The sequence below is a fragment of the Quercus suber genome, unplaced genomic scaffold (assembly GCF_002906115.3).
Source record: "Quercus suber isolate HL8 unplaced genomic scaffold, Cork oak 2.0 scaffold_854, whole genome shotgun sequence".
Lineage (NCBI taxonomy): Eukaryota > Viridiplantae > Streptophyta > Magnoliopsida > Fagales > Fagaceae > Quercus > Quercus suber.
Genome location: NW_027070284.1, coordinates 148,729 through 220,817, shown reverse-complemented (window position 1 = coordinate 220,817; position 72,089 = coordinate 148,729). Strand labels below are relative to the sequence as shown.

At 33.5% G+C, this 72,089-nt stretch overlaps 6 protein-coding genes and 1 long non-coding RNA gene across 9 annotated transcripts; 4 read left to right on the top strand and 3 right to left on the bottom strand.

Annotated features, from left to right (window-relative positions):
• The first annotated feature begins 3,182 nt into the window (after nt 1-3,182).
• Nucleotides 3,183-9,077, top strand: LOC112037799 (uncharacterized). The gene is made up of 3 exons (XR_010626761.1): nt 3,183-3,345; nt 3,860-3,975; nt 7,573-9,077. It is a non-coding gene; the product is annotated as an uncharacterized LOC112037799 (long non-coding RNA).
• A 3,428-nt stretch (nt 9,078-12,505) lies between these two features.
• On the top strand, nt 12,506-21,352 carry LOC112037800 (putative disease resistance protein At3g14460). The gene is made up of 8 exons (XM_065767839.1): nt 12,506-16,229; nt 16,577-17,259; nt 17,340-18,829; nt 18,976-19,474; nt 19,667-19,706; nt 19,889-20,021; nt 20,705-20,816; nt 20,958-21,352. Exon 1 carries the CDS (start codon nt 12,506-12,508, stop codon nt 16,064-16,066), a length of 3,561 nt encoding a protein of 1,186 aa, XP_065623911.1. The 3' UTR covers nt 16,067-16,229; nt 16,577-17,259; nt 17,340-18,829; nt 18,976-19,474; nt 19,667-19,706; nt 19,889-20,021; nt 20,705-20,816; nt 20,958-21,352.
• A 2,751-nt stretch (nt 21,353-24,103) lies between these two features.
• Nucleotides 24,104-27,645, top strand: LOC112037812 (uncharacterized). 3 transcript variants are annotated; one of them, XM_065767836.1, is made up of 4 exons: nt 24,104-24,272; nt 24,366-24,448; nt 25,499-25,563; nt 25,895-27,645. In XM_065767836.1, the coding sequence occupies exon 4, from the start codon at nt 25,940-25,942 to the stop codon at nt 27,392-27,394; it is 1,455 nt and encodes a 484-aa protein (XP_065623908.1). In that variant the 5' UTR covers nt 24,104-24,272; nt 24,366-24,448; nt 25,499-25,563; nt 25,895-25,939; the 3' UTR covers nt 27,395-27,645. The 3 variants fall into 3 exon arrangements, with proteins under 3 accessions (XP_065623908.1, XP_023926396.1, XP_065623909.1); XM_024070628.2 differs by lacking the exon at nt 24,366-24,448; XM_065767837.1 differs by lacking the exons at nt 24,366-24,448; nt 25,499-25,563.
• Nucleotides 27,646-31,012: 3,367 nt separating this feature from the next.
• Nucleotides 31,013-33,085, bottom strand: LOC112037822 (peptide-N4-(N-acetyl-beta-glucosaminyl)asparagine amidase A). Its single transcript, XM_024070653.2, is given in 8 exon segments — nt 31,013-31,305; nt 31,308-31,427; nt 31,430-31,654; nt 31,657-31,779; nt 31,782-31,922; nt 31,925-32,126; nt 32,128-32,205; nt 32,208-33,085. Coding segments are annotated over 8 exon segments (1,800 nt in total). The 5' UTR covers nt 32,826-33,085.
• Nucleotides 33,086-44,980: 11,895 nt separating this feature from the next.
• LOC112037813 (polyubiquitin) lies at nt 44,981-47,499 on the top strand. The gene is made up of 2 exons (XM_024070629.2): nt 44,981-45,074; nt 46,100-47,499. The coding sequence occupies exon 2, from the start codon at nt 46,100-46,102 to the stop codon at nt 47,243-47,245; it is 1,146 nt and encodes a 381-aa protein (XP_023926397.1). The 5' UTR covers nt 44,981-45,074; the 3' UTR covers nt 47,246-47,499.
• A 1,814-nt stretch (nt 47,500-49,313) lies between these two features.
• On the bottom strand, nt 49,314-51,769 carry LOC112037816 (peptide-N4-(N-acetyl-beta-glucosaminyl)asparagine amidase A). The gene has a single exon (XM_024070631.2). It carries the CDS (start codon nt 51,257-51,259, stop codon nt 49,481-49,483), a length of 1,779 nt encoding a protein of 592 aa, XP_023926399.1. The 5' UTR covers nt 51,260-51,769; the 3' UTR covers nt 49,314-49,480.
• A 575-nt stretch (nt 51,770-52,344) lies between these two features.
• Nucleotides 52,345-54,366, bottom strand: LOC112037814 (peptide-N4-(N-acetyl-beta-glucosaminyl)asparagine amidase A). The gene has a single exon (XM_024070630.2). The coding sequence runs from the start codon at nt 54,212-54,214 to the stop codon at nt 52,409-52,411; it is 1,806 nt and encodes a 601-aa protein (XP_023926398.1). The 5' UTR covers nt 54,215-54,366; the 3' UTR covers nt 52,345-52,408.
• Between the last annotated feature and the right edge of the window lie 17,723 nt (nt 54,367-72,089).

Genomic DNA, 72,089 nt, shown 5'->3' with positions numbered 1-72,089 from the left:
GAGAATGGCCAAGCTTCTCTTTCCTTTTATTTTCAAAGTTTCTTTTAGTTTCTTTTGTACTTATTAAGAAAATGCCATGCATATTAAAAAAAAAAAAATTGTTTAGTAGACAAGCAGCGCATTATTAGCAGATTTTTCCCTATTTGAATTCCATTCTACCACAATTTATCCTTTCTTTCTCATTATCAAACCTAAAATTTCAGCATTATTTCTTTTTATTCATTACTTAGTCACAAAAATTAAACCATAGAACATAGAGTAGATTCAGTTCTCATTTAAATTGAACATGAAATAAAATCATATCAATTTTGAACTCTTTTTGATATCTAGTTTTTCTAGACTCTATTTGGAAACAGTTTTAATTGATATTCAGTATGTTTAAAATTATATTGAAACTTGTTTTAATATACACATATATAATGCACATAGTGATGTCGCCAAAAATTAGAACAAAGGCTCTTCAATCGTACTCAGACACTCTCTCTCTGTAACTGTGGAATTAGAACAATTATATGCAGGGTAGGGATTAATTGATGGGAAAAGATTGAACGTGGAAGAAGCAATATTAATTGGCTTTTAAAAGTTCTAAAATTCTCTGGACATAATTATAAAGCTAATTTGGCTAGTTGCAATTATTTCTCTAATTCCAAGGGAATGTACCTTTTTGTGCATTGCCACAGAGAAGAGCAGAGCCCATAACTATAGTTAAGCTTGGGTGGGCTTTCTGTAAATTGAACTAGTAAATCGGTATTTGAATAATTATAGTTCAGGAGCCCATAACTTTTATTAATCAATTTTGAATAATTGAATTAGTAAGTGTCTATTTAAGATCTGTTTATTTTGTTGAAACTAAAATTTTTTTGTTAAAAGTATTGAAGATAAAGGTAAAAGTTTGCTGAAATAGTACAGTAGAACTCATGAATAGTTCCAAAAAATGTAGTGAGATCCATAAATAATAACAAAAATAAGCTGAATAATAAAATAAGTTGACAAAAATAATTTAGGCCAAGAACAAGGGAAAGAGCTGAATATAAGTAGTGGATTGGGCCTCCTTGAGAGAATTTAAGTTTGGCCCAACAAAACTTTTGGAAGCTTTCATTAGTTTTGTATTCTTGAGCTTAGTTAGATGATAACTTTTTTTTTTAATCTAAAGAAGAGAGTCAGATCAGTGGCGGAGCCAAGAATTTAGGTGAGGTGCAAGATTGAAAGTAAAAAATTAATCTAAAAAAATTAATCAATATTAATAACAAAATAAATGAACTACTATATGATAATGTAATTGTCATATAGAATCTAACATAAAATGTAAACTTTAATTTATTTTTTACTCCTAGCTTATTTTACTCAATTGCTCTCGACGATTTTTCATTTTAAAACCATTGCATGATTTCTTCACACCCAATAGTCTTGAATATATATTTCTCAATATATGTGACTAAACAATCATTTATTCACTGATCTTTCATTCGATTGCGTAATTAATTTTTAATTATGTTCATTATCAAAAAGCTCTTTCAACAGTAGCTGTTGCAATTAAGAAGATCAATGTCAAAATCACTAATGAAACATTTTTTTTAACATTACCAAGTGAGACCCATGGTTTTATATTATAGTTTTACGTTTTTGTTTTTAAAAGTCCATCAAGCTACTGTGTATGTGTTTAGACTCCTATCCTATTCAATGTATAAATTGTTTTTTTTTTAATCATTACTAAGTGGGACCCATTGGTTTTAATAGGAGAAGCCTACTGAGTAAAGGAACCGTGAATTGATAATTTTTTTTTTTTTTTGGTCTTATGTGTCGCCGGGGGGGGGGGGGGAAGGGGTAGATAAGACATTTTAGGTCATTATAATATTATTAATAATAAAAATTCAAAGTTCAGAGGGGGAACATTTCCCCCTCGTCAGATGATATAACTTGATTAAAGTTATTTTAGATGTTATTGAGTAATATCAATCGTGTGCGGCGTGTCCCAATCCAGCAAAAAGCATTTGGGTTTTTAATGGACTTATGAGCATTGTGTAATGTTTTGTTGGATTTTCGTACTGGAGTATATTTAGTCCGCTGAGAGGTTTAATAAGGTCAGTTTGATTGGAGGAGTAAAAAAGTAGGAAGATGAAAAAGTGAGAAGATAAAAAATATTTAATTTTTCCTCTGTGTGTTTAGTTGGAAGGTGGAAAAGTAAGAGGGTGAAAAACTCTTTTATTTGGTTGAAGAGAAAAAGTGAATGATGGAAAATATAATTTGACTATTATACGCTTATTACATATAGTAAAAAATAGATTTATTTTACTTATTAATAATATAAAACTTACCCATTATATATATATATATATATATATATATATATATATTTATGTTTATATTATTATAATATAAAAATTAAATAATGTTTCAAGTCAGTGGAAAAAAAAAAGAAAAAAAAAAGAGAGAGAAGAGAACTTGGACTGCTGATGTTAGTATGCTAGAAGGTAAGATGAAAAGAGATAAAAGTGATAAAGAGCAGTTAATATTTTTTTAACAAAAATTTTATTTTTTTTATTTTACATTATTATTTTTACAAAACACCATATAATTTACTTATTACGCAACTTTTTTTTATTAAAATAATATTTCCTTCTCTTTTTTTATTATTTCCCAACTACCCCCACCTAACCCCTCCTCCTTTTTTCTGATTCTCTATCTCCTCTTATATCTTATCTCTATCTCCGCAATAACACTCCTGTGTCTATCTCCGCCTCTCTTTCTTCTTCCTCCTTCTTCTTCTTCTTCTTTTTATTTTATTTTATTTTGAGGAGTTGGGGTGGATGGCCAGATGGAATTTGGACTAAAGTTTTTGGATGAACATGGGTTTGTCAAAAATAAAATGATATCTGGGTGTTTTCTTTTTTTTCTTTTCCATTGGCTTTTGATTGAAAATTCTGGCCTAGGCTCGGGAGAAATTTGAAGTGAACGAAAGTGCTGTGACTTGTGATTGTAAGAAAAGGGTGATTGACGGTAAAAATTTCGTTTTTTTTTTAAATTTTTTGAGAATCTTTTTCTTTCCTCCTCTTCTTTTACAATTTGAGTTTTATGCTTTTATTATAGAGATGATTTTGGGTTGGGTTTGATTAAGGGCAGTGATTTTGAGTTGGATTTTCTAATTGCTTTTTCGTTAATTTTGGGTTAATTTTCTGTTGATTTTGGTTAATTTTTTGTGCTAGGTTCGGTGTTTGGTGGTGGTGCTGGGTTTGGTGGTTGGGTGGTTATTTTGGGCTTCCTTCTTCTTATTCTGCTGCGCTGGGTTGTTGTAGGCGTTGGAGAGGGCATTTTTGTGAAAGTGCTGTGAGAGAACTCTCTCCCAAGGTTTTTTTTTTTTTTTTTGGTTGGTGATTTGCCTCTTTTTTTCAATTTGGATTTCCAATTTGGAAGCTTCCACTATTTTGTTCTTGTTATTTCTTTGTTGATAAGTATTTAATCTTATGTTAATGTTTGTTATTTTTTTGTGAAATATCAAATGGGTCCAGCCAGGGGGCAGAAATATATAGTTTTGAACTATCTTCGTATCAATACCCATAACATAAATTGTGCTATGTGATGGTTCAATTGGGTGATCTTTATAATTTTGAGTTAATAAAATTGTAGGGATTGTTTTCTTTCTTGTATGTATGACAAGGTGTAGCTTAAGAGTTAGTTGGGTTTTGTAGGATTTGGGTCAAGAAGAGATGGTGAAAAAAAGTTGAAAATCGAAATACTGTCATGAATTGGATCATCAATATATATATATATATATATTTTTTTTTTTTAAACTATGAGATCTTGGTATTATATTCTTGCTGATATTTAATGAGTTTTTATCTCATTTTCATTTATATTCTAGAAATGGGAGCATAGTTGTAACTGGAAGATTTACTGTTAAAATGTCTCTTGCGAAGCCATTAAAGAAGTTAGCAGCATGTGTTATCCTTGATTTGGATGGGACACTTCTTAATACAGGTTAGTTTGTTCTTTTAACATTGTTAAAATATATATAATTTTTAATTTTTTTGTTATTTTCCATTATGTTATGTGTGATGAGCACTTTGCTGATTTGTTGAAATTTGATTAAAGTATAGTTGTACTTATACAAAAATGAAACTTTAAAAATCGCTATATATATAAATAAGCTAAAGAGCTAAAAGAAGAAGCTCTTGGCGAATTGACACTGATTGATGTTTAGATATTTTCATGAGCAAAGTCCAGTGAAATTTGGTAAACAAAGAATAGGATTTTTCTTGAATTCCTGAATTTCACCATCTGCGTCTTAGCTTATTATTTTCAGTGGAATCCCCAGATTTAGGAATTGACCATTGAATTAATTCCAACCGGATTTTTCATTTTTGGAACCTTTTTATAGATTCTAATTTTTTTTTAAAGATTGATTAACACATGCCGAGCTGGATGAGTGTTACTGTACTGTTATCTTATCAAACATAATAATCATTAACACAATGGGCCGGCAGGGCTTTCCTTTTTTGGTTCTATTAGCACAGCTTTTTTGTCTCTTTGTTTCTTTTCTTGCTTTCTTGCTTCTTCTTCTTGTATGAAAAACATAATGACAAATGGCAAGCTCATAGTCGAAGAGCTCAGCTAATTGGGTCTTTATTTGTATACTTATAATTAATTAAGTCTACATAAAACCAGCTCATTGCAGAGGCCCCTTGATACTTATCCATTTATGTATTAGCAGAGACGGCCCCTCAGGGAGAGCCAGAGGAAAGTGTTACTAGTTGTACAAGAATATTGGACCTGGCAAACTTTTAACAATTAGAAACATATATAGTACTTGGTCCAAGTTTCAAATTCCAAATCACAGTGGAGGGTTTGGTAAGATCAAAGATGGCTTAACAATTAGCATCTTACCTGAGGCTATGCCCTACTTCATTCTTGTGAAGAGAAGGAAATTTAGGAGAGTCAACTAACTTTTGGCCAAACTAAGGGCTTCTTAACCTAGTAAAGCAGTTGTATATACAATCTTTTTCTATGGACTATGGAGAGAACTTAGATTTGAATCCAGTAATTTCATCCTTACTAATATTTGTACCACAATAGTGGTCAAATACTCTAGTTAGCAGCACTCTATATTTTTTGTCATTAAACTCAACAAATTGTGGGTTTTAATACTTAATCTTAAATCTTACCCCCAATAGATCTGTGGCAATAATATGCATGTATAATCCTACTCCTTTTACTGCCAAACGAAAATTCATTTTTCCTTTAACCCCAACTACTCATCATTATGATTATCTATAATAATACATAAAGAGTAATTATAAGCAATGTATATAAATAAGCAACTTAAAAAATGATCTTCGTTTATTAAGTTGCTTTAAAAGCATGGTTTTCTTTTCTAAAATTTGGAAAGCAATGCATATATAACATGTGCCTAAAAAGTAGATTCAAGTCGATAAATAAATGTGTTAAGTTTGTTGTTAGGAGATTGAGAGAAACATAAAGTGAAAGAGTAGAGAAAAATAGAAGTAAGAATTAACATAATTTGTTAATAAATAGTTAAATACTCAATATAAAGATATGTATAATAACTAGCGGCTAAATCAATTAAAAATTTATTTTTAGCTTTAGTTTATGCAGACTTTGAATATAGATAATAAAAATTTGGCCCCACTGTTTTCTTTTGCCTTCTGAGGCTCCACAAAGATTCAATGGGTCCACATGAGCCTCTTCCAACCTTTCCAACAAGGAAACAATTCTATACACACAAAAAGAAATTTATTCACATTTTTCAAAATAATTGAGTTGGCAAATTCTATATACACAAATGACATTATTTTTTTACTTATCAGCAGTTGTGAAAAATTTTGTTAATTTTTTTTTTTTTTTTTTTAATGTTATAGAGCTTCTCTAATAATGGGTAAGTTAAAAATTCTTTGTCTTAGCTATTGGACTGATCATCTTACACATGCAGCATCTTCTCATATTATTTATCTTATATGTAAAGAAACAAATTTTATTAATCTTGAATATATTTTTATTTCATTTATATTTAAATTATACCTAATTTAATCTTGTTTATTCAAATCCTATATACAATGTATTAAGTTATACTTATGCTATTACTATTGGCTAAAACACTTGGTTTGCTTAGTACTCTTAAGTTTAAGTGATTCTCCATTTTCTCTTTCTTCTCTAACTTGTTAATTTTGAAATCATCTCGTTAGAGATAACAAAATATCATCAACACATCTTATCCCAAATTGTTCTTTATTGCCTTGCATGGCTTTTTCCCATTCCAAATAAAGAACTCACTCCTAATCTAACCTTATACCGCTCCATTGTTATTCCTAGTTCCAACTTTGCGTTTGCCAATGAAGATATTATTTGCCTCATATGGGTATCATCATGCTCCCAAAACAAAATGATCATTCCTCAAGTTTTTATCACTTTTTTAGGGGGTGGGGGATTGCAAAAGGCCAAAAGAAGAATCGGACTTTAAGCTTTCCCATCTTCATAAAAATATCATAAGTTTGTAGTAATTGATATTAAAAGTTGTCCAAAAGCAAATTGATTAGATTGCCCAAAATCTCTTTGTTTGGATAGAATAGAACTGATGTGTTAGTGTGTATATGTCACAAATGAACTTTTGGTAGATTTTGGGCATAATGAGTCATTGTTTAAACTAGGGAGAGAGATATGTGTGTACATGTGAAGGAGTGGAGTGGAGCAGCACTGTCTACTACATTGTTGAACTTTTAATATAGCCATAATTCTTCATCTGTCAGCAACCAAATTAGTCAGACCCATAATTTTTTTTTGGCCAGAAAAAATTAAAAGGATTAAATATCCTATTTATTTATTGGAATGAATGTGAGAAAAGCGATAGTTACAAAAATTGACAAATATGCTTTTTACATTTTGTGATTTGGCATCAATTGGGACAGAATCATGTGGTGAATATCAATAAAACTTTTTAGGAAAATTACAAATTAGGGTCACATTTTTTATCATGTACGATTTGGGTTGGCCCAAAGTCCAAGCCTTTATGTCACAGCCTATATTTTTCTCCCTCTTTTTTATTTAAAATTTTTTAATTACCCAATGATACTAATGGGATTGTACTATAGAATGATATAGAGTCCAAATCTGTCAATGCTATTGGTTGAATAAAGCATGAAAAATTTCTCAAAGATTTTTATAGAAAAATCCCTGACATTAAGATTTGTTGCAATATTAAAAAAAAACTAAAATGGCTGCAACAAATAATTAGTTAGTATTGCAGAAATTCAGCCCTATAGAGGCATTACTTTTTCGTATATCTGTTATCTCTCAAGGAATTAATTGTGAATTTATTCAATTTCCATTTTCCATTCTATTGTGAAACCTCCAAGTTTGAAATATTTAGTCCAAAACTTGTATATAGCTCTGAAAATGACTTTGTATCAACATTTCAGGATTTCTGATTATTAATTCTTAATTTACTTGTTTTATTGTTGGAAGATGTGCAATTGTGCATGAACTTAACTGATGGAGTTGCATCTTTCACTCGTGCCTTTTTTAGATTCATGATTCTCTATTTCTTTTTTCTGTTTTTGATAGGCATCAATTTCATTAAACTATAAGGAAGACAGAGCAGGGGGGATGTCTGCCTTAAATGGGTGGTCATTAATGAAAATGTTGCCACAGTTGAAAGTAGGACAGTAAGTGGCGTTGCTTGGTATTACTATAAGGAAGACAGAGCAGGGGGGATGTCTGCCTTAAATGGGTGGTCATTAATGAAAATGTTGCCACAGTTGAAAGTAGGACAGTAAGTGGCGTTGCTTGGTATTACAGAAGTGGCATCAGTACAGGTGAAGTGGAGACTTATAGTCATAATTTAAAAAAAAAAGAAAAAAGGAGGAAAGTCATATCCTTTGGCATGCCTTAGGGTCCTGTTGAATGTGACTGATTCAACTACCTGAAAGGAATGTTTGAAAAGCATCTTTTTACTTGCAGGTGTAGCAGTAGATACCATTAGGGTCACAGATTTAAGCTCTCTCGCCTTAAATCTCCAAGCAAGATGCTAATTATGACAGCTATATGGATGCAGTTCTCCATGACAAAGGCACACAAAATTACCTTGATGATTAGTTGTGCATGTTCCCCCAGAGCTCTCACATGAAAGACATAAACTAGTTGATGGGTTAGATGACCATGTCAACTTCAACCCATGTTTCATTGTTACAGAAGTGGCAGCTGAAATTTTAACAATGAAAAATGGGTTGAAGTTGACATGGCCATCTGACCCATCCACTGGTTTATGTCTATCATGCGAGAGCTCTGGGGAACATGCACAACTAATCATCAAGGTAATTTCGCGTGCCTTTGTCATGGAGAACTGCACCCATATAGCTGTCATAATTAGCATCTTGCTTGGAGATTTGAGGCGAGAGAGCTTAAATCTGTGACCCTAATGGTATCTACTACTACACCTGCAAGTAATAAGATGCTTTTCAAACATTCCTTTTAGCTAGAATAAAGTCCCAAAATTTGTTGGGAATATGTGTGGCAAGTTTTTCCTATTTTCATGAGGAACAGTGAGTTGTACTCTTTAATGTTTTGCAGGTTGTGTTATGTACAATTTGAAGCTTTAAAGCAGTTGCACCAATTCATGTAAAATATTCCGTCTATTTTAGTATAAAAACTTAGTATTTCGTCTATTTTAACATAAAAATTTTACTTTTTTTATTTTATATAACCACTTTTCTAAAACATTAATATCAGTTTATCTATTTTAGAAGAAATTTCAGTAAAATATTCATTCTTCATTTATTTTTTATTATTTTCTCTAATGATCATACATTTTGAATTTAAACTTATTTTTCAAGCAACCACCAAATCTGACCCTAATGGTATCTATTGCTATGCCTGCAAGTAATAAGATGCTTTTCAAACATTCCTTTTAGCTAGAATAAAGTCTCAAAATTTGTTGGGAATATGTGTGGCAGGTTTTCCTATTTTCATGAGGAACAGTGAGTTGTACTCTTTAATGTTTTGCAGGTTGTATTATGGTTGTGTTATGTACAATTTGAAGCTTTAAAGCAACTGCACCAATTTATGTAAAATATTCCGTCTATTTTAACATAAAAACTTAATATTTTGTCTATTTTAGCATAAAATTTTTACTTTTTTTTTTTTAATTTTTTTTTTTATTTTACTCAACCACTTTTCTAAAACACTAATATTAGTTTATCTATTTTAGAAGAAATTTTATTAAAATATTCATTTTTCATTCATTTTTTATAATTTTCTCTAATGATCATACTTTTTGAATTTAAACTTATTTTTCAAGCAACCACAAAAACCGATGGCTTAGGTAGCGGAGTCGCTGGTGCTGGAGGTTCAATGACCAGACCACTAGAATAGTTGCTCCAATAACCACCGTCGGAGTGGTGTCTCTGGTGATTGGACTGTTAGTATTGGTGGTTGAAATGATATTTTTAATTATCGGACCTCTGGCATCAGTCGCCAAAACGGTGTCTCTGGTAACTAGAATGGTGGTTCAAGTGACCGGATTGCAATGCGGTAAATTCAAATGTAATGGTCATATTTTTTAATTTAATTATTTTAATATAAACATTTAAGAAAACTAATAAACTAATAAGATTAGTTAGTAAAAGCTAAAACAATCTGGTTCTTTTTGTAAATAAACATAGACATTAGGGTATTTGTAAAAGAGGAAACTTCCTAGAATTTTGCTAACCCAGGTGATTGGCTAGCTATTCAAACTCTCTCTCATTTCATTTGTAGTTGGCTTGGAATACCACAGTCATATCCACTCCATTACACACCAACCCATTGGACAAACCAACCTAGCCAAAATCCTTCCACAACTAGATGCTTAGAAACCAAAAACCGAAGCAACCTGATCTACTGATAGGCCTAATTGGTGATGATTCTTAGTTCACCACATACTGACGAGCCTACACCATTTTCATTTGTGGTGGTCAACTTGTGTTGGCAATAAAGGTGGCAAAATCAACCCAAACACATTTGTCCACTCAAACCTACTCACTTAAATGAGATCCAAACCCACTAAATTATTAATTTGGTTAAATGAGTATAACCCAATCAACATTAATGTTTATTGGCTTTTAATTGGGTACTCAATTAGACCTAATTATGATCCAAGTATTATTTTTACAAATTACCCAACTTTAAACTACCCCAAAACCACTAAAAATAACCAAAATACTTCCTAAACCTCAAAAAATGACCAAAATACCTTCTAAACCTAAAAATGACTAGAATACTCCTAATACCTAAAAAAGACCAAAATAAGGAGTTTGGCTTAAAGGATGTGAGTATTGTGCAAGATAAGGAGTTGGGCTTTGTGTTTGGGTTTGGGTTTGGGTGATGTTGGGTCTTGAAAAAGATATGGGCTTGGGGTTAAGAGTGTTAGAATGTTTGGGCTTCCAAACCAATGTTTTCTTGAAGTTTTCTTGGGTTGAAGACCAGAATCTTCAGCTATATTGGCCCATAAAACCTTCCAAATCCCATCTGAGCCTTGTTCAATACGCAAATGGCTTAAATAGTTAAATCTTGCCCTAACACTCTCAGATTCCTTCCCAATATCAGTTTCATTTTAACAGAATTTCTTACCAAAATTGTGTATGATATAGGCCCATAAAACAATTATCTTTTAAAAAATCAATTATTTTGTATTAGATATATATTTTTTTTGATACAAGATAGAAATTTTATTTTAGTATAATCTAAGTGTATATGTATGTGAAGCTTCCTTCTGAAAACTTGAACCCCGGCCCTTACCTCCTACACCCCATAAGCACTTATACTTGTGGGTAGATCATTTTGGAAACGTGTCTCAAAAGGTACTCCCTCGTGTAGTTTCAGTCATTGCCCACTTTTGGTGGTGGCTGGTAGTGTTAATAAATGTCGAAGTGCCTTGAAGTCTGAAAATATGTGATTGAAAGAAGAGTGTTTTGTAGAGAAAGTTCGGCAATGGTGGAATGGGTATTGCTTTTCGGGTTCTCCAAGCTTTATTCTGGCTCATAAATTAAAAACTCTTAAAGAAGTCTTGAAAAAGTGGAATAAGGAGGAATTTTGGGATCTGGCCTTTAGGAAGAAATTGATAAAGCAAAAGAAGAAATAAAAATAATATGAAACGACTTTCACTTTGGTGGATCCATTTTAAATCTTTCTTTTACATGCCGTGTTGAAATAGCATCCCTAATTTAAAATACTAAAAAAATGCGGAATAGTTTATTTTTAAAATGTAACATATTTAACTAACATAACAAAAAGAAATATTAAAGAATTTTGACCTAAAGGTGAGAGTAGTAGTGAAATAATTATGAAAGTTAATAATAATACCCTTATGCTACTTAGGTTGATCAATTTTAATTCTTTTAGGTGCCATGGAAATTGCACCCCAACTTTTGAATATCAAAAATGTGGAAAACTTTATGTTTAAAATATAAAAATATTAACTAACAAACAAATAAAATATTGAAGTGAGTTTTAGCTATTTTAACTGGTAAAATATCTTATAGAATTGTTGATTAGGGTCTACATAGAATTGTTGGGAGGGCCTTGCTAATCGGTTCATCGTAAGAATTTTTTATTTTTTGTCAAAAATTGATATAAATTAATAAATAATAATGATATATGTTTAAGAGTGATTAAAATTATTAAAATAAATAGATAAATTTGATATAATGCAACTTTCATACATTACGAATCTACTAACTGTATAAAATTTTCAACATAGATTTATTTAAAAGTCAAGCTTATTATATAGACTATACAGTCCACTTTTAGGAAACATGAAGGCATCCATATGAGAAATGACCTGGTAATGGCATGGTCTTTCCGCACCGGTTGCATCCAAGTTGCTCGGATGTTTTCTTTTATTGACTTTGAAATCTTCAAACAACAAGACTTGAAAAAGGTGGACTCACTCTCTCTTTCACTCTTTACTTCACGTAACAAAGAAAATCTCTTCTCTCCTAACTAACTCAAATTTCAGAAGAGTTCTTCTAATTCCCAGGATCGAATCATGTCATTAATCGGAGAGGCTGCTTTATCCTCCTTGTTTGGCGTGCTGTTTGATAAGTTAACCTCCTCTGATTTGTTGAAGTTCTTTCAGCAAGAACGAGTTCATGCTGACCTCAACAAGTGGAAGAAAATGTTAATGAAAATCCATGCAGTTTTGGATGACGCAGAAGAGAAGCAGGTGACAAGTAAGTTCGTGAAGACTTGGCTGGATGAGCTGGAAGACTTGGCTTATGATGTGGACGACATCTTGGACGAGTTTGCTACTGAAGCTTTGCGACGTGAGTTGAACCCTGAACCCAACAAAAGTAAGGTACAGAAGATCATCAATGCTTGTGTTGGTTCGAATGGAAGTTTTGTTCGGTCGATGCAGTCCAAGATTGCAGAGATTGACTCAAGACTGCAAGGAATTGTGAAAGATAAGAATGATTTAGAATTGAGAGAAACCAATGGGGGAAGGACTAAAACAACAAGATCAATGACAACTCTTGCCCAACTAGTCTACAATGATGATGATGTGAGCCGTTATTTTGACTTGAAAGCATGGGCTTGTGTTTCTGAAGATTTTGACATTGTAAGGGTGACAAAAGCCATTCTACAATCTGTCACTTCTAACCACTACGAAACTAATGATTTAAACATAATTCAAGTCAAATTGAAGGAGAAATTATATGACAAGAAGTTTTTGCTCATTCTGGATGATGTTTGGAATGAAGACTATGATGATTGGACTAAACTACGTTGTCCATTTGAATTTGGGGCTCTAGGAAGTAAGATCATTGTCACCACTCGGAATTACAGTGTTTCATCAACAATGGGAACTACTCCGGCTTACAAGTTGGAAGGGTTATCAAAAGATGCTTGTTGGCATCTATTTAAACAACATGCATTGGGGGCAACAGATTTTACAGTGCATCCAGAACTTGAAGAAATTGGTAGAGAAATTTTAAACAGATGCAAGGGGTCACCTTTGGCAGCAAAAGTACTTGGAGGCGCTTTACGCACTAAACGAAGTCCTAATGAATGGAAAAAGGTATTAAATAGTAAGATTTTGGATATTCCAAAAGAAAAAAAGGGTATTATTCCGGTTCTTGAATTGAGCTACCAATACCTACCTTCACATTTAAAGAGATGTTTTGCTTATTGTTCACTATTCCCAAAAGATTATGAATTTGAAAAGAATGAGCTTGTCTTGTTATGGATGGCAGAAGGTTTGGTTCAAGAAACAGAAAGAAATAAGCTGATTGAAGATCTTGGTGCTGAGTATTTTCATGATCTAGTCATGAGATCATTCTTTCAACAGTCAAGCAATAATGAATCACTCTTTGTCATGCATGATCTCATCAATGATCTAGCTCAATGGGCAGCAAAAGGCTTGTGCTATAGATTGGAAGATACTCTCAGCAGTAACAAGCAATCCAAGATTTTTGCAAAGGTAAGACATTTCTCCTACATTCCATGTCAGTTTGATGGCATTAAGAAGTTTGAAGACTTCCCCAAAGATATGCATCTACGAACCTTTCTACCCCTACCAAGAAATAATATGTGCTACTTAACAAACTATGTTCCTAATTGTTTGCTACCACAATTAAGCTGCTTAAGGGTAATATCTTTATGTGGTTATGAAATCATTGAGCTACCAAGTTCAATTGGTGATCTGAAACATCTAAGATACCTCAACCTTTCTCATACTTCAATTAGAAGTTTACCAGAATCAACATGTTTTCTATATAATTTGCAGACATTGATGTTGAAAGGTTGTCACAAACTTTCAAAGTTACCGGAGAAAATTAGGGATCTAGTTAATCTTCGGTATCTCGACATTACAGATACCAATTTAATTAGAGAAATGCCGGTGGGAATAGAAAAATTAAAGAACTTACATACACTATCTACTTTTGTTGTGGGGAAAGATAGTGGGTCCAAGATAGGAGACTTGATGAACTTGGAGTTTCTTCGGGGAAGACTTTGCATTTCGAGTTTGGAGAATGTTCTTAATGTTGAGGATGCAAAAAGGGTCAATTTAAATGGTAAGAAGAATTTAGATGAACTAGTGATCAAATGGGGGTTTGCACCAAAAGATTTGCAATATGCAAGCATTGCAATAGATATTCTTGACATGCTACGACCTTGGACAACGGTGAAAGAACTTTCAATTGATGGTTATATTGGAGTGAAATTCCCAACATGGATAGGAGATCATTCCTTTTCTAATATTGTTGACTTAAAGATTGTTAGATGTGAAAAATGCATGTCCTTACCCGCTATTGGACATCTATTCTCCCTCAAATTCCTTATCATTAAGAGTATGTCTAAGGTGCAAACCATTGGTCCTGAGTTTTATGGAGAAGGTTGCTTAACACCTTTTCGATTCTTAGAAAAACTTCACTTTGAGGATATGCAAGAATGGCAAGATTGGATTCCTTGTGGAATTGAGTACGGAGATTTCCCTTGCTTGCGTGAGCTTTTTATCTCTCAATGCCCCAAATTGCAAGGAAAATTGCCAAACCATCTCCCATCATTGGAAAACTTTTCTATTAAGTATTGTGAGCAGTTGGTTGTATCAATTCCAAGCCTTCCAATTCTCCAAGAATTAGAAATTGTGGGATGCAAAGAGGTGGTGAGCAAAAATAAGGATGAGTTATGCTTGCTAAAGTCAATTATTTTTTCTATTCCTGGTCTTAAAAGCTTAACAAAAGAGTTCATGGAAGGGTTAGGAAAGGTAAAAAACCTAAAGGTAATTGATTGTAACGAGCTGACATCTTTGTGGCAAGATAGTCTCATGTCCCTTGTTAAGTTGGAAATCTGGTCGTGCCCTAGTCTCATCAACATTAGCTTGACGTCTACGTTAAAGACATTGTATATTAAAGGTTGTGGTGCTTTAAAATCCTTGCCAATGTCCAATTGTACATGCTTGGAACATGCAACTATTGAGCACTGTAATTCTTTATTGTTCATTTCAAGACACCAGCTACCTCCAACTTTGAAAAGGCTAGAGATACAAAGATGTGTGAATTTGCAGTTTTTGATAGATGAGGGAGAGGCTTCTTTATTAACGAAAGAGGAGAGTATTAAGAGCAACGCATCACTTCTTGAGCACTTGTATATTAGTAATTGTCCGTCTCTAAAATGTGTATCACTAAGAGGTGAGCTATTTGAGAAGCTTAAACACCTTGAAATTTGGACATGCTCAAATTTGACATCCTTATCATCAAGAAACGAGTTACCTGTGGCTCTTAAATACCTTCAAGTATATAATTGCCCAAAGTTAGAGTCACTGGCAAACAAGTTACCCAATAATGCGCCTCTTGAATATCTTAAAATCAGCCATTGTCAAGAGATTAAATTCTTACCGGAGGGCCTACACAAACTCTACCACCTTAATGAGATCCACGTAGACAACTGTTGTAGTCTTGTTTCATTTCCGGATGGAGGGTTTCTCCCTAATCACCTGAGAAAAATATTGATCACTAACTGTGTGAAACTAGAGGCCTTGCCCCGCATGCATAACCTCACTTCTCTTCAAACATTATGTATATATGAATGTACAAGCACTGTATGCTTTCCGGAAGACGCCTTCCCTACCAACCTAAAGGAGCTTTTGTTGAAAGGAGTGCCTAACTGTAAGCAAGGATTGAACAGACTCACATCTCTTAGACGTCTCACCATTTATGGGAATGGATTTCAAGATTGGCAGTCGTTTCCTGAGGAGGATGATGGGAAGATGATGATGCTGCTACCTACTTCTCTCACCTCCCTTTGGATCCTAAATTTTCCAAATATAGTGTTATTATCCTCCAAGGCCTTTCAAAACCTCTCTGCTCTTGAGAAACTCTATATCGACAATTGCCCTAAACTAGCATACCTCCCAGAGGGCCTGCCTCGCACGCTTTTGAAGCTTTATGTTTACAATTGTCCAGCGCTGAAACAACAATGCAAGAAAGGAAAAGGGCAAGAGTGGTTGAAGAAGATCAACAACATCCCGTTGGTTAAGATTGATTACCAGTCCATCTATGAGCTGGAGGGGGACGAGGAGTAATAATTGTGTAAAACAGAGAGCATTTATGCAATATGATTTTTAAAAATCCGAACCCTCTTCAGGTGTTGCAGCAGAGGCTTTCTTCTGACTGGAATGTTATTTCAACTAGACATCTATGCGCAGATGATTGAAGCATTGTCACCTATGCGCTGCAGATGGGCAGGTATTTCATTAAGCAATTATGCTATAAAATGAAATATAATAGTTTCGGTAAAATGTGTACCAACCTTGTTAATGATATTGACCATTCCATAACTTGTTCATATCATTATGCTTTTCTTGAAATGCAAGAGCCCTTTAGTTTGGATAAGATTCCAGAATTAGATCTTAATTTATTGAATCAAATTCCATTATTAATTGGTTCTCTATCATGGGTGGAGAGATGTCTACCTATGCTGATATTTTTCTTCTATTATTGTTGTTATTGCAGCCACTCTTAGGAATCTCTTTTCTTTCTTCTTTTTCCTTTTTGGGTGGGTTAATTGCTCTTTTGGCAATTTAAAAATGCAGAAGTGAGGCCATGCATGAAGGGAAGGCTGCCAATGCTTCTTAAGTTCTTAACTACTACAAGCACAAGGCCATGATCTGTTAAGAAGCAAAGCTGGGACTCATTCTTTAAAAAGTTGTAAACCTCCTGTTTGCAAATGGACCCAATTTCTTGATTTTTGAGAACGTCAACTGCTGAAATCAGTGGAAGTTAGTGCCAAGAGAGTTTCTGGCAAGGAGCAAGCGTTCCATGTAAAGATTCAATGGGAAACCAAATTGCAATAGGCTTTCATGGTTTGATGGCTTAGGAGAAATCCATAGTCCCTCCTCTAACAATTTTGGAAGCCTTATCCTTCGTACTTATGAAAGGCAGGGTGGCTGCACTTGAACTTACCAGTAGCTCTGAGGATTGCAGCTTTTGTTGTGGAAAGTAAACACCAAGCTGTGAGATATTAGTTGTTAAGAAAAACATTTCTTGATGTGTTGCATTCGAGATTTTCAAATTGGCGACTGTCCAGTGGTGAAACAGCACTGCAAGAAAGGCAGAGGGCAAGAGTGGTTCAAGAAAGGCAGAGGGCCTTGCATTGAGATTGATAGGACGTGCATCTATGTGGTGAAGGAGGAGGAGCAGCAATAATTGGGTAAAATAGAGAGCAAAATGTACAGAAATAAACATATTTACTCCTAGGCACAACATTTTGAAATTGGTACCTCTCATCCTGTGTGTGTATATTTATTCAATATTATTTTTAAATATCTGAATCCTAACCCTTGCTAATGCTTCTAGTATTGCAGCAGAAGCTATCTTCTCAACTCCTAAAAATTCTTCTCAAATTACAAAATTTGGAGGTACGATAAACTTTTGGGTAGTAGATGTTCAAATTTTATTTTAACTTTTTTCCTTTTTACCATTCTACTTCTGCCACTTTGGATTTTCAGCTCAACAATTGTACTTATTGAAGAAATTTGAGTCGTAATTTTTGGTGAGTGGTGCTTCAGATTGTGTCTTTATATTGCTGATTAAAGTTGATTTTGTGTGGGCATATATCATCGTGATCACAATTTTCATTTCATTCAATAAAATTATAATTACCTATCAATATATATATTGGTGCAAGATGTTTTAACCTTAAGAGGAATTGCTTTCGTATTTTTCATTGGGGGCCATTTAGAATGTGCCTTAGTAAGATAAATTTTGGTCTCGCCACCAGATTATAGTGATCTCATATGTAATACTTTATACTTTATAACCCCACTTCTTGTTCTTTCTCTTGCTTGTTTCTCGGTTTGTGCTTCCATATCATTTTTCTTTTTCTTTCATCTTTAGTTTGTTTATTGAAAATGTACTATGCCCAATGATGTATACCAAAATTTTATTGAGCGGTTTGGCATGGTTTTTTAATTCATTATCAGCCCTTTACTCAACACCACTTTTCACTACCACCACAACCACAACCACCGAAAACTTAGTAAGTAAGAAGATGGAGTTATTGTAAAACTGGTAATAGAGATCATATTTGCTTTGTAAAGTTGGAATGATGATATCAATTAGAAAATAAACTCTTTGAGCGTAAAAGTTTCAAGTAAATTGGCTTGGACCGCAACTATGTGCTTCAGCTGGTTAGACAGGAATGCTCGAGTATATAAAGACAATGCAAAAAGTAAAGAGGCAATAGTCCAGTCAATCATGGCAAATTGGCCAGTGTTAGATGCAGGCTTTCTATGCAAAGATTGAATGGGGAACCAAATTGCAAGAGGCTGCTTTTGTTGGATGGTTTAGGAGTAATCCATAGTCCTTAGACAATTTATGAAGCCTTATCCTCTGTTCTTATGAAAGGCATGGTGGCTGCACTTTTACTTACCAGAAGGTCTGAGGTTTGTAGCCTTTGTTGTGGAAAGCAAACACCAAGCTGGGAGATACAAGCTGTTAAGAAAGACATTGCTTGATCTGCTACGTCAATTTTCTAAGCTCCCAGCTTGGTAATTCTTCAGCGTCCTTTGATGCATATAGCCTGGTCCTCTTTTTATGTAACTTTTATGTTAAACATCATATTTACTAATTGCAAGTTTCAGGCTTACCAGTTAAAAAAAATATCATTATGGATTCTGTTGACTAACCACCACTTTGACTAATAAGTTGAAAATTGTTATTTGAATCTTTACTTTCAGCCATCAAATAATCCTGGCTTAAGAATAATCTGGACAGCATTGCACATTGTACTTGAAATCATAGCTTTAAGATATACCACTATGGTGAATATTAAATTTTATTATCTGGTAAGCCATCATTTTTTTCCTCTTTTGGAATTTTTCTTGGTAGTGAAGCACAAAAATTTTAGCTTTAATTTGTAGTTTATTTTTCATAAATATATATATATATATATTTTAAGTTTATCTAACTCAATTTCATTTCAAATTTTCAGCTGCTTTATGATTGAGGGTTGGATGCAAAAAAGTGGGCCAGTCATCTAGCATTAGATTGATTTATTGGATTCTTGCAAAGATGGTTACATTAGCTAAATTCTAGCATCAGGTAGTAAAAACTATTGTGCTGGTTTCTTATCATTTTTAACTGTGAAGGTCAACTGAAATACAAAAGTTGATCAGTAAGGAAGATACATTGACTGAATTACACTATTTGGGATGAAGGTTAATTGTTAGTGTTTTTTTTTTTCTCTCAAGGCTCATATCCACTTTCAAGGATTTCACAATGGACCAATAAAAGAAGGGTCAATACTTCTTTGCTTGATGAGTATTTGGGTGCAGATTAAACCTCTCACAATACCACCTGACCTTAGCTGTCCATTTTAACTTTTTTTTAATAGTTCCATTCAGTAAATGTATATTAATAGGAAGAACTTTGATGCAGCTACTGAATGAAATGAAGCAGCCTATTTGTAAGGATACATCCCCAAACACAAGGTATAATATTGAAAACAACACTCAAGAATCTGAATTTATGACTCGCATTGTTTTTAAAAACAAGCTCTAATTATAGGATAGACATGAGATTTAGATTGAAATGGGAGACTATGGCTTCATATTTTTATTTGTTTGGACTGGATTCAATCCTGACTGGAATGTTATTTCAACTATAAATCATTCCTTGCACAGATGATCAAAGCATTGTCACCTATGCGTTGCAGATTGGCAGGTATTTCATTAAGCAGTTATGATATAGAATGAAATATATTAGTTTCAATAAAATGTGTACCAATCTTATTAACGATCTTGACCATTCATTCAAATATGCATATTTTTACCCTTTCTAAATTCTGGCATCAGGTAGTAAAATGTTTTGTCTTGGTTTCTTATATATCTTTGTTAAGTGTGAAGGTTAACTGAAATACAGAAGCTAATCAGTAAGGAAGACACATTGACTGACTTATGGTATTTGGGAGGGACTTTTGTTGCAGATATTGAATGAAATGAAGCAGCCGTTTTGTAAGAATACATCTTCCAACAGAAGGTATAATATTGAAAACAACACTCTAGAACCTCAATTTATATCTTGCTAACATTCAATGTGTTTCAAAACAAACTCTAATTATAGGATAGACATGAAGTTAAGATAGAAATGGGAAACTATAAATTCATATTTCTGTTTGTTTGATCTGGATCTAAGTTAATTTTAGTCTGACAAGATGGTTCACCTGATTGTGTTTCAGTGGGAACAACCTTTACTCTTATTATATGATTTTTAAGAAGTAAAAAATCATTGCTGATGATAGATCTTTTATATTGCTTTGAAGTATATCTTGTTAGCTGATTGTTCAATCTTTCTTCTTCCTTTTCTTCTCCATTATATTTTCTATGTTTCTCTCTACTGTCCGTTTTATGGTTTGCCCAATTTGAATCTCTAGTGAGCTTAAAGATTGAGGAATGAAATTATTCAGGTCTGTGAGGGCAAACACCTAATCGACTTTTCATTTGTGTTCATGTAAATAAAAATATCAGTGCCCCTTTCTTATATTTATTTTATCTTTCGAAACAGAAGCAAGTTAGAGATAAGTACTAGAAATTTGTGATGAATTCTTTCATTTTCGAAGTTGTCTTTAGATTAGTGAATGCTATAGTACTTTCATTTCTATAAATATAGAACAAAAAACCAAGGTGTTCGTTGTCACTGAATTTTTATTTGTAAATTTTCAGGCAAGTTTTACATTGGTTATTTGATCTAAAGGAGGCTAACCAGTTATTATAGATATTCTATACCATTGATACATGGAAATGACAAAGCACTGCCACTGTTTTTGCAATTCTGGTAATTACAAACAGTTTTCTTGTCTTCATTTCATAATGTGCCACCGTTTTACTTGTTCTGTATATTCTATTTTGGTCTTTGTAAATAGTGTAGTGCCTCCACTCCCCTTCATAACTGATTGGATCTTGAATTTCTCAACAGGCATCTGCAATTCCTATAAGAAGCTTTTGGAAGCAAACACCATAATGCCAAAATCCTTTGTCTTCTATAAATTTCCTGCCCATCGAGCTTGAGCTACTAGTAAATTGTAATGTCTGTCCTTTTAAGCATGTATATTAATGAGAAGACTTATTAGGTTTGCTTTACAGCTTCAGATCATGGTAATGATGGAGCTTATAGTCTTTGAAATCCTGACTTAAAGTATTCAGTGGTGAAAATTCTTACTACTTGAGAGATGTATATTAATGTTGCTGCAATTCTTTCACTTGCCTTGCCTGTCTGTAAACAGTTTCCCAATGAATACCTATTGGTTTGGACTTCAGAATCTTGCTTTCTTTGACATTAAGGAATCCAAAGAATTTTTGGCTGTCATGGAAGATGGAACTTCTCCATTTTGCTTATTTATAGTATACTTTGTTTAGCTTACCACATTAAAACGTTTCAAATATGGCCAATCTACATTGAACATTGCTTGTGATGTATTATTATTAATTGTTTTCACAAAAAACCAAGCTTTATTAAAAAGAACTAACCTGAAATCATACAACCCAGAGCATTCTTTGTGATCGCATATAGCAAATGACCAAGGCCACAAGGGTATGTTTTGGAAGATTCTTCAAGCAAGAGTAGAATCTTTTGATGGACCATAAATATGCATGGGGGACCTTAATAACATTCTAGAGCACTGGGATAAGATGGGGGTAGTGTAGGTGATACTCCAAACAATTTTTTGAGTGATTCCATGCTATTGACTTGGGTTTCACTGGAAACAAGTATACCTGGTCAAACTAAAGGTAGGGGCAAGAATTGCATCAAAGAAAAATAAGACACAGGAATGTGCAATGATGCTTGTGAATTGTGATTTATTTTAGTTTCAAAATTTTGATGGAAGTGTATTCTTAGACGAGTTTGTGGCAGTAAAGGGTGTGAATGCTGAATTCATCCTATTATAACATTAAATAAAATGCACTGATCCATATAGAATTTCAGTTTCATGTCCTTTTTTTTCGTGATTAAAAGTAGGATGTTTTTGTTTATTAATTTTGGAAATTAGAAAGTGTCACATCCACCCCTCATTAGTATGGGGCAGTGGGCAAGATTTGGGATTCTATTACTCGAGTCTTCACCTAATAGAAAAATTTTGGGAATAAGAAATGAAATTCATATTTAAAGATCTTAGTTGTTTTGGAGGTTCTTAACAATAAAATATATATTTTGTAGAAGATTTTTGAATTTCATTGAATTGGAGAAGGTGCTTTAGACAATGTTATGGAGAGGATGTTTAATATCCTGACCCAAATTATGTGACTAAATTACGTAAATTATGTGATTATTGTTAATATTTTTAACCTTTAATTAGGTTAATTTAAAGAGTAAAGTCCCTAAGTGATAAGCTTGATTAATTATATGTTGCTCTTGATTCTCAAATCAATACATTAATTGATCTTTGGTGTAGGAAACTATGGGTTCTGCTTTTAATGATTATGTTCTAAGACACTAATCGGTTTTTAGTATGGACGGGGATTGAACCACAAATCTCGTATTCGACCATCAGAGATTTTACTAATTGAGTTAACTGGAATCCACAACTATATGTTGTATAAGTGATATTATGTAATAGGGTAAAATACAGTCAACACATTTGATATTGGGCCAATACCAACCAGATCCAAGACATTTCATAATTAACCAACTTAATCCATAAATCCAACATGGTCACTAAAATGTTACTCATTTTTATACTTTCTATTATAGTGATCAAGAACCAAATTTGTCAGTTTTAAAATGTTTTAGACATTAACCCAAATTTCATGGTGTTAACTGTATTTTATCTTATGGGCAAGTAATTATGATATCTATATATAGTAAACATAGGATGGAAGTATTAAAAGAGTAGGAAAACCCATGGTTAACGTTGTAAATATGTAAGTTAGATAAGGGTAATTTAGTATTTCCACATGCACGCCTCTAACCATCAAATGATGACATATATGTAATACCAAAAATAAGCCCAAAGACCAACACCTGGCCTGTCCAACTCATTTTGGTCTATACCTTCGCAAGGAAGGAAACTCGAACAACCCAGAAGGCAATAAGAAGCTCTCGTCTCCTTTTATTCCTTCTACTGTCTTCAACAAAAAACAATCGATTCTAGCATTGCTCCCCTCAGACTAGGTAAGACTTCTTACTCCCTACTCTTTACTTTTGTACCCATCATTTCTTCATGGGATTTTTAGTAATTGGGTTATTGGGTGTTTGTGAAATCAGAACATTTTGAGAAAAAGAATTTGTTAAATTTTGTGATCTGCAAGTGGCTTTCTAAAAGGGTGTTGGGAAATTTGGAAAAACTGGTAAGACTGGTTTTGAAAATATATATATATATATATATATATTTGATGTGTTATTTAATATCCTGACCCAAATTATGTGACTAAATTACGTAAATTATGTGATTATTGTTAATATTTTTAACCTTTAATTAGGTTAATTTAAAGAGTAAAGTCCCTAAGTGATAAGCTTGATTAATTATATGTTGCTCTTGATTCTCAAATCAATACATTAATTGATCTTTGGTGTAGGAAACTATGGGTTCTGCTTTTAATGATTATGCTCTAAGACACTAATCGGTTTTTAGTATAGACGGGGATTGAACCACAAATCTCGTATTCGACCATCAGAGATTTTACTAATTGAATTAACTAGAATCCACAACTATATGTTGTATAAGTAATATTATGTAATAGGGTAAAATACAGTCAACACATTTGATATTGGGCCAATACCAACCAGATCCAAGACATTTCATAACTAACCAACTTAATCCATAAATCCAACATGGTCACTAAAATGTTACTCATTTTTACACTTTCTATTATAGTGATCAAGAACCAAATTTGTCAGTTTTAAAATGTTTTAGACATTAACCCAAATTTCATGGTGTTAACTGTATTTTATCTTATGGGCAAGTAATTATGATATCTATATATAGTAACATAGGATGGAAGTATTAAAAGAGTAGGAAAACACATGGTTAACGTTGTAAATATGTAAGTTAGATAAGGGTAATTTAGTATTTCCACATGCACGCCTCTAACCATCAAATGATGACATATATGTAATACCAAAAATAAGCCCAAAGACCAACACCTGGCCTGTCCAACTCATTTTGGTCTATACCTTCGCAAGGAAGGAAACTCGAACAACCCAGAAGGCAATAAGAAGCTCTCGTCTCCTTTTATTCCTTCTACTGTCTTCAACAAAAAACAATCGATTCTAGCATTGCTCCCCTCAGACTAGGTAAGACTTCTTACTCCCTACTCTTTACTTTTGTACCCATCATTTCTTCATGGGATTTTTAGTAATTGGGTTATTGGGTGTTTGTGAAATCAGAACATTTTGAGAAAAAGAATTTGTTAAATTTTGTGATCTGCAAGTGGCTTTCTAAAAGGGTGTTGGGAAATTTGGAAAAACTGGTAAGACTGGTTTTGAAAATATATATATATATATATATTTGATGTGTTATTAAGGCTTTGGAAGGAACTGATTTTTCATTACTTGAGGGTGTGGTTGTGGTTGTTGTATATGAATCTTTGCATGTGATTGAAGATTAAGCAATATTGGGTTTCGAAAAAGCGATATGGATTGTTTATAAATGATGTATAAAAATCCCCACATGAAAAATACGACCTTATGCAAATTGCTCTATGATTTTTGTGTGTATATGTGTTGAAACTGCCACTGTGATAGGTTCTGCGTTTGCGACGCGAAATAGTTTGTATTAAATTCTATTTTGTGAGTTTGGATGTTTAGGGTAGTTCCTATGAAAGCTAAGTGTAAGACACTATATTGTTGTAATGGAATCGCTCCCACAGCAGCAATTTCTAAGTTGACTGCAATTCTGTTAGCGCGGATTTGAGTATGCTGGCTTGTATGATTTTTAATAAATCATGACTTTATGATTATGCTCTGAGAATGTTGTGGCATGTACTGGACATCTATAAGAGTCACTCTGTCAATTGGCTTGAAAATTGGAGTGATTTGATAGCCCATTTGAATTTTGCAAGTATATCCTTCTGGAATAGGCGGCAAACAGCAGGTGACATACCTATCTATGGGAATTTATTTTTAAAGCTAGGGTGAATGAATTGAGCTGGAAATTGGTATTCTTATCATTTGGTATGTCTAGAACCTAAATAAATTTTGTATGCCTTGGTTCTACTGTTTAGTTCACAAATGAAAGTTATAAGCTATGCAACTACTTTTCTATATTAGTATCTTTGAAACAGTGTGTGGTTTTATCAGTATGTTTGAAGTTTATGAAGGAAGTTGTATGATGAATTGTAATTGCCAAGTTGGTTGCTATGAGTTCCTTGAATATGATTTAAGGGCTTGGTAAGGATTAGTTAAGATAACATAAGAGAATTATGGTCATGAGTGTTGATTAGTCTATTGTGAGCTATGGTTGGAGTTAAGTTGAAACTAAGATTAAGTTAAAGTTAATTTAGCTCCTATTCTTGATTTAGGTGAAGCAAGGGAGGATAGGTGAAGAGATCTGCTTGAGACTCTAGCAACCAGCTGCTGGATTGAGGTAATGGATTATGCCATGAAAATTTAATGGTCTATGTTCTTAGTATATGTATTTATGTTCATCAATGCTTTTAGTAAACTCATATTTGATATTTGTTTACAAATGATGAATATGCATTGATTCAAGACCAGTTTTGAGATTCCTAAGTTATGATATGTTTGGAAAAAATAAAAGCTTTTAACTTAGTAAGGAAATGATTATTATGGATAAGTTTGATTATTATGGATAAGTTACCCATATTATATGCATAGCTTATTATTTTTGGCAATTATTATATAAGAATATCTTTCTTATATATAAAAAAAAACAATTGGTTTGCTGCATCTTTCAGGGAATTTGAGATTGTGAAAAAGTTACATTTCTACTGTTGGCAAAAATGTCAGAGGTTGAAAACAAATCTGAATCCGTTAGTGGAGAAGAAAGGGTCAAAAAGGAAGAATTCCATGTTGACGTGAAGACCAAGGATACTAAACCAAATGATGTGGTGGAAGAGAAGATGGAACTTGAATTGAAGACCAAATCAGTCAAGAAAGAAAAGCCAAAACATAAGGAAGACCAGAAGAAGAAACATAAGGAGGGAGATGAAGAGAAATCTAAGAAAAAGGATAAAGAGTCAAAAGAGAGCGTGAAGGAGAAAGAGAAAGAGAAGAAAAAGCATGAAGATGGAGAGCAGAAGCAGGGAGAGAAAGATGAACATGAAAAGAAGAAGAAAAAGAAGGAAAAAGAGCGTGACACCATTACAGATGAAGAGCAAAAGGAGGATGAAGAAGCTGGAGAGAGTCTGAGAAAAGAAGGGAAAACAAAAGAGAAGAAAGATAAGAAAGACATTGAAAAAGAAGAGAAGAGGAAAGGGAAAATAGATGATAAAGAAAAAGAAAAAGAAGAGATGAAGAAGAAGAAAAATGATGGGGGTTCAGGGGATAAAGAAGAGGACAGAGAAGGGAGAAAGTCAGATAAAAAGAAAAAAGATAAGGAGGAGAAGAAGAAGAAGCACAAAGATGAAGACACGGAGGTGGAAAAAGAGACAGAGGAAGACAAAGATAAAATATTGCGTGTGAAGGAAGAGGATAAACACACAGGGAAAGTGGAGGATGAGAAGCATAAGGAGAAGGTAGACAATGAGAAAGATGAAATGAAGAAGAAAGATAAAAAAGAGAAGAATGATAAAGAAAAGAAGGTAAAATTCAAGGATGAAATTGAGAATGAGAAGGAAAAGGAAAAAGAAGATGATGATGAGGAGGAAGAAGAGAAAAAGACAAAGAAGGAGAAGAAAGAGAAAAAGCACAAGGGTGAAGCAGACAAGGGAAAAGAAGATAAAGATGAAGATGAGGAGAAACAAGAGAAGAAGAAGAAAAAGAAGGATAAGGATAAGAAAGAAAAGAAGCATAAGGATGAAGTGGATGAGGGAACAGAGGATGGAGATGATGAGAAAGAAGGGAAGAAGAAAAACAAGGATGAAACAGATGGGGGAAAATGCAAACCTGAAGTTATCGCCAGGGATATTGAAATTGAAGAAAATATTAAAGAATCAGAGGGGGGAAAAGGGAAAGAGAATGAGAAAGATGGGGTGAAGGAAAGCAAAGAGAAAAAAAGCGAAAAGAAGGAAAAAGGTGAGAAGAAAAGAAAACTTGATGGGAAGGACAAGAAAAAGGGCAAGGATCTTGTCAAGCTAAAGCAGAAGTTAGAGCAGATTAATGGAAAAATAGAAGCTCTATCAGAGAAGAAGGCAGACATTTTACAACAGATGAAAGAAGCTGAACAAGTTGAAGATGGGAATCCTGTTGCTACTGAGAAGCCCACAAATGTGGCAGAGGCCACAACCAATCCTTAGAATGGCACTATCTTCAACATGCTTTGCCCTATACCTTTTCAAATTATGTAATATATGTTAAGCCATAAATCTTTTAATTTTGTGTGAAAAAATGTGATAATTTTCAATATTTCAACACAGGTCTGGTTTTAAACACCTGTAAGTAAAATTTTCTGCTATGTAGTAAGTTCTTATTATGGTCACATCATTGCAGATGTGTTGTTAAGTAAAATAAAAATTGACATTGCTCAATTAGCAGTTGCCTGGATAAATATTGTGTGCTTGGAACTGGAAGAATAAACAAAGAATCCTGTGTCTCTCTCATCACATCGCTCCAAATTCACTCACATTTGTGGTTTGAAAATATTCATTGCTGTGTGATATCATTTTTGTGATGATGCCTTGGCCAAAGAGGAAGCACTCAAGTCGAAGATTTTGTCAAATTATAACTACCCCTTGTTGAAATCTTCCCTCTTTCACAGGGCAATTCTGATGGTTATTCTCTCATTGCAGTTTATTCATATTGCCTCTTCCTCCCTCTGTGTAAATCGATTATCTTGAACCTGAATACACAATATACAACACAACCATTTCAAAATAATTTGACTACACAATATACAACCCAAGGGACAACATTTTTTTTTCTAAAGAAAGAACATACAGGTAAATTACCATTATAATCTTACTTGTATTTGATTATTATCATTGAGGAATATAATCTAGAATAAGGCATATTGTCTTTCCATAATGGAAGGGAGAGAAACTCACAACAAATATTTCCTGTGTTACTTAGGAGCTTTACAGGTCAACAACTGCTTCCACTGTTATTGCTATGTCAAGGAAGAACTTTACCAAGATCTCTTTGTGAGAATAATTACCTTCAAATTTATCAATTATCACCTTTCTCAGAGGATCTCTTCAGCTAGAAGACCACTGAATGTATGAACCATCTTCTTTAGCTTCTGTTTTATTTGGAAATCGCATATTCATCTGACAAAGGCCAAATATGCTAATGCAATTAACGATGGACAATGAAACTATCAAAAAAAAAAAAAAAAAGATTGTTTCAAAATCTATATTTCAAAATTCACCAATAATATAGTATGCAACTATCAAGTGACTATTTATCTATGGATATTTGAAAGGTTTGCGCAAGTGAGATTGAAGTTAATCCTCTTTAAACAAACTATGGTCATTAATTCAGAAATTTAGGTAAACAGAATAGAAATATAATAATGCTAGAAATACAAACTATTTTACAAAATATTTTACAAATTGCTAATGTGGTGAGTGATTATTGGTAAATGAAAAAAATGATATTAATAGTAGATCCAGATAAAAACCAATAAGATGTTGGCCACATCAACATTTTGTAAAAATGTTGTAAAATAGTTTGTGGCTGTAACATTATTCATAAAAATATAAGAAAGGTTGAAGAAAAAAAGGTAATGATATTTTTCTTTGATGAAGTTTCTTTGGACTATAAATTCTATTAAAGTAAACTAAAATTTCAAATGATAATAATTTGAGAGGTTACATTGCCTTTAAAGTACAAATTCAGGGATTCATAAGTTTAATTCAAACTTGAAATTTAAGCCCACTAAGTTCAACACAACATGTGATTTAGTAGTTATTGTTTTTGGTAAACTGAAGAACTTATAAAGGTAAGGACTATGTTCTTGTCCAAATTGAACAACCAACTCGATTATCAAAAAAAAAAAAAAATTGAACAACCAACTCTTTGACTTTTAAGCTCTATGGCAAAACAAATTGATCCTATTTCAATATAATTGAAATCATGTTTTTAATATGTCTGGTTGTGTATAATTGTATGCAATAATAATTAGCAAAAAATAAAATTGCTTACCTGACAATCCATGGCCGTCACCCGGCAAACTAAAAGATTCAAACAAGTTTCTCATTCTTTCATGAATCTCGGTCTTGATAGTAGAAGTACCAAAATGAAAAAAAAAAAAAAAAAAAAAAAAAAAAAAAAAAACAAACAAACAAACCTAGAGTCTAAGTATAAAAAGCACTTAAAATGGACCTTGATGAATCCTACTAATAGATCCCATCACTTCCAGGTACTAACAAAATGACCTTCTCAAATAATTCTAGGTTAATTGCATTTTTCTCACTTAACTATGTGGTACATTTCAATCCCCTCAAAATTTTAAAATTGAACAATGTCCCCCTGAATCATTGGAAATTACCAAGTTATTTACTACAATTTCTAAATTCCATTAAAGGAAGAATCCAATTGATATGGGGATGGGTTAAAAGGGTACAAACAAAAAGTGCAGATCTTGCCTGCAACCATTTAAATAAATACTAGTTGACAACATTTTGTTTGTATGATTACATATGAATAATGGCATGACCACCAGAAAGTTGCATGACAGTAAATAACAATGGAAGGTATACAAAATAGTAAGCATAAGAAATTTCAGATGACATCAAGAACAAACATGCATATGAAAATACATACATGTTTACAATATTAAGAAGTTGCAAAGGGTATGGATCCAAAAATGATCAACTCTTTATAAACTGAAGATTTTTTATTAGATTGTGAGAATCATCACCTTATTCTTATTGTAATGAATGTAACCTTTTTTTTATATAGTGGAACTGATGATTTAATGATATTAACATGGTCACAGTTGGTACAGACTTCTTGCACCCTGGAAAGAAGGCAGTTAAGCCGGACGAAATGGCTTCTACCTTTTCTTTTGTCAAAGAAGTTGGTGTCAATGCCACCCTTGTGCTGTTCATTGTTGTGGAACATATTTTATACATAATTATTTATGAACAAGTTCTTTTGATTTTAGAATTTAAACATAATTGACTATTGATTTAAAGAGCTGGAGAGAGGAGACAATGCAAAAACATTGCTGACTTAGTGTTTAGATCCAGATCAGAAATATGTTATGACTATTTGATATTTAAAGTGGATGAGATTCCTTTTGTTCCCCATACATCTTAATATAAAGAGGATGCCAATAGATGGAACACAAAATGCTAGATTGAACTATCAATTAACAGTATGACCTCTTTTGCAAGGAAGAATGGTTGCCTCTCCTCTACACCCAAAATCCAAGTACCACACTCGCTGAAACAGCTTGCCTTCCAAACCACACCCTCTCATTTCAGAGTTTGATGACAACTTGTGCAGATTGAGGGCTTCCGAAGCTGCTTCTTTTTCACCTTCATTAACAGGCAACAGACTGAATGGCATCCAGGATTTACATGATTGTGTCAATAAATTGCTTCAGCTGTCATTCACTCAACAAGCCTTAGCGCAAGAGCAGCACAAGACATGGGTTGATGAGCTGTTACATGAATCTCTTAAGACTGTTGGATCTGTGCAGAATCCCAAAGGATGCCTTATTGCAGACAAAGGAATGCACACATCAACTTCAATCAATCATGCGAAGAAGACGGGGCAGGTGAAATGGAGCTTATAAGGGAGATTGGAAAATACTTGACCTCCAAGGTGGTGGCCATAAACGCAATTCTCAAGGCCCTAAAAGGCACGGAAAGCCAGTGCACCAACAAAACAAGAGATTTTGAGCATGGTTAGCACGTTGAGGGAAGCAGAATTGGTCACCCTCTCAGTGCTTGAAACCTTATTACCCTTTATAGCGGGGCCAAAGTTGAGATCAAAGTCCAAAAGCTGGTGGTTTGTTCCAAACTGGTGCACCCAAAAAGAATGGTGTGTGAGGATGCAAAAACAAACACAAATGAACTTGAGAAAGCACATGTGNTTCTGAAGTAACATAAATCACCATCATATTTGTACACTTGTTGTGTACTGCCCAATCCACTGACCACCGAGTTGTTCTTTACAGCCATATAGCCCTGTCCATTCTGCACATTTCTGAGAGAGCCCTCTGAGAATCCAAAACCAACATCCTTAGACTTCTTCTCAAAAATCCCAAAGTGACATTTTCAAGAGATACAGAAGTTCCATTTCCATCATCCAATTCGTTGTAGTATAAATAAAGGTCGAATTTTTTGTGGGATTCTGTTGAGTAAACAGAAGATGATGGCATCTTGCCCGAACACTGTCATTGAAATGGATTATTTGATTCACAATCTGCAAATCCCCATCACTTCCTATCAGCATTGAATTATTGTACCTAAAGTTTTGAATCCAATTTGTTGTGATATTCCCATGGGAGGACTTCACCCATCCAGTCGAGGATATGGACCTGGTTACACTATTCAAAAACGTCCCATTTAAACCCTTAAAGTCCGATACTAAAGAAACAACAAGAGCGAGCTAACATGCTCCAAAAGCCTTGCTTCAATTTCTGTGCTCTTGCTGTCCAACCAAAGATGCAAGTTTGCATCAATGTACCAAACATTCAAGGCATTCGTCACACTAAACCCAAACTTATGGCTCTTCCATCAACAATATTCCCTAAAAATGGTGTAATCTCAATGTTATAAGAAGGGAGATCAAATGATCCAATACCAGTAATGGGCCTCCATAAGAGGGGATTAATCCCTCCAGTAAAAATGACAGTAAATGGCCAAATTGCACGACCACCTGACCATCAAGACTAACTAAAACCTCCCTAAAAGGCCCATTTCCGGCTGCACCCGTAAGATTGTTTGCCTCAATGTACTCGTTGTAAAAATTCGAATACCAAAATTCATCATTCTCATGAAATGAAACATACACCTCCAACACAGCTCTATAAGCATTTTGTGGAATCTTGAATTCACTCAATGCAATATCAGTGGAAACTCTCAATTTCAAACCACAACCCATCATTCAACGGAAGGTTCCGCGAAAAGGGTATGATTAAATCAGCCGGGTATGGTATTTAGACACTAAAGCACCCAACTTTGACACATCATTTTCTTCAGCAGGATAAAACTGAATAGTTATATTCACATGGTACACTCCAGTATAAGTTTTAGTAACAAGATTACCAAGATAAACAGCAAGTGTTTGATTCTTCATGAGCAATGAATAATACCTTGTAATGTCCTTCTCAACACTCCAAACAATCCCCGTGGCCCTTGGCTCAGCTGTGCAGCTACGAAATAGTTCAGCCCCACCAAGCCAAACCCCAAAAATCCGGTCATACTGCCTGCCTTTGCAAGTAGCATTCCATTGGAAGACAATCTTGGAAAACTTCTGAGATGGGCAGTGTGAGGGAGGTGTGTAGTTTGCAAGAACAGGAGGCTTGCCATAAGTGTAGCCAAAGTCATGTTGGAGGATGTTATAAGAGCAAGGCTTTGTGTTGGGGAGTTTGATGGGTTTTGTTACTTCAAAGAAGAGAGTCGGTGGGGTGTCATTGAGAGGTTGCTGTTGGGACTCAGAGAGATCTAGCTCTTCTCTAAAGAGGCTTTTCTTGTGGAAAAGATTGGCTGTGGAGAAGAGGGGGTTGTGAAGGAAGAGGAGGAGAAGGAGAGAGTAAAGCACAGAGGAGGCCATGAATGGTAGTTAGAATTAGATTGAAACTGATGGGTTTTCTCCGGTGGAGACTTTTACTTTACTTTGTTTGGAGGAGTACAAAAAAAGGTTTGGAAAGTTTTGGACTTTTCTTGTAAAATAAGTGATCGGGGAAGAAGGAAAAAGAGAACGAGAATTTTGAATTGGACTGTTTGTTTTGTAAACATTGTTAATTTTATGACCGTCAAGTCCTAGTCCTAGGGCAAAGTGAAATACAGAATAACTAGAAACAAAGAGTGCAAGACAGATCTCTTCCATAGTGATTGCTGATCAGTGAACAAGGCACGTCTCCCGAGGTACATTCATTAGAATTTACCGATTTATGATTAAAAAAATAAAATAAAATAAAGAACGCATAATTGCTCGTCCTAAAAATTAAATTATATACTAAATAAAGTTGTTATTTATCATTTTTTTCAAATTTAAAGTTATGATTGTGTTAAGTGATTACTCTCACTAATTAATAAACTAATTTTATACTATTTGCTAGGTTATATTTTCTCAAATTAAAGAATATATTAGTATTATGCCCGTGCGATGCACTGCTTAATAAAAAATATTTTGATAATATAATTAAATTTAATAACAAATAAAATGAAAAAAAGAATTAATTCAAAATTTAAGATTAAAAAATAAATTGTACTTGTACACTTAAAAGAAATTTATTTTTTATTTTTTATTTTGATATTTAAATCATTTGTTTTAGTGTTGATTTCATTCAAATGGACATCAGTTATATCAACCCTAAACCTGCATATATATCCATATGTAACATTCTAAATTAATAATAAATAAAAATATAATACTCTAACTTAAAGTAACATTCTAACTTGCTAATAAATAAATAATAAATATAACACCTTAACTAAAAGTAATGTTTGTAATTGTATTGTGTTTTAGCCTTTAAGAACACACACACACACACACACACATATATATATATATATATATATATTTTATCATAAGAAAAAAAAACACAGATATTAATATTACACATGAAAATAATGAATTCAATAATTGAAATGGTTGAAAAAAAAATTAAGCCAAAACATCAATTCATTAATGAAAAAATATCCAAATTTTTGAACTTAAAAAAAAAAAAAAAAGAAAAAAAAAGAAGAAGAGTTAAGTAAAGATAGATTTACATATAAATTTGGACGGATCAATTCTCTAACATCCAATTTCATGTTTGACAGAAAATTTTGCTTTTAATGAAAGAATATAAATTACATAGAACAAAGCACCAAACAAAAGCCATAACAAATTATATCCATTATAAAATGTTGATGTTAACAACAAATAATCATGTAATAAGAAATTAAAAAATACAAATATATTGCTTGCTATATTGACTTCTAAGAAAAACACTATAAGGTGTGATCAAACATAGAATTTCAGCCCATCTATAAAACTTGTTGATAAAAATCATGTTATATATAATAAAAAGAAGTAGTTTAGGTGAAACTCAAATGTTTTTTTTTTTTTTTTAAAGAAAAAAATGACATAAGATGCAAATTTATCACCCAAAAAAAAATGTAGGAAAAAAAATGCAAGTTCTATCTTTTTTTTCCTTTTACGTTTTTTTAAAGAAACTAGGAAAAAAATGCAAATTCGATCTTTTTTTTCTTTTACATTTTTTTATCTCTCTTTTATTTAAATTCTATCCTTAGGTAATTCTATTCTATTGATTTTAGGTTTTGTTGATAACATTTTAGATAGACACAACTGTTATAATTGTAAATCAAATACTACTTTATTTCATTACTTGATTTGTCATATTTATCTAAAAAATATGTATATATCTATTCTTGAAATCTAAAAAATTATTAAAATTTACAAAAAGAAGTAATTAAGGTGAAACTCAAATACTTTTTTTTTTTTAAAGTTTATTATTAAGAAAAAAGATGACATAAGATATAAATTTATCCCCCCCCCCAAAAAAAAAAAAAAAAAAACATAGGGAAAAAAATGCAAGCTCTATCTTTTTTCCTTTTACGTTTTTTAAAGAAACGTAGGAAAAAAAAATGCAAATTCATTCTTTTTTTTTTCTTTTACGTTTTTTTATCTCTATTTTAAAAAAAAAAAAAAATCTATCCTTAGGTAATTCTATTCTTTTGATTTTAGGCTTTATTGATAACATTTATTTCATTACTTGATTTGTCATATTTATCCAAAAAATATGTATATATCTATTCTTAAAATCTAAAAATTTATTAAAATTTTTGCAATTTGGAAAAGCCACTTGACACAGCCACGGCGTCTAAGCCTAACTTTTATTATATATAATATGATATGATTTAACAATTATTTAATTTAGGTAAAAATTTTCTTATCTAAAATTCTACAAATTTAAATTTTATTCAAACTAAAAGTTTATTATAAAAAATTCTAAATCAAAGAACAACAAACGTTTTAAAAAAAAAAAAAAAACCATGTTTCGATTTCTATTCCGACTAAAAATCAATTATTAATATTTTAAGAACAAATAATTAATAAGTTAATTGTATATTATTTTTATGATATAATTCCTCAAATTAAGGGATAATATTTAGCAATTTTTTTTTAATTTAAATCAAACATATTATTAAACCTCAACAATTTTAAATTACATTCAAATTAAAAGTCTATTATCAAAAATTCTAAACTTAAACCCTAGATAAAAACTCATATTTTCTTTCTAAATATATAACAATATAAAAAAAAAAAATTCTACAATATGGTAAAGCCACTTGACACAATCACAACATCTAAGCCCCACTTTTATTGTATAGTATATGATTTCCATAAATTTAAATACTATTTAAGCTAAAAGTATATTATAAAAAATTATAAATTTATTCCCAAACAACTACCCACATTTTCTTTCTTAAAAAAAAAAAAAAAAAACCCATGTTTTGACTTCTACTTTAACAAAAACTCTATTATCAATACTAGCCTCTAAGAACGCGTCCAGTACATGCTTAGAGACTCTTCTATTTTTTTGGGTAAAAATTAATAATTTCCATCTATTATAATTTAGAAATATATATTTTTTTTCAAACAAAAAAAGGATAAATTTTTGAGATAAGCAATAATTATAATTTCTTTTTTGAACGTGAAAGAAAAAAATCCTAAATTTTAGGAATCTTTTGTTTAAATTTAAAATGAAATTTGTTATTTGATATTTATGACCCTATTTCTAAATGAAGTTACCTTTCATTAACGAGGGTATTTTTGAACTACATAAAAATCCAGTTGAATTTTTTTCAAACAAAAAAAGGATAAATTTTTGAGATAAGCAATAATTATAATTTCTTTTTTGAACGTGAAAGAAAAAAAATCCTAAATTTTAGGAATCTTTTGTTTAAATTTAAAATGAAATTTGTTATTTGATATTTATGACCCTATTTCTAAATGAAGTTACCTTTCATTAACGAGAGTATTTTTGAACCACATAAAAGTCCAGTTGAAAGAGGGGAATCATCTTATATATAGTATAGATTTTAAGAACAACTAATTAATAAATTAATTTTATCTATTTGTTATTGTAGGGTTTGTTTTTGTAGCCCAAGGCCAAAAGGTTTGGATTATGAGTCCAATAGGTTTGGATTATGAGTCCAATGAACCCAAAATAATGAATTTGTAGAGAGTGGGCGAAATAGTTAGGCTGATTGTGAACTACACAATAGTTAACCATGATATTAAAGAATGAACTGATATAAAAACACATTTCCAAGCTCTTCAAATTGATGTCCGAAGAGGTATATTATTGAATGAAAGATGAGTACAATTCTTAGATCTACCCTCCACTTCTTTTTTCTTCCTCCTCCTTTATCAGAGGCTTTTTTCCTTTATATAACATCCTTCCTCATCATCTTCATTGTCCACTTGTTCTTCATCTAAGTATCCACTTAAGTATATGTCACGTCAGATTTCCTCTTTACCTCTCTGTGAGTGATAGTAGCTGAGATGACACTGTTCAGGAGTCTTTTCCACATTAATGCGGCCAGAAAAACAAATGTAGTACATTTAATGTGGTGGTGGCAGTTTTTCCTTTTAGATATTACTTCATTCTTCTTATCTCCAAGCATGTCCAGAGCTTATCCTTATCACTGAAGTCATTAGGAAGATCACTCGAGCCCTCCAGATATTTTCTTGACCAAGAATCTTTACATCCGAGGAGAATGACATCTTCAGACCACTGGTGCTCTTTTCAGACTGATCCCCTTCATTTCTAGGTATCTTTCTTTTATGCAGACTCCTTCTCAACAGCTTTCACCTCTTCAGACACACAGTAACCTTCAAATAGGGCCTTAGGCTTAATACATAAGTTTTGGTTTCCACCCCTCACAGTTATGATATAATTCCTCAAATTAAAGGATAATATTTAGCAATTTTTTAATTTAGATAAAACTTATCTTTAAACTTCAACAAATTTAAATTCTATTCAAACTAAAACTCTATTATAAAAAATTCTAAACTTAAATCCCAAACAAAAACCTATATTTTTCTTTCTAAAAAAAAAAAAAATTTGATGTCTACTCCAACTAAAAGTCTATTATCAACATTTTAAGAATAATTAATTAGTATGTTGTTCTATATTATTTTTTATGATATATTTCCTCAAATTCAAGGATAACATTTAACAACGGTTTACTTTAAATAAAACTAAAAGTCTATTATTAAAATTTTCTAAACTTAAATATCATACAACTCACTTTTCTTTTTCTTTTTCTTTTTCTTTTTTTCTCACAAGTTGCATCTTATTAAATTAATATTTTATTAGGATATTAAGCTAAAAGACTATTGACTAAGGGATAAGATTTAATAATAATTTAATTTAGATAAAACTTTATCATCTAAGTATGTGTTTGGGATGAGCAGAATTTTTCAGCTTACTTCCACTTTCAGCTTATTTTTGCTACTATTCATGGGTCTTATTACACTTTTTGATACTATTCATGGGTCCTACCATATTATTCAGCTTATTTTTTTAATATTTTTTCTACACTTTCAGTAAAAAAAAAATTTAGTTTCGACTAAATAAGCTGTTCCAAATGGACCCTAAGTTTTGAAATTTAAATTCTACTCTAACTAATAGTTTATTATCAAAATTTTCAGAACATATATATATGTTGGAAAAATACATGTTTTGTATGCAATACAAAACATATGCAGCAGAAAAATTAACGAATCTACTTCATTTGCAATTGATAACATGTACTATATAAATTTTAGAATTTAGGAACAAGAAAGTATACCCTAGTGTGGTAAATATCAAAACCAAAGATCAAAAGTTCTTGAGAACACTTTTAATCTTCACTTCAATTCCACTTGTGCCCAAGAAGCGTGGTCTCTCAATTAGTTTCTATGAATTTGTTCAAGAGAGAATGAGAGAGTGTCCAACCCTTACATACAAACCATTTTATGTACTTGCTAAAATTCTGTATATTTCTCTCCTTATAATTGATTATCTAATTGGGCTAACCTTTTGGACCTTTCCAATTAGGCTTTAGTATGTGACTTGAAGTGGGACCAAAATGGAACAAATAAGACTCTAGCTCCAATGGGTCTTGGACTTTTTTGTCAACTCTTGACAAGTCCATAGTTACCATTAATTATATTTAATACTACTATATAAATATAATTGCACTCTAGACCTTATTAATAAATTATATCTCAAGACTTTATTTTACATGCAACCCATCATTAAATATTCGTAGTAATACAAAGTCATTAATGTAGACTGTCACTTTGTGAATTACTACATTTTAATCTTTGAGTACCCGGTTTAATCTTTTTAAGTTATTCATCATATATTTATGAAATCCAATTTCATAAATATAAACTTTAGTAATTTCTTACTAAAGTGGTTAGGCATAACTCTCTGAATAACTAAACCTATTAAACTTATTTCAAAAGAATATTTTATATTTCCATTAAGAGACTATGAATTCTATCTTAAGAATATATATTCCATCAGCACTAAATGTGGTTGTCCAACATATTGAGATTTAATTGTATCTTTAGATCCCACTCCTGATATATCAAAACAATTTACATTTCATGATCAGGTCCATTATCCTCTCAAGATTAAGAGTTCATGTAAATAGAAGTCGTTATATTTATTATTCATTTAAAAGTCGTTAGAAGAGTAATAAATCTCACAGCGGTACAGTTCAATAAATTTTAACTCTTAAAACATTTCAACTAGGAGTCTCACATTCCATGATCAAGACAAATCATCTTAGTTGATATGTTATAGTCTTTGCAGATAAAATGCCAAATTTTATCACCGACTATAAACTAAAATTCTGAATTTACAAAGAACTTGTGATTTATATATTCTGTGATTAAATTACATAAATAACAAACTATACATCTCATGGACTATATGATAATGTCCAAATATTCATGTTACCATTATTTTAGATAATAATAAAATAACTTTATTAATTACAATATTAAGTCATACATAATGTTATATATAATGTCATACATATTATCATACATAGCATCATACAATAGGATTTAAAGGCACTAATCCTAACAATATATGTGTGTGTGTGTGTGCGTGTATTAATTCATGAATTTTTGATATAATCACTCATAACCAATAAAGACATCCACAAAATTAAATTCCACATATTACACCCCATGTTTTTGGATTTTTTTTTCACTTGTTTTTCCCAAGTTGCAACTTACGCTTATTGTTCATCATGCTTATTGTTTTAATTTAATATTCATCTTACTTATTATTCTTTATTTATGAAGGATACTATACTAAAAGAAGTTTACTATAAAGAAACAAAACAATGAACACCTTATTAAGTTCTTGATTCTCTTATATAAATTTTTTAATTTTTTTTTATATTCTCAAATTTTGAACTCTTTTGTGTATGTTTTAATTTTGGGTTTTGATTATTATATTTAATTTTTGAGTGTGTTGGTTTTTATTTTTTTTATTTTTTTTATTTTAATTATACTATCACTAGGAAAAACAAATATGTATTTAGGAACTATTTTGTATATTATTATTTGTGTTGGCTATGGCATAACCCAAATAGGAACGATCAAACTCATTCCATATCTCATATTAAGAAATTAACACAAAGCACAAAGAGAATTTTAAAATATAAAAATAGATAAACACTGATAATGTCCAAATATTGGAACTTAAAGTAATTTTATTTATTAAAATTACTTATTTATTTTAGGATTTATTATTACCTTTATTTGATAATTTTAAAAAAAATTATATAGCTTACATATGAATCTTCATCAAATCATGTATCGCACAGGAATAATACTAGTAAATAAATAAAAATTCATATTATGGTATGTATATCTATATTTCTGTCAATAATTTATTCACTTGTAGTTTTTTTATTTATTATTTTTTATGAGAGAATTTCAACATTTGATGTTTGCTTCTAATGATAGCTATCAGACTAAGACACTAATAAGTTTTTCGTGTGTAGGCGGGGATTGGGAATTGAACCCCATATCTCTTATTCAATCATCAGAGATTTTATCTGTTAAGCTAACTGGAAGCCACTTATTCACTTGTAGTCTTGTACACACAAATTCACTGTGATTGCATTTTTTTTCAATATTTGTATATAATGTGACTATGGTTTAAGCGTTATTCATTATTTTGGTCCTTAACATTTACCTCATGTGTTAAAATGATTCATAAGGTTTCAAATGTGTCAGTTTAGTTTTCATTTTAGAGTTTTACTGTGGTTGTTTATTTGAATTTACAAAAATATGCTTCTCAAGTTTTGATTCATTTTTACAACTATTCCATAATTCATGAGAATTAAGATACTAACTAAAACTCACAACTTCGACATAGGTTGAATAAAAGCAATTCTGTAAATATAATTGAGTTATTAAATTGAAATACATATCTTTTTTTAAAAATTTAGGACACTTGGTAGGTCATGTGGCAAAAAAAATAATATTTTAGTATTACAATTAGCCGCATTGACATTAAAAAAAAAAAAAAAAAAAAGAAGAAAAAAAAAGAAGAAAAGAGAGAGTTTTAGTATTACAATTAGCCGCATTGACATTAAAAAAAAAAAAAAAAAAAAGAAGAAAAAAAAAGAAGAAAAGAGAGAGTTCAAGTTTCAACCTATAGTGTCTACTCTTGATGATAACTCTTTATCATCAGACGAAAACATTAATTAGTTCTTGGTATAAGTAGGGATTGAACCACAATCTCTTATTCAACCTTTAGAAACTTTATCAATTGAACTAACTGGAAACCCACACATCGACATTCTCATTTACCATGGAATTAGACATTTATTGCAATTTCCAGAAATGCAATGCCATTTTTTATTAATAAAAAAAGACAATAGCAAATTGGCCAGGCTAGTTTGTACTGTAATCAATCTATTTGGTAGGACATAATCGATTAAATGTAATTAAATCATATTTAAGTCTTAATTATGTAAATATTTATTATTATTATTATTATTATTATTATTATTATTTATACAAAATAAAATTTCTACTTTAGCCTAATCTAAGTGTATATGTGTGTGAAGATCTCTTTTGGAAACTTGAACCCCGGCCCTTACCCTCCACACTCCACAAATATTTATACTTGTAGAGTGACCATCGCACCAAGAGTGTGTGATGATGTAAATATTTATTATTAATATCATTGAAACAATATTACTAGTTATATTAGCAAACCACTTCAAGGATTTTAGTAAATTTTAACTGAAAAAGAAAAAGAAAAGAAAGAAAGTACGAAAGAAAAATTGATACCAACAATTAAGCTAATAATATTAAAATGGTTGTTTTATCTAAAATATTATTGCAATTTGATGCAACCACAAAAATATCCAAATGAAATAATGAATATAAACTTGTACTTATTATATATATTAACTATTTATTTTTCAAAATTCTTTCGATAATATTTATCTTTTTTGATAATTTAATAACTACAACTAGAGATGAGTGATTTGAAATGTGCATATTATAATCACATAAGGAGCTTCTATTAAAATTACAAAACTCTTGGCATAATTTTTTTTTTTTTTTTTTAATGAAAAAGTTAAAAGATATATGCCCTAAAGCATTTGTTAGTGAACAATCTTTTAATTGTTTAGGGTTGTTTAATTTGAGTTTGGCTTAGATAAGAGTAATTCATGGTTAGACCCACAATTCATGTATAGGAGAGTACTAATTTATGGTACTCATAGAGTATTTAATAATTTTCTTTTAAGATAGAATGATGTGATAATAAGTTTTAATTTACACATTTTATTTAGTTAGCAAGTAATGTGATATTTTTCATTAAAATAAAATGAGATTTCAATTAAAAAAATATCGAAAGTAAGCTAAACCCTGATTGTTATCTACCCAACCTTGATTATTATCTACCCATGTAAAGTAGGGTTATCCAATCCATCCACCTTAATGCCCTACTTATTGGATTGTTTTCTGCAGGTAGAGGAGGATTTCAGGAAGGAGATATTCATCATGGTGGCCTGGGCTGTTTGGAATTGTCGCAATGCTTTAAAGTTTGGCCACCCGACTCTGCCAGTGGACAGCATCAGCCCATGAGAGCCGGTTCGCTGCTTTAGGAGTTATTGTCATCATAAGAAAGGCTAGTTGAGGTCCCTTCCGTTGTTGCTCTTCACCGGTGGCGCCCCCAGAGTACCTGTTCTACAAGGCCAACTTAAACACAACGATTTTCAAGACAAGTTCCTCGACAGGTATTGGCGTGATCATCTATGACTCTGTGAGAGAAGCAATTGGAGCTTTATCAATGCCAACCCCCCTATCCACTTCGGTTGCAGTTATGGAAGCATTGGCTTGCCGCAAGGCAGTCCTATTTGCAAAAGAAATTGGTTTCAGAGAGGTGGTTTTCGAAGGAGATTTTGCTGTGGTCATCCAAGCCGTCACCCAAGGAAGTTTTGACTCTCGGGAGTATTACAACATTATCGACAACATCAGGATATTAGTTGTTGATTTTAATTTTATTTAGTTTTTTCATGTGAAATGCAACTATAATGTTGTTGCTGATGCACTAACCAAAAAAGGTAAAGATAGTTTGAGTTTAGCTGTTTGGTTAGAAGATGTGCAAGAGGATATTTCTCATCTTCTTTTGATTGATGTTCCTTAAGTAGAGGCCAAATTTTCTATCTCATTTTTCTTGCTCCGCTAATAAAAACTTGCCACATATTCACTAAATAAATTAAATACTACCATTAATTAATAATGATAGTATTAATAAGTCAATAAAGGTAGTATTTAATTTATTAGGTGAACATGTGGCAAGTTTTTATTGGTGGAGTATAGAGTGAAGCAGGAAAAGTGAGACATAAGATTTGGACTCCCTTAAGTAATGCTAGTTTTCGCTGGGCCATTTTGGTTTGGATTATCAAAAAAAAAAAAAAAAAAAAAAAAAAGATAACAAGGTGAACCCATTTGGGCTCTGTTTGGATATCACTTATTTTGCTGAAATTGAAAATTTATTGCTGAAAGTACTGAAGATAAAGGTAAAAGTTAGTTAAAATAGTACAATGAGACCCATGAATAGTAGCAAAAAGTGTAATGAGACCCATAAATAGTAGCAAAAATCAGTTGAATAGTGAAATAATTTTCATTTTTAAGTGGTATGAGGCTTAATTTAACTAAACTCTATTATCTAAGTTTGAAAAATTAAAAATTATACTCTGACTAAGTGCCTGTTTGTTTCAGCTTTCCCAACTCAAAAAACACTTTTTGAAACTATAAATATAATATATGCGTTTGGTGATGTCTAAAAAGTAACTTTTTAGAAAAAGTTGCGTTTTGCAAATGTGAAGAGAATGCGTGTTCTGCCAATGGAGCCGTGGGGAGCATTTTCCAAAAGCCTATGCGCATTGCTAAATCCTACCATTGGACTCTGGGTGAAGTTACCAAATTGCCCTTCACATTTTATTGAAAACCTAAAAGAGATCAGTTAGGGGGAAAAAAAATTGTTGAAAACCTAGGTTCAATTCAGCCAAGGAAATCACCAAATTGCCCTTCACATTTTTATTAAAAACCCAGGTTCAATTCAATAACAAATTTCCAAATCCAAATACAAAAAAAAAAAAAAAAAAAACTATAACAAATACCTAAATTAGCTAAGAAAAAAAAAAAAAAATCAATCCCTTGCAATAATAGTTTGAACTTCGTCTGTATGGGCAATTATACGAACCAGAGTAGTAATAATGAAGTTGAAGCCAGCGGAAGAGAGATTGTGAGACAAGAGCAGAGGCATGTCATCGTTGAACTCTATCTTTACGCCGCAGAAGCGGGATTCCTTGTCCCTAACCTTTCACCTAGCGGCATTTTCTTTGGGTTTCTCAGTCATCATTGAACTTTGTCATCGTTGATCTTTCTCAGTTCTCACTCTCTTCCCTTTGATGAAGTAATAGTTTAGAGGATGTGAAATAGAGTTATAAGTTTATGTGTTTAGATGGGAGGACGGAAAGAAACTTACAAACGAAGTGGTAAGATAAAAGAGAGAAAGGCAGAAGAAAAATAAAAAAAAAGAAAGAGAGCTCCGTGACAACTGGAACGTTCTAGAGGAAGTGATAGGGAAAAAGAGGAAAGAAGAATAAAAAATAAAGAAAAGAGAAGGGTTTATGTGTGGAGGAGAAAAAAAGACAAAAAAAAAAAGGAAAAAAAGAAGGAAATATGGATGAAAAAAAGAGTAAAGAAATAAGGAAAAAATAAAATAAAGAATGAGAAATTAAAATTGAGAAATGCTATCATAATATTTTCATAATAAATCTTAAGTGGTAGGTTATTATTAGTTAATATTAGTGAGAAAAAAATAATTCTTTTAAAAACTTTGAAAGTTCTTTTTAGAATAATTTTTTAGAAAGTATTTTCTTAATATATATATTGTCATTTTTGATAATTACTAGATAAACACTTAACTTTTTCAAGAAATCATTTTTACAAATTTTACTAAATACTCAATTTTTTCAAAAATTATTTTTTTATACCACATTTTTTGAAAACCTTACTTTTTCAAAAAGTCCAATTTTTAAAAGCTGAATCAAATTTACCATAAAATTTTATTATTAACAGGGCTCATCGATAAACGTGGCACAATCCCATTGGTGACTAAAGTCAGCAAAATCCCCACTTATAATTCTATAGATACTGCACCTCCGTTGTCCCATCCCTTTAGCTCTTCATCTTCTCACTTTCAGAAAAATCTCTTCCCAATTTCTCTCTCTCTCTCTCAAGGTAAAAGCCTTTCTCTTATATTCTCTAATTTCAGTTTTCAATTTCAATTTATTAAATAAAAAATTTAAAGGAAAATTTATGATATTGATATTTGTGAAACCTGTATCGATGTATAAATTAGTTTTTTTTTTTTTTTTGATAGAGATGTGTAAATTAGTTGATGATTCATATCCCAAATTTTAATTTTAATTTTTTTTTAATTTGGGTGAAATTTCGATTAGGGTTATGCTCCTTTTGGCTGATTGAATTTTATTTGATCTTTCCAATTTTCCAGTTGATGAATACCAATTTTTTGTTGTAAGATTCAAAGAATTCGATTAGGGTTTGCAATATATATAATTTTCTTGATTTTTTTTTCTTTTTAATTTTTTTAATTCTTTTTGTGTATTATATGGGATATAGATGTGGGTATTTTGATGGGTTTGGTTTGTTTGTTTGTTTTTCCTAAGGGCTTCAATCTTACAATCATTAGGGAGTGTAGTGGTTAAACAAGCAGTTGTTTATAAATTCCAAATCGATTTAAATTGAGATGTTGATTTTGATTTAATTATGGTCTAGTTTGTATTATAGGCTCAGCTGACATATGACTAAAACTTAGGTTTTGAGGAACTCAAAACACTTGTTTGCATTTACCAATTAGAAAAGAATAGTGTTATCTTTGCCTAGAATAATTAAATTCAAAACAAGCAAGTGTTTAAATTCAATTGGAGAACCTAATGTATTGGACTTAAGGTAATGTTCTTAAGTTTTATCCATAACATATATGTTTGACTATCTTTATTTTATTTGTATAATTTACTCAGAATTTGAAAATATATTAACTAAGAATAACATGTGATGGATGCTTTTTATTTTTTATTTTTTATTTTTTATTTTTTATTTTTTATTTTTTATTTTTTATTGAAAATATAAGCATGTAGAAGATTGTCGTGTTTTGATTTGAAAAATGGTTTCGATGATTTTCTAATTTATTTTAAAATTTTGGTACGCATTATTATAACATGTGGGATCATTCAATCCAACAGATGCAGATCTTTGTGAAAACTCTCACTGGAAAGACCATCACCCTTGAGGTTGAAAGCTCCGATACTATTGACAATGTGAAAGCGAAAATCCAGGACAAGGAAGGAATCCCACCAGACCAGCAAAGGCTCATTTTCGCAGGTAAACAGTTGGAAGATGGTCGAACTCTTGCTGACTACAATATCCAGAAAGAGTCCACCCTCCACTTGGTGCTTCGTCTCCGTGGTGGGATGCAGATATTTGTCAAGACCTTGACTGGAAAAACCATCACCTTGGAGGTGGAAAGCTCGGATACCATTGATAATGTTAAGGCAAAAATACAAGACAAAGAGGGTATCCCACCAGACCAGCAGAGGTTGATTTTTGCTGGCAAGCAGCTTGAAGATGGTCGTACCCTTGCAGACTATAACATCCAAAAGGAGTCCACCCTCCACTTGGTGCTTCGCCTCCGTGGTGGTATGCAAATTTTTGTTAAGACTTTGACAGGTAAAACAATAACATTGGAGGTGGAAAGCTCGGATACCATTGACAATGTCAAGGCAAAGATCCAGGACAAGGAGGGTATCCCACCAGACCAACAGAGGTTGATCTTTGCGGGCAAGCAGCTCGAAGATGGTCGTACTCTTGCAGACTATAACATCCAGAAGGAGTCCACCCTCCATTTGGTGCTCCGCCTGCGTGGTGGAATGCAAATTTTTGTGAAGACCTTGACTGGAAAAACTATAACATTGGAAGTTGAAAGTTCTGATACTATTGATAATGTCAAGGCAAAGATACAAGACAAAGAGGGGATCCCTCCGGACCAGCAGAGGCTGATATTTGCCGGCAAGCAGCTGGAAGACGGGCGCACTCTTGCTGATTATAATATCCAAAAGGAATCAACACTTCACTTGGTGCTTCGTCTGCGTGGTGGGATGCAGATTTTTGTGAAGACATTGACTGGTAAAACCATAACTCTGGAGGTGGAAAGCTCTGATACCATTGACAATGTGAAAGCTAAGATTCAGGACAAAGAGGGTATTCCACCTGACCAGCAGAGGCTGATTTTTGCCGGTAAGCAGTTGGAGGATGGTAGGACTCTTGCAGATTATAATATCCAAAAGGAGTCAACTCTTCACCTTGTCCTTCGCCTCCGCGGTGGTTTCTAAGGTAGTTTGTGGTGTAGTTATTTCGATTTCTGTGGTTGTGAGTCATTCTGTTAAGTTCTGTGGTCATGATTAGTTTTTGTTGACCATTGTTTAATGGCTTCTAACAAGATTCAAACTTGCTATGTTCTATATGATTTGGTTAATATTTTCATGCTGTTTTTAATATGGTGTTTAAATTGGCCCCATGAGGTCATGTTGTTATTGCTGTTTGGTTTAAAATAAAGTAATTTTTATGCACACGTGTTGTGCTGCTCTGTGTGTTTGTTTATCTTGTTCATACATATTTGTGTTGCACTCTGCTGTGTGTTGGTTCATCCTGTATATGCATATGTCATAGTAATATGTGTTGTACTTGCTGGATTTAAATTTGTGTTGCACTCTGCTCTGTGTTGGTTAATATTTCCTTTGTTTTTTTATTTTATTTTATTTTATTTTTTAATCTTATAAAGGTGCTAATAGAGAGTGCGGATGCTAGTGGGGGTTAGCATATATTAATTACTGTGTAATGTCTAATGTGGCTCTGTTGCAGTATGTAAAAGATGTGGTACAAAATGACCTTTCTTTCCTGGGGTTGTTAATTGACGTGGTCATTGGTTGACAACCTTATCAGTTATCATCCTCTGCTGTAGTTTCAAGATGTAAATTGTTTGCTAATTTTTTAATTTTTTGGATTTTTTTTTTTAATGAAAAGATGGAAATCTAATTAAACAAAGAAAGTATACACGTATGACGTCAAAGGCTCAAGCCTTTTGGCTATGGGAAAACAGATAATTCTGGTGCCACAATTGCTAATGGGGAAACCGCACATATAGATTGAAGACAACAACTCAATCCATGACTTGCAAAAGGCAAATAGGCCCCTACACAAATAGGGGTGGCAATTGGGCAAGTTGGGTTTATTTTGGATCAGGTCATAATGAGTTGGGTGCATCATTATTATTCAAATTCTCATTTATAACCTATATAGATATAAATTAAATACCTATTATTCACCTAACCCATTTAATTAGTCTATTAACCAGTCCAAATAAAGTCAGTGGATTTATTTTTTATATATTAAAAGATAAAGAGGAGCAAATTATTTTAAGAGATTGAAAACTCCTACTTGTCTTATATTTACCTCCACTTTCTCTTGAACCAAATCAATCAGAGTGAGAATGAAAATCGCTAGAGTAAGGCTTACCATCTCTTCTATTTGATCTGAACCTCTTAGAATATCTTACAGCTTATTAATGGTTGAAAATGGCTCTACAATTGAACAACCTCTTAGCCACCAAGATAATACGAATTACAAATTATAGGCATTCTAGATGGGCCGTGCAATGACGGCTCATAGGTCCAACTGCTTCATTGCCATTTTCTCAAACATTTCTCGTGCCAAAGCATGATGTGGGGACAAAATTTTGAACGTTTTTGGGGTTTTATGTGGAGCCCCACTTATTTTGTTTAACTTGGAAAAATAAGAAAATCATATAGTAAATTACCTCATTTTAATGATAAAAAGTTTACAGTAAATAGAAAATAACTTTATAGGTCCTAGGTACATTCTAAGAATTATATGACTTTAATCCTATTTACATTCTATAAAATATAAATTACATTGGATAAAAGGCTAATATATGAATCTTTAATCTAAGTTTGGAGACTGAGTTAAGAGGTAAGAGTTTATTAAGCACTTACCTGGCCTGCTTGACCAGTCTTTTAGACTATTGTGGTTAATGTCATGTCACAACACTCAAACAAACAATATGTCAAATTTAAGATTTCAAGGAACAAATATGAACAAGATTATCATATGATTCAAAACATGATTCACTGCATTTCCTTATCATATGATCTAGCATGTGAGCATCTCAAGAACATTGTATGAACAACATGACATTGCATATGAATTGCCTCATAAAAATCATGTAATCATGTGAATCAAGGATTTTCATTTTACATGTTATGCAAGCCTGATTATTTCAAGATGGATTAACGAAGAATTTCATTTTGAAAGTATTTTTTATAAAACACAAAAAGATCAGCACTTTCATCATTACCTCCCAATATAACGAGGGACATTGGATATGCAAATTTCCACCTAAAACATTTCTGATTAATTGAAGTTGGATTAATGAAGAGAGTCTTCACCATCTATTGGATAAATAAAATGAACAATTTAAACTTTTCACTGTTATGAAGTAAACTGGGTGCTAGAAAAGCATTTTGAGCTGGGATAACGATGCATTCTGCTTAACCCAATGCAGAATGAGACTTTCTTCCTTTATGGCATGTGTTTCCCACATCATCGTAAAGGATGGTATAATTCAAGCTGCTTACATTTCTAAAGTAACATAAATCGCTGCCATCATATTTGTATACTTGTTGTGTACTGCCCAATCCACTGACCAACGAGTTGTTGCTTGCAACCAAATAACCCTGTCCATTCTGCACATTACTGAGAGAGCCCTTTGAGAATCCAAAACCAACATCCTTAGACCTATTCTCAAAAAATCCCAGAGTGAAATTTTCACTACTTACAGAAGTTCCATTTCCATAATCCAAATCTTTATAGTATAAATAAAGGTCGAATGTCTTGTGGGATTCTGTTGAGTAAACAGAAGATGATGGCCTTGCGTGAACAGTGTCATTGAAATGGATGATTTGATTCACAATCTGTAAATCCCCATTTTTTCCCATCAGCATTGAATTTTCGTAACTAAAGTTTTGAATCCAATTTGTCGTGATAACCCCATGGGAGGACTTCACCCATCCAGTTGAGGATATGGACCTGCTTACAGTATTAAAAAACGTTCCATTTAAGCCCTTAAAATCAGATACCAATGAAACAGCAAGAGGCGAGCTAAAGTGCTCCACAAGCTTCCCTTCGATTTTTGTGCTCTTGCTGTCCAACCAAAGATGCAAATTTGCATCAATGTACCAAACATTCAAGGCATTCGTCACACTAAAACCAAACTTATGGCTCTTTCCATCAAGTATCTTCCCTAAAAATGGTGTGATCTCAATATTATAAGAAGGGAGATCATATGATCCGATAGCAGTAATGGGCCTCCATAAGAGGGGATTAATCCCTCCGGTGTAAATGACAGTAAATGGCCAAACCGCACCAACCTCCTCACCATCAAGACTAACCAAAACCTCCCTAAAAGGTCCATTTCCAGCTGCACCTGTAAGATTATTTGCCTCAATGTACTCATTGTACAAATTCGAATACCAAAATTCATCATTTTCATGAAAAGAAACATACACCTCCAACACAGCTCTATAAGCATTTTGTGGTATCTTGAATTCACTGAATGCAATATCAGTGGAATTCTCAACTTTAAACCACAAACCATCATTCAATGGCAAGTTCCGTGAAAAGGGCATGATCAAATCAGCCGGGGAATGATGTGTAGACACCAAAGCACCCAACTTCGACACATCATTTTCTTTAGCAGGATAAAATTGAATGGTTATATTCACATGGTACACTCCAGTGTAAGTTTTAGTAACAAGATTACCAAGATAAACAGCCAGTGTTTGATTCTTCATGAGCAATGAATAATACCTTGTAATGTCCTTCTCGACACTCCAAACAATCCCAGTAGCCCTTGGCTCAGCTGTGCAGCTACGAAATAGCTCAACCCCACCAAGCCAAACCCCAAAAATCCGGTCAAATTGCCTGCCTTTACAAGTTGCATGCCATTGGAAAACAATCTTGGAAAACTTCTGAGATGGGCAATGTGAGGGAGGTGTGTAGTTTGCAAGAACTGGAGGGCTGCCATAAGTGTAGCCAAAGTCATGTTGAAGTATGTGATAAGAGCAAGGCTTTGTCTTGGGGAGTTTGATGGGTTTTGTTACTTCAAAGAAGAGAGTTGGTGGGGTGTCATTGAGATGTTTTTTTTGGGACTCAGAGAGATCTAGCTGATGTCTAAAGGGGCTTTTTGTGTGGAAGATATTGGCTGCGGAGAAGAGGGGATTGTGAAGGAAGAAGAGGAGAAGGAGAGGGTAGAGCATAGAGGAGGCCATGAGTGGTGGTTGGAATTGGATGGAAACTGTTGGGTTTTCTTTTCTTTCTTAACTCTTTCTTCTTGATGGAAACATTTTACTTTCTTTGAGTATAAAAAAAGTTAGTTTTGGAGTTTCTTGGGAAATAATTGATCAGGAAAGAAGGAATATTAGACAGAAAAAGATAACGAGAATTTTGAATTGAAAAGTGAAAATAGAGTGCAAAATGCCAACAATATGGGAAGGCTTGAGTGGCTTTACCAAATTGGTCGTTTTGTTTTGTTAACCTTGGTATGGACAGCTGTCAAGTCCTAGTCTTAGGGCAAAATGAAGTACCTAGAAATAAAGATTACAAGACAAATCTCTTTTGCTAAAACAAGACACATGGTGAACAAGGCAAGTCTTACGAGGTACATTCATTGTCATCTATCTTTAAGCTCATAATATTTTGTCACATAAGTTTTTTAGAAGAGTTTGTTCTATATATAAACACACACACACATACAGACACTAGTACTATGCCTGTGTGATGCATTACTTATTCAAGTAATTTCACTGCATATTTAAATGAAAAAACCTTGAATTTAACAATTAAAAAAAATCCAAATAAATAATTGAAAGCATATTTAAGTGGTAACCTCAATTCAATAGTTATGAAAAATCCAAATTACTAAACATTAAAAGGTAAAAATGAGAATTGATTTTTTTTTTCTTTGAAAGCAAGGGAGGAGACACCAAAACTTTTTTTTTTTTTTTTTAAATTAAAAAAAAAAAAAGAAAAAAGAAAAAAGAAAAAAAAATGATATATATATATATATATATAATTCAATAACTTTTTCTCTGGACAATAAGTTTGCATTTATAATTGAAAATAACTTCATTAGCATTGAGATACAGAGAATTTCAAGAGGTATCAACAAAGAATTTCATTTTGCAACTTCGTTTTACAAAACACAAAAAGATCACCACTTTCACCAGAACCTCCCATTATAATAAGGGATACTGCTTATGCAAACCTGATTCATTTTCGACGACCCTGTTTCCGCCTACAAATTTTTTAATTATTTGAATGGATTAATTAAGAGAGTGTTCATCATCCACTGGAAAAACAAAACAAAAAATCTAAACTTCTTTACTGTTATGAAGTAAACTGGGTGCTAGAAAAGCCCTTCAAGCAGGGAAAGTCTGCATATTGCCTAACCTAAAACCAGAATTAGACCTTGTTCCTTTATGACATATGTTTCCCAGTTCATCATAAAGGATGGTATAATTCGAGCTGCTTACATTTCTAAAGTAACAAAAATCATTGCCATCATATTTGTACACTTGTTGTGTATTGCCTAATCCACTTACCACCAAGTTGTTCTTTACAGCCATATTGCCCTGTCCATTCTGCACATTTTCAAGAGAGCTCTTTGAGAATCCAAAACCAACATCCTTAGACTTGTTTTCAAAAAATCCCAAAGTGACATTTTCACTCGATACAGAAGTTCCATTTCCTTCATCTAATTCGTTGTAGTATGAATAAAGGTCGAATTTTTTGTGGGATTCTGTTGAGAAAACAGAAGATGATGGCATCTTCGCATGAACACTGTCATTAAAATGGATGGTTTGATTCACAATCTGCAAATCTCCATTTTCTTCTATCAGCATTGAATTATTGTAACTAAAGTTTTGAATCCAATTAGTAGTGATATTCCCATAGGAGGACATCACCCATCCAGTGGAGGATACAGACCTGCTTACACTACTCAGAAACGTTCCATCTAAGCCCTTGAAATCAGATACCAAAGAAACAACAAGAGGCGAGCTAACGTGCTCCAAAATCTTCCCTTCAATTTTTGTGCTCTTGCTGTCCAACCAAAGATGCAAATTTGCATCAATGTACCAAACATTTAATGCATTCGTCACACTAAACCCAAACTTATGGCTCTTTCCATCTATTATCTTTCCCAAAAATGGTGTGATTTCAATATTATAAGAAGGAAGATCGAATGATCCAATACCAGTAATTGGCCTCCATAAGAGGGGATTAACCCCTCCAGTAAAAATGACAGTAAAAGGCCAAATGGCACCAACCACCTGACCATCAAGACTAACCACAACCTCCCTAAAAGGTCCATTTCCTGCTACACCTGTAATATTATTCGCCTCAATGTACTCATTGTATAAATTCGAATACCAAGATTCATCATTCTCATGAAATGAAACATAGACCTCCAACACAGCTCTATAAGCATTTTGTGGAATCTTGAATTCCCTCAGTGCAATATCTGTGGAGTTCTCAATTTCAAACCACAACCCATTATTCAATGGCAAGTTTTGCGAAAAGGGTATAATCAAATCAGCCGGGGAATGGTATTTAGACACCAAATCACCCAACTTGGACACACCATTTTTTTCAGCAGGATAAAACTGAATAGTTATATTCACATGGTACACACCAGTATAAGTACTAGTAATAAGGTTACCAAGATAAACAGCGAGTGTTTGATTTTTCATAAGCAATGAATAATACCTTGTAATATCCTTCTCAACACTCCAAACAATCCCAGTAGCCCTTGGCTCAGCTGTGCAGCTACGAAATAGCTCAACCCCACCAAGCCAAACCCCAAAAATCCGGTCAAATTGCCTGCCTTTGCAAGTTGCATTCCATTGCAAGACAATCTTGGAGAACTTCTGAGATGGGCAGTGAGAGGGAGGGGTGTAGTTTGCAAGAACTGGTGGCTTGTCATAAGTGTAGCCAAAGTCATGTTGGAGGATGTGATAAGAACAAGGCTTTGTGTTGGGGAGTTTGATGGGCTTTGTTACTTCGAAGAAGAGAGTTGGTGTTGTGTCATTGAGAGGTTTGTGTTGAGACTCAGAGAATTCTAGATCTTGTCTAAAGAGGCTTTTTTTGTGGAAGAGATTGGCTGTGGAGAAGAGGGATTGGTGGAGGAGGAGGAAAAGTAGAGCGTAGAGCATAGAGGAGGCCATGAATGGTGGTTGGAATTGGATTGGACTGTTGAGTTTCTTATCTTCTTGGTGGAGACTTTTTACTTTGTTTTTAGAGTACAAGTTTTGGACTTTCTTGAGAAATGATCAAAGTAATCGACAGGAAAATAACGAATTGACGGAAAAATATAACAACTTAACGAGAATTTTGAATTAAAATGGTAGATCAGCGCTAATCAGGAAGATTTGAGTGCCATTATAAGTTTATAACGCCCCAGCCCATTAAACAAAACTAGCATGTGAACTGCTCAAATGCTCTTCTATTTTTTTTAATAAAAGTTAATAATTTGAATTCATTATAATTTAGGATTATTATATTTTTTAATCACTCAAATACTCAAAGTGTGATGAGTGTTATGCGCTTGTACCAAATATTAAAATCACTAACCTTTCTCCATGCATAACACTCATCACATCCTTAAGTATTTTATGATTGAAAAATATAGTAATCTTTAATTATAATGGATTCAAATTATTAACTTTTATAAAAAAAATAGAATAGCCTCATGTGCACTCAAAGGCTAGTATTCCGTAATTATCATCTATTTTTGGCAATTATTTTATGTAGTAATCAATGTTTTATTGATTGGAAGATGATGCTATAATTTTGTATTAATCTTTAGAGGGAAGAAAAAAAATATCCTCTTAATAAATCTTATAAATTTACTTTATATTGAAAATGCATAATGAATTTGTAACTATAAAAAAAATTTCAAAATACATTTGAAAATGTTTACAAAAGCTATTATGAAGAAGTTGATAGATCAATATAGAAAATTTAAATATTTACATCAGGTTAAACTTTAAAATAACTCACTACATTTGAAACATGGAATAGGTCAAAAGTTTAATGAATGAAAATTATTCATTTTGGATTGTGAACTTTGTAATGACATAAAAAGATATACTGGTCATATAGTGTTACAATTATCATATATATATATATATATATTAAAATGAGAGTTGTAGGGTTAGGATTTGTGGCCTTAGTCCAAAAACAATAAATTTGTAGAGCGTGGGTGATAGAGCTAGGTTAACTATGGAGCTAACAGCGGTTGATCACAGCATACAAGTATAAACCAGCATAAAAGTATATGTAAAGACCAAGTAAGTTCAAATCCGAAGAGACTTATGATAGATTGAATACAGGTTACCATTCTCTTTCTTCCAGTTAGACCCCCCCTCATTAGGAACCCTTCTTCTTTATATATCTTCCTCCACTACCATCCCCATCGTCCACTTGTTCTTCATCCAGCTCCCTACTTGAGTGCATGTCATGTCATGTATCTCCTTTAGCTTTTGTGAATGACGGTAGCTCAAGTTGTATTGTTCAGAGGTCTTCTCCACATAAATGCGGCCAGAAAAGTTGCTGCAGTGCATTTAATACGGTGGTGGCAGCTTTTCCTTTTAGATATTTCTCCGTTCCTCTTATCTCCAGACGTGTCTAAAGTTTATCCAAATTGCTAAAGTCACTAGTAACTCATTTGAACCCCTTAGATATTTACGTGACCCCAAAATCTTTTCATCCGAGAATAGTCATCTCTTTGGAACACTGATACTCTCTTTGGACAGAGTTTCTTCGTCCCCATGTATCCTTCTTTCACGCGAAATAAACCTCGACAATTTTATCCTCCTTGGATATACACTAATCTTTATCTTGGGCCTAACATCTTGGGCTTTAGGCCCACTACGTATGGCTGGGCTTTACCCCCCCCCCCCCCAACAGAGTTATCAAATTTAAAAAAAAAAAAAAAAAATCCTAAAAGGCAGCCACTTAATCCTAAAAGATAGCTAAAGACTCTTAGTTATTTCACATCCATAACAAAAATTTTTAAATGCTAAAGACTCTCATGTTGTAAACACTGAATTTTTTTTAATTAAAATTTTAAAAATGGTAGTTATTTAATTCTAAATTAATCCTAAAAGATAGGCACTTAGTACACATCCATAACCACATTCCGAATCTGGATGAAAGCAAATTCATAGATTTCTTCCATGATTCTTATGTTTCTCATCACATGCATGCTGAGCATTACTTGGAAACTATTTATTTATTTTTTTGGATAGGGAAAACAATTTCTTTAATACTACACACTTGACATCATAGGTGAGTAATTTTTTAAATCAAATTTTAATAACAAAAAAAGGAAAAAAAATGATAAGTAATTTTTATTAATCCCGTTCTATTATAATTATACTTTATCATTATGCTAAGATACAAATTTTTTACATTAAAAAAAGGACAATATTAAATTTCATATAGTAGGATATTTACAAAAAATGATCATTAACAACTACTTGATAGATTGACTACCACTTCCGAATTCATTCAATGTGCCTGCCATGCAATCAAACAAAATTGTTGATATTTCACCCTAAAAGAAAATACAAAAAATAGAGAATAAGGCTTAAATGTAAGAAAAAAATAATAATAATAGGGGGAAGACAAAGCACCACTTAAAACACACACACACACACACTAAAATAATTAATCAAACCTAATAACCACAAAAAAAAAAAACATAGAAAAAATACATATCATTTCCACTCTTTAAAAAAGAGTCATTAATTAGAGAAAATATTAAACAATTATCAAACTGACCAAATAAAAGAAAAGATTAAAAAGGAAAAGTGTGGTCCTATTTTGTACGCAGTATTTTCGTGGGAGTTAATTTTTTTTTCTTTCAATCTCTAAATTACATAAAAGAATACGTTTATTTATTTATTTATTTACTCTAAGTTAGTGTTCACCTAAATATTTTGTTGAAAAAAAAGTCAAAAAGTAATTTGAGTTCAAATAGAACTCATATTTTTTCTTTGAAATATTCACGCTTAGAAATATGAGTTCAAATAGAAAATTCACATTTAGAAATATAAGAAATTTCACATTTAAAAATATGAACTCATATGTAAAATTTTTAGTCCAAATAGAAATCAAATAGAACTCATATTTTATATTCACGTTTACAATAAGAGTTCGTTAGGAATGATTTTGTAGTATATGCTTATATTGTATGCTTGTAGGGTATTAGTAGTATCAGTGCTTATACCAGGCTTATAAGGTTGTAGTGTAATTGTGGTATACTGGTTAGTTAGTGGCAAGGCGGTTGGAGTTAGTTAGGGAATGAGTTGGTTAGCTGTTAATTGACAGTTAGAAGGTTGTGCAAGAAGCTTTATAAGAAGTGAGTGGCTGCTGTAAAGGAATTAACTACCAAGCATGTTGTAATCTCAATTCCAAATTCTTTCTTTCTTTTCTCTCTGTTTCCTTTCTCTCAATTTTATGTAGCAAGGCAGACCTATAGCCTATCACAGTCAGGCCCTTATGGGTAATAATTTGGCTTTGTCCACATATGAGAAGGAACTCCTGGCCTTGGTCATTGCTATCAAGAGGTGGAGGGCTTACTCGGTGGGAAGACCCTTCACTATCAAGATTGATAAGCAGAGCTAGAAATACTTATTGGTGCAGAAAATTGGAACTCTAGCTCGTCAGAAGTGGTTTGCTAAGTTGTTGGGGTATAACTTTGTGGTTGAGTACAAGAAAGGTAAGGATAATCTAGTAGCTGATGCACTGTCTAGGAAGGTTGAGACTAAAGATTTAAATTCTGATGGTGAATTGGATGCTTCTGATGGGGTTTTATGCATGGTTTCATTTCCAACCCTAGCTTGGTTGACTGATCTTAAGGCTAGTTATGTGACTAATCAGCAGGTGCAGGGTATTTTCCTGGCTTTTCAGTTGGGAAAGGAAGTTCCAAAAGGGTTTTCAGTATAGAATGGACTACTCTTGTATAAGGGAAGGATTTATTTGGGATCTTATGATGCTTTGAAGGCTGCTGTTCTACAACAAGTCCAAAATAGTCCTTTAGGGGGCACTCAGGGTTTCTTAAGACCTCATAGGGTTAAGAGGGATTTTTATTGGCTTGGTTTGAGGGAGAATGTGAAGAAGCATGTCAAGGAATGTGATGCTTGCCAAAGACTCAAGAATGAGACTTGTAATGTAGCTGGTCTGTTGCAACTATTACATGTACTTGACAAACCTTGGCTTGATGTGAGCATGAATTTTCTTGAAGGCCTTCCCAAGTCACAGTCTAAGGATGTGGTTTTGGTGGTAGTAGATTGGCTTACCAAATTTGTTCACTTTGTACCATTGTCCCATCCTTATACTATTGCTAAAGTTGCTAATCTTTACCTGCATTATGTGTTCAAATTACACGGCATGCTAGCCTGAATAGTGAGTGATAGGGACCCTGTATTTACTTCTCATTTTTGGCAAGAGTTGATGAGATTACAGGGGTTCATCTAACTATGTCATTAGCTTACCACCCTCAATCAGATGGTTAAATTGAAGTGGTTAACAAGAGCTTAGAACACTACTTTAGAGCTTTTGCAACTGACAGACCTCATTCTTGGGTAGATTGGTTACCATTGCAGAGTTTTGGTTCAATAGGCTTTATTTGGTTATCCTCCTCTCAGGTTATTAGATTGCATTCCAGGAATAACTAAGGTTGATAGTGTTGATGTGCATTTGAGAACTAGACAATAGCTTCTGTCATTGTTGAAGCAAAACTTAGTGGCAACACAGGAAAGGATGAAGCTCAATATTGATAGGCATAGAATTGAGTGGGAGTTTGGTGAGGGAGATTGGGTGTATCTGAGGTTGCTACCCTACAAACAGAAGTCCTTGAGGTAGAAGCATTTGGGTAAATTGTCACCTAGATATTATGGGCCTTTTCAGATATTAAAGAGGGTTGGTAAGGTGTCTTACAAGCTGGACTTGCCACCAGATTCTAGATTGTATCCTACATTCCATGTTTCCTATCTCAAAGCTAAGTTGGGTCAGCATGTGGCTTCTATTCCTACACTTCCATCTGTGGATTCAGAGGGCATCCTTCATCCAAAACCTATTGTTGTCTTGCAAGAAAGGACTCATTAATTGAGAAACAGAACTATCACTCAGGTTTTAGTTCAAGGGCAAGGGGAGAGTCTTGAAAATGCTACTTGGGAAAACTTGTATTTTGTAACAACAATTCCCCAACTTGTGGGCAAGGTGCTTTAATGGGATGGGGGTAGGGTATTGTTAGGAATAATTTTGTAGTATATGCTTATATTGTATGCTTGTAGGGTATTAGTAGTATCAGTGCTTATATCAAGCTTATATGGTTGTAGTGTGATTGTGGTGTCATTAGTGTATACGGGTTAGTTAGTGGCAGGGTAGTTGGAGTTAGTTAAGGAATTAGTTGGTCAGCTGTTAATTGATAGCTGGAAGGTTGTGCAAGAAGCTGTACAAGAAGTGAGTTGCTGTTGTAAAGGAATTAACTACCAAGCATGTTTTCTCTCAATTCTTTCTTTCTTTTTCTCTGTTTCCTTTCTCTCAATTCTTCTAAANTTCTAGATTGTATCCTACATTCCATGTTTCCTATCTCAAAGCTAAGTTGGGTCAGCATGTGGCTTCTATTCCTACACTTCCATCTGTGGATTCAGAGGGCATCCTTCATCCAAAACCTATTGTTGTCTTGCAAGAAAGGACTCATTAATTGAGAAACAGAACTATCACTCAGGTTTTAGTTCAAGGGCAAGGGGAGAGTCTTGAAAATGCTACTTGGGAAAACTTGTATTTGCTGTAACAACAATTCCCCAACTTGTGGGCAAGGTGCTTTAATGGGATGGGGGTAGGGTATTGTTAGGAATATTTTGTAGTATATGCTTATATTGTATGCTTGTAGGGTATTAGTAGTATCAGTGCTTATACAAGCTTATAGGTTGTAGTGTATTGATTGTGTATACGGTTAGTTAGTGGCAAGGCGGTTGGAGTTAGTTAAGGAATTAGTTGGTAGCTGTTAATTGAAGCTGAAGGTTGTGCAAGAAGCTTAAAGAAGTGAGTTGCTGTGTAAAGGAATTAACTACCAAGCATGTTTTAATCTCAATTCCAAATTCTTTCTTTCTTTTCTCTCTGTTTCCTTTCTCAATTTATGTAGCAAGGACTATGACCTCAATACCAACTAGACATAATAATTCTTGAATCCCACCCTTAACAGAGTTCTAATATAAGTTCAAAATGTTTTCATGCTAATATGAGTTATATGACTTCAAAACGTGAATATAAGAAGTTATATTTGAACAAAACAATAGGAATATAAGAAAACATGACGTGAGAGTTTTTTATTTTTATTTTTATTTTTATTTTTTTAAGATAAGATAATGATATGAAACCGATAATGATATCAAAGTAAGGAAACCAAATATAAGAAAGTGAATACTAAATGACAACTCATAAAAGCAAATGTAATAGAGAGAACTCAATACACATGAGGTGTTCTAAATAGAGGTTGAAAGTTCAAATAGTGTTGAAAACACTATGGACGTTAAGACCCCCAAACAATAAATTACCAATTCAATCTTTATATCAAACAATGTATGTGCGGAAAATGATAACAAGCTTATAACAGAATTGTAAACAATCTAAACCATAAATAATCACAAACACAGCAGTAATTAAATGGAAAGATAAAGGGAAGAGAGATGCAAACACAAGGACAACACACTATGTGTTATCGAAGAGGAAACTGAAGCACTCGGCGTAAAACCTCTCTGCCGCCCTCCAAGCGGTCAATAATCCATTAGAAATGTAGTTGAGATACATGAACAACAATAGACCCTCCAAGCGTAATCTACCCAGGTACCTAAGCCCTCCAAGCTTTTTTTCCAACGAGATTGCGCTGAACCTTTTTCTTTTCTAGCTTACTAGATTCCGCTATAAACCATAGCATCAACCAATAGTTATTAGTCCTTCCAAATTGCTTCCTTAGCACCAAAAGAATCTTCTCACAGACATGAGTATGGTGAAAAAAGGATTTGGTCAAGAACCTCTCAAGGATGTATCAATGGAGAGGAAGAGAGTAGAGGAATTTGAAGAGTCTCTTGGGTGAAGATTGTGGATGAGGCAATCTTGTTTTCTCTAGGATTTCTCTCTCAAAATTCTCTTAGGAAGCTCTCTATATTTCGTGGGAATGAGGGGTATTTATACTAGGGTAAGAATGGAATGTGAATAGTATGGTGAGAAAAGGATTTAGTCAAGAACCTCTCAAGGATGTATCAACGGAGAGGAAGAAAGTAGAGGAATTTGAAGAGTCTCTTGGGTGAAGATTGTGGATGAGGCAATCTTGTTTTCTCTAGGGTTTCTCTCTCAAAATTCTCTTAGGTAGCTCTTTACATTTCGTGGAAATGAGGGGTATTTATACTAGGGTAAGAATGGAATGTGAATAGTATGGTGAGAAAAGGATTTAGTCAAGAACCTCTCAAGGATGTATCAACGGAGAGGAAGAAAGTAGAGGAATTTGAAGAGTCTCTTGGGTGAAGATTGTGGATGAGGAAATCTTGTTTTCTCTAGGGTTTCTCTCTCAAAATTCTCTCAGGAAACTCTTTACATTTCGTGGAAATGAGGGGTATTTATACTAGGGTAAGAATGGAATGTGAAACGTCAGTTTTTCCCAAACAGGGTGTTCTGGCGACTTGACCTCATGACTGGGTTGAGTCGGAGTTCAAGCCGCGAGCTAACTGCCTAGCCAGCCTAGGACTTTTGTCCTGTAGTATAACAGCTGGCGCGACTCTTCAGCTTCTGGCATGCTTGGCACGTGTGCACCTTTTGGCGACTTGCTAGCCGCGAGCCACCCGCGAGATCCAATCACGAGTCCCTGTTTCTTTGCACAATCTTGAGCATTTCTTCACACTCTCTCACTCACTACCCTTACAAGATTTTCACATAAATACAGGGTTACTAAATGCTAAAATACAAGCAAATTTGGCACGGAATAAAACCAACAAGATGGTTGATTAAATTCAACTTTACAGAGGTCATAAAAGATACTTACATTTTTTGTAGTTGACTACATTTCAAGTCCAAAGTCCAAATAGTTCGTTGGAGATGGAGGACAGAACACATGAAAATCTTTAAGATCAACACCTAGTCAAGATCCTTGAAGTTATACCAAAATCTTGAAGATAAACACCCAGTGCATGTTCCTTGAAGTTTAGATACCAAAATCTTAAAGATAGGCACCCTAGTACACGTTCCTTGAAGAAATATGTGAAAGAAATTAATGGTGAGGTTGAAATATAAGGGCTATTTTACACAAATATTTGATTTGTTTCTAGAAAATAAGAAGTTGTTCATGAATTAGAAAATAAAAATAGAAAAGACCAAAGTATATTGACATACACATACCATTGAGCAGGAGAAAGTTTGAGTAAAGCAAATAGAAAAATAATGATAATGGTGAAAAGAAGATTAACAGAATTGAGAGAATTGGATAATTGAAGAAAAACCAATTTGAGTTTGAAAATCAATGTGAGAGTACTGGGAATGTGTTCTATTTTGTAGATAGTGTTTTACGTGGGAGTTTTTATTTAGAAAAATGATCCAACCAAATTGTGGTGATACTGTTAGCAATTTGAAAACCAACAGAAGAGTAGTAGTGTCTAAATTTAAGGGATATGGATGAAAAGTTATAGTGATAGTTTTATTGTATGAAAAATAAGGAAGAACTTTTATAATTTTAAAAGAAATAATTGTTATAAAAAATAATAAATAAAGAAGAATTGATTTGAAAAAAAAAAAGTGAAGTGAGTATGAATAAGGGAAACGTGAATTCAAAAAGGAAAAAAAAAAAAAAAAAAGAGAACCTAATATCAAAAGGGAATAAAAAAAGAAAAGAAAAAGAGGTAAGTATTGAAAAAAAGAGCGAAAAATAAAAAATAAAAAAACCAACTTAGGGGACAAGATAGGCTTCGGTTGCTTCAACCTCCCACCATACCTCTCAGTACCGATATCCCTAGGCATCTTAGGGACTGTCGGCTTCATCAGAATAACATGAGCTTCGAGGCATACATGGAGCTTATGGGTCACCTAAAGGAGACCGACATTCAGTGGGTTGTAGAGTGGTGGCACATCTTAAGCATGGTCCACAGTTGCTGCAAGGACTGCTGTGTGACTTTAGTTGGACTTTGTTGCTGCTTATACTACTTTACTTGTCGTATCTCAAGGCAATTTAGAGAGTGTCAAGGAGCTCCTCATGATGAAGGTGCTTTCCACGCTGAGGTGTTTACCAATAGGATCTTAGGCAGGGTTAGTGAGGCTTGGTCACGTCGTAGGGTGACAAAAGGCATTGTTCCTCCTTGATACATCTATTACATTGTGAGGTACAAGCAATGGTAGGAGGATGACATGAAGTGGATTATGAGGGATGAAAAACTCGTATTGTGGTTACACTGGAGCTGATTTTCAAGGTACTACATGTCCCTAGGGTAGTTCATCTGAACTATCATAATCATTCTCATCTCCGTTTCATCTTCCGAGATGAGTTGGCCTCACGCTAAGGGTCCAAGGATCCTTAATATAGTTATGATCTTTGTTCTTACTCTACGGTCACACTATAACTCTATCTTTGAGCCTGGTGCTCACTTTCCTTTCTCTCTCTTGTAGGGTCTCTCTGTAAACTTTCCTTCACACATGATAGTATCTATGCTAGATATCTATCAAGACACTGCTATACGTGATAAGCTAATCTTCCATTCAGCTATCACACACATTCTCACACACATGCACGTTCCTATTCCTTCTTCCCCTCTCTTTCCTATCATAGGTGCTATAAGTTAGGAATCTATTTGGAGGAGTGCTGCACAGCTTGTGGCCAAGGAGTCTTCGGTTATCACACACACTCTTCTTGGTCATATTGCTCACCAACTGTCTCGACTTGGTGATTTTGTCCCTTTTCCAAAATGTGATTCATCTAAGGAGTCTTCGGCTAGTGGAGATGATGATAATGATCATGCTTTTGGTTCTAAGTATGATGACGAGATGATCATCTCTCAGTAATTCACCCTTTGTCACTTGTGACAAAAAGAGGAAGTAGTTTTGGTTATGAGAGACTAGTCTTATTGTTAGGGCAGAGCTAGCCTAGTGATAGGGGGAGAGTGTTTTTGAGATATGTAGTGAGGTTTTTGCTGTATAGTTCTCTTTGCATTTACCTTGGTCTTGTGACCTTTTTACATACATTGTACTTATTTGATATATATGATGATGATGATGTATGTTTTTCATTCTTTATCTCACATTTGTTATTTCTTTTCTCTCTTTATACACATGTTTCTTAGTTTATATAGCTTGTCTATATTTCACACTTGATGTCTTGATGGGTCTTGTATAGTGTTTCAACTAAGACAGGTTGCAAGTCCTTCATACTGTGATCTCTCTTCTTGCAAAGTTTTTCAAGAGTTCATTGTATTAGTTAGACTTATCACTTATGTACTTTCTATGTAATAGTTATGGAAATTGTTGTTTTATACTTCTTTAATAACTATGTTTGTGGTTTTGTGACTTTTGTCATGAATTGCCAAAAGAGGAGATTGTTAAGGTAATATATTCTATTAATTGGCTAATCTCCTAACAAAACGCATTTTACCTGCAATTAGGTAGATCTAAGTTGGGTTTAATGTATCAAGAAGTATGTTGTTTAAACATATCAGGTAGTATCATTAAAGACATGAAGGTTGATAAAAGTAACAAGTGAACAAAAGTTGTTTCATTAAAGCTTGACACAAGCTATTATGGAAGGTTAATGAAGAAGCTCAACACAAGCTCAATCTATTGAGAATTACAATTTCAGATTTCTCAGATCTGAATTTTGGCTCATGGTGACTTGAATGATTAAGGTTTCTCTCTCACAACCCTAGACATATATAAATCTTATTTTAAAAGTCATCAAGTATGGAAACAGAGACCCAAAACTCATATACTCTATGTGAAGCTACTGTGTTAGTGCGCCTTAAGGTTTTGTAACCTAGTGCTCCTTGATATTCCTCATTTATGAAGTGAAGAACTTTGCAGCTAACAATAATCAATGAAATTGCTAAAGTTAGTCACATACTGGGATCCGTGCAAAGGAGTTAGTCACAGATTGGAGATTTGTGCAACAAAGGAAAGAAGTCTACTACAAGATCAAGTTCAAGTGGGTATTGGAGCAAATGTTCAACTGTAGGTTGATATTTTGGGATAGGCAAGGTAGTGGTAAGATTCCTTATACTTGTAACTGCTTGATTGTTGATTAATGGATTCTTTGGAGTGACGACCTTAAATTCACTTGGTGGGGTTTTCCCTTGTGAGAGGTTTTCCTCATTTGTAAACAAATCACCGTATTATTTATTTTCCTTGCATATTAGTTATTTGGTGATTTTTTTGGTGCCTCCATAATTTACATATAATTTGACCTAATTAATCAACTTGGGTAATTGAATTAATTAACCAAAGTCAATCAAATTTAACATAACATCTCCTTCTACCGGTAATATTCTTTGAAGCAACTCAAGATCTTGTGTTGTTGAAGTTGTTGCTATCTGAATGTTCAAATAGTGTGTAAAACACCTATGAATGTTTAGACCCCCAATTTACAAATTACCAACACAAGCTTATAATCAAATAATGTATGTGTGAAATATGAAAATAAGTAAAAACAGAATTGTTAAAACAATCTAAACTGAAATTAATCACAACCACAATAGTAATTAAAAGGCAAAGATTAAGGGAAGAGAGATGCAAACACAAAGACAACATAGCGATGTGTTATCGAAGTGAAAACTGAAGTCCGTGACAAAAAGCCTATCCGCCGCCCTCCAAGCGGTCAATAATTCACTAGAGACTAAAGTTGGGATACATGAATAGCAGAAGACCCTCTAAGCCTAATCTACCTAGTGCACTTAAGCCCTCCAAGCTTATTTCTCCAATAGGGTTACGCCGAACCTTGTCTTCTCTAGCTTACCGGATCCCACAATTGTCCATTGCATCAACCAAAATGAATTGGTCCTTTTGAACTACTTCTTAAGCACCAAAAAGCCTTCTCATAGATATAGGTATGGTGAAATAAGGATTTGACTAATGTACCTTTCAAGGATATATCAAAGGAGAGGGTGAGAGTAGAGGAATTTGGAGAATCGAAGGATGAAGATTGTGGATGAGTCAATCTTGTTTTTCTCTAAGGTTTCTCTCTCAAAATTCTCTCTAGAAACTCTCTACATTTCGTGGATATAAGGATATTTATAGTAGGGTGTATAAGAAATGCGAAGAGTCAGTTACAACCAAATAGGGCATTCTAGCGACTCGAGCTTGTGACTGGAATGAGTCACGAGCTAACTGCCTGGCCAGATTGGAGGTTTTGTCCTGTAATGCAATAGTTGGTGTGACCTTTCAGCTCCCCATGCATGCTTCACACGTGTGCCATCTTTGGTGACTTGCCAATCGCAAGATCCAGTTGCGAGGCTCTTCTTGAGATACAGTACACTCTCTCACACACTACCCTTACATGATTCTCACCTAAATACAGGGTTTCTAAATGCTGATTTACAAGTAAATTTGGCATGAAATAAAGCCAATAAAATGATTGAATAAATTCAACCTTACAATCTCCCCCTTTGGCTATTCCATGATGAAACCCTGAAACAAACTCTAGACTTAACATGTGAGTTGGGAACAGTTGAACAAAACTCACTCACACCTAACTCTAGAATCTATGAAGCCCTTGAACCATACGAACAAGTATTTCTCGAAAACAACACAATACGATCATTGTAAGCAGAAAACTTGAAATGCATATAGAGCAAGCACAATGTAATCAAGCAAAAAGGAATGAAACAATAAAGCATGGCTTGACCCAAAATGAACAATCACTATAAATAGTGACCACAATGATCATTCACACAAAGAATGAACATCTGGACATGCAAGCTAATAAGCTCAATGCAAAGTATGATTTGCATGTCTAACACTCAACCGATACAACAACACAAGGTAATTGCATCAAGGATATAAAATCCAACAAGGGCACAAAGTGATGCACTAAAAGAAATGCATAGCATTAACTAAAAGTACTGAGCTACAAAGCTAAGGTACAAATATAAAGTACTAAATAGAAACTTAAATAATTAAACCAAAGTACCTACAATGTAAACAGCCATGAGTTTAAACCAAAGTAGTATTTAACAAAGTGCTGTGCAAACCTATATTAAAAGTATCTAAACATAACAACAAAAACCATAAACAACCTAAAGTAAAATGCTTAAAGGTTTTGCTCCCCCTCAAGAGCTACTTCTCCCCCTTTTTGACCGGAATGGCCAAAGGGCTACGAATGAGTAGTGAAGCTATCAAACTTTGCTAAAAGAAGATTTATCTGCTCTTGAATAGCAGCCAACCTGTCAGATTGCTCATTCTTGACATCTCAAAGTCCATCAATCCTTTCAAGGATGATCTAAAATGCATCTGGAGGTACTGTAGAGGATGATGAAGTTCAGCTCCTTTTGCCACGACCTCTTGAACTTGAGGGTTGTTCTTCAGCTTTTGTCTTAGTTTCCATAGGTTCTCCTTGTCCTTGATCACCCTTTCTTCATCACCCGGAAGATGAACTTTGATTTATGTAATGGTTAGAGCAATGATAGCTAAAGGAGTAGGCATAAGACTGATGTCTTGAGGAATTTCCACACCCTTTGCTCGAAAGAGCCTCATGAGTAGACTGGGGAAAATCAGCTTTGCTCTTGAAGTGGTTCTTGTTTCATTAGCAATAATGCAGAAGATATGAGTAGTAATATCAATGTAAGTGTTCTCCCGAAGCTCCATGAGAAAAATGGCTCTTGCATTATTGATGTGGTCAGCTTCTTTACCGGGTATAGGTTGAACATCATAATGTATGTGAGCCATCTAAGGTCTAGTGGAAAGGCAGTAGTGTTGAGACATCTACCTTCTCTAACTCCACCAATGCGAGATTGAACAGTTTCTATGGAGAGCATTCTATCCTTGTAGTGTGTGAAATCATGGTCCAACTCCTCAAAACCAAGCACTTTGTTAGAACATATGTGATTTACTTGTTAGGAACATATGTCACTATTTCATGTAATTAGCTAATCTTTTGACAAAATGCACTTTACTTATATTTGAGTAGAACTAGGATGTGTTTAATACTTCAAGAAACTGTGTTTCAAGATCAAGTGTTGAAGACATGCAAGTCTGTCCAAGATTCAAGCTGAAGAAGTGCCTATCATTAAAGCTCGACAACTAGCCATCTATTGAGCTTAAGAAGCTGTTCCAGCCCCATGGCTTGACAGCTGCTCGACAGATAGGCATCTGTTGAGATTTATGAAAAATAGAATTTTAGATCTGTTTTGACTCTAATCCGTGATTATGTGTTTGGGCTTTCTTTTCTCACAACCCTAGACATATAAAAGGATTATTTTAAGGGTCGTCAAAGAGGACACAGGTTGCACAAGTGTTGAGCAAAGTTTAGTCATGCAAATTGTGACCAGAGACAGAGTTTTGACCTAGTTCATCATTCTTGTAAAGAAGTTACTATGTTTGTGCATCATAGGGTTTTGTAACTAAGCATCTTCTTGATATTCATTGTTTGGATGAACTAAAGAACTTTGTAGCCAACAACCTTCTCTAGTTGGTGATTGAAGTCGCGTACTGGGATTCGCGCAATTGGTTAGTCACGTACTAGGGACCTTGCATCAAAAGGAGAAATTGTTACTACAGAACAAGTCCAATTGGGTATTGGGGTAAGGATTTAACTGTAGATTGGTATAAGGTACTAGGATTCCTTTACTTGTAACCGCTTGTTATGATAATAGTGGAATTTCGGGAGTGGTGACCATAAAAGCACCTAGTGGGATTTTTGTCGTGTTGGTTTTCCCCATTCGTAAACAAATCACCATGTCAATTTATTTTCCATTACATACTTTAGATAATTGGTGATTTGTTTGTGCTAACACGCGTTTGCATGTTAATTTGATTAATTAATTAAACTTGGCTAATTAATCAATTAATTCTTCATAATGGGTCAGTTCGTTTTTGGCCTATCAAGTGGTATCAGAACATGCACACTCTGATTAGGGTTAATCTTTACTGTGTTGATCCATTGACCCTTGTTTGTCATGGATAGAGGACAGTCATTAATTATACCTCATTTATTTGATGGCACTAACTATGCGTACTTGAAAGTACGCATGAGAGCTTTCTTGCAGTCTTTAAATGAGAAAGTGTGGCAAGTTGTAGAGATCGGCTGGACCAAGCCGAAGGAAGTGCCGGTCGATTGGGATGATGCTAAGATCAAGGTGGCAAACTTCAACAGCAGAGCATTGAATGTTTTATTTAGTGTTAGGACATATATGTTTTTAACTTGTTTAAGAACATATGTCACTTAGTTATGTAAATTGGCTAATTCTTTGACAAAACGAACTTTGCTTGTAATTGGGTAGTTCTAGGTGTTTTTAATACTTCAAGAAACAATGTTTCAAGATCAAATGTTGAAGTCATCAAGTCTGTTCAAGAGAAAGCAAGTTGAAGTGCAAAATTTATAAAGCTCGACACCTCTCGACAGCTACCTCGACACCTGCTATCTGTCGAGATTTAAAAAGTCAGATTTCCAATATGATTTTCTTGGGATCTGTGAATATGTTTTTGGGCCTTCTTTTCTTCTAACCCTAAACATATAAAAGGATTATTTTAAGAGCCGTTTTAGGTGACACAAGTTGCATTATCATTGAGCAATCTTTGTTTAAGCAAATTGTGATCAACAGACGAAGTTCTTGACCTAGTTCATCTTCCATCAAGAAGTTGCTGTGTATTTGCACCATAGGGTTTTGTAACCAAGCATCTTCCTGCTATTCATCAGAAAGGATGATCTGAAGAACTTTGCAGCCAACCATTCTTCATCAGTTGGTGTTCTGAAGTCGCGTACTTGGATCCGCGCATTGGTTAGTCACGTACTTGGGAGCCGTGCATCAAAGGTGGAGACTGTCACTACATCGCGCATTGGTTAGTCACGTACTTGGGAGCCGTGCATCAAAGGTGGAGACTGTCACTACAGATCAAGTCCAATTGGGTATTGGGGTAAGGGTTCAACTGTAGGTTGGTAAGGTATTTGGGATTCCTTTACTTGTAACCGCTTGATTTGATAATAGTGGAGTTTCGGGAGTGGTGACCTGAAAATCACCCGGTGGGGTTTTTGCCATTAGGGTTTTCCCCATTTGTAAACAAATCACCGTGTTATTTATTTTCCGCTGCATATTTAGTTGATTGGTGATTTGTTTGTGCTTCCATAAAATTGCATGATTAATTGATTAATTAATTACTTGACTAAATTAATTAATTAGGGTTAATCACAAGGGGTCATTCAGATTGTGACCTATCATTTAGTGCGGTCACTAATGAGGAGTTTAAGAAGATATCCTTTATAGAAACTGCTAAGGAGGCATGAACCATTCTCCAGACAACCTACGAGGGAACTAAGGTTGTCAAAGATTCAAAGTTTCAGAGGCTCACTACAAGTTTGAAGAAATCAAGATGGAGGAGGATAAGTCGTTTGATGAGTTCTATGCCAAGCTCAAGGACATATTGAACTCAGCCTTCAATATTGGGGAAACCATTCTTGAACCCAAGATTTTGAGGAAAGTGCTCAGATCTCTAACTGAGAGATTCCATGAAAAGATCATGGTGATTAAAGAATCAAAGGATATTGACAAGATTCCTTTGACAGAGCTGGTTGGCAATTTACAGACCTACGAGCTAGGGCTAACTAGAATTGGCAAGTCGGGTAAGGGCAAGAGCATGACATTAAAGACCAAGAGCAGTGACACTAATGAGTCTTCAGATGAGGATTCTAAGATGAAGTCCTACATTACAAGGCAATTCAAGAAGTTCATGAAGAATGCCAATGGGAAAGGCTTCGACAAGGATTGTAGGTAATCCAGTTCTTCTCAGTTCAAGAGCCAAGACAAATGGAATAAGGATGCTAGGGATGGTGGTCAGTACACTGTTCCCATAAGAACTAAATGCTTTAGGTGTTAAGACTTTGGTCACATGAAACAGGAGTGTCCTACATATCTCAAAAGCATTGGGAAGAGCAAGGCACTTGCTGCTACTTTGAGCGACATTGAGCCTGAGGATGATTTCGACAATGAGGATGATAGAATTTTAAATGCCTTCACTGCCACTGTTAATCCTACTGAGGGGATTGTTGAAGATGTGGATGAAGAAGAGGAATTGGTGGAGTCCAAGTTTGAGAAAATGGATGAACAAGATGACATTCACTTAGCCTATGCAAAGTTGTACAAGGTTTCAGAAAAGCATGAGAAGTTGTATAGGTTGACCACCAAGAAGTTCAGTGATGTGGAGCTTGAGCGTGAAGAGCTTTCCACAAAGTTTGATGAGTCTAATCAGACTATTGGAGCACTAAGGTTTGAGAACAACTTCTTGGCTGAGAAGATTAAGAAGCTTGAGGTAGAACTATTCCAAGTCAGAGCTCAGCTGGAAAGGACTTTAAGTGTGAAGCTTGACGAGATGCTCAACATTCAAAAATCTGCTTCAGATCAAACATGTTTAGGGTATGGTCTCTCTTCTTCTAATATTGCTTATACTAGTTCTACTGTTTTTGTTCCTCTTACTAATAATGTTGAAATTGAGAACAATGATGTTAAAAATGATTTAGCTGGTGAGAACATAGACAAGGGAAAATCTATCATAGGAGCACTCCTTAAGCAAGATAAGAAAGAAGTTAAAAACCCTAGGGCTAAAAAGGTTAACTCTCAAAAGCCTAAACAGAAGAAACAGCATCTCTGTCATCATTGTGAAGCAGCTAGTCATACTTGACCAAATTGTTATAAGTGGTTAGCCACTCAACAGAGCAATGACATGATCGCATCTGAAAGCCAGAATCGGCTTTAATCCTCTCTTGCTCCCTTTGGAGATCTTCTCAAAGCCCCCATGTTCCTTTCAAACTTGGACGATTTCAATTCTTCTCCCTCACCATTGGATCAAGGATTTGCT

Excerpts from the sequence above, each read along its gene's own strand:
- LOC112037800 (XM_065767839.1), top strand. The coding sequence starts at position 12,506 with ATGACAACTCTTGCCCAACTAGTCTACAATGATGATGATGTGAGCCGT.
- LOC112037812 (XM_065767837.1), top strand. The coding sequence starts at position 25,940 with ATGTCAGAGGTTGAAAACAAATCTGAATCCGTTAGTGGAGAAGAAAGG.
- LOC112037813 (XM_024070629.2), top strand. The coding sequence starts at position 46,100 with ATGCAGATCTTTGTGAAAACTCTCACTGGAAAGACCATCACCCTTGAG.
- LOC112037816 (XM_024070631.2), bottom strand. The coding sequence starts at position 51,259 with ATGGCCTCCTCTATGCTCTACCCTCTCCTTCTCCTCTTCTTCCTTCAC.
- LOC112037814 (XM_024070630.2), bottom strand. The coding sequence starts at position 54,214 with ATGGCCTCCTCTATGCTCTACGCTCTACTTTTCCTCCTCCTCCACCAA.